Genomic DNA, 72,089 nt, shown 5'->3' on the forward strand with positions numbered 1-72,089 from the left:
GGGCAGTTCAATGCCCTCCGCCTTTCCAGAGGATGTTTCCTGTCTGAAATATTTTCCTACTCATGGAACACATCTGAAAACACCTATTTTTCAGAACTCGGTGCAAGAGTCACATCCTTATAGGCTGTGATATTGTGATATAAAAAGAAACATTTATTTGGTCTTTGCCCCTGCTTCCTGACACGGAGCTCCTAAATCCCTTGGGATTTCCCACGTGACAGGAGCGCCTGTTGTCATAATGACGGGACTCTGTGCAGGTCCCCGGATAGCTTCAGGTCACCAGAAAGACCACGCCAGGATTAGAAGCTTAGAACTTTCAGCCCCACCTCCAGGGAGGGGGAAAGGGGATGGAGATTGAGTTAACATCCCGGGGTTGGTGAATGCATCCAAACGCTGGAAGGCTGGTGCCTCCCAGCTCCAGGAAGATAAAAGCTCCTGTACTAAGGACCATTCTGGACCTTGCTCTGTCTGTCTCTCCCTCTGGTGATTCATTAGTATCCTCTGTAATAAATTGATAATCGTAAATAAAGCGCTTTCCTGGATTCTGTGAGACGTTCTAGCAAACTATGGAGCCCAAGGAAGGGCTTGTGGGGACCCTGGCTTATAGCTATTCAGTTAGAAGTGCAGGTGGCAGTTGGGGCACCTGGTGGCTCAGTCGGCTGGGCATCTGACTTCGGCTCAGGTCAGGACCTAACGGCTTGTGGGTCCGAGCCCCGCGTCAGGCTCTGTGCTGACAGCTCAGAGCCTGGAACTTGCTTCGGATTCTGTGTCTCTGTCTCTCTCTGTGCCCTCCCTACTCACTCTCTCTTTCTCTCTCTCTCTCTCTCTCAAAAATAAATAAACATTAAAAGAAAAGAAGTTCAGATGGTAGTCAGGGATTCGAGACCGGCATCTGAAGTAGGGGGCAGTTTTGCAGGACTGAGCCCTTTACCTGTGGGGTCTGTGCTAACACTGGGGACTTAGCGTCAGAATTGAATTGAATTGTAGCACATGCGGCTGGTGTCTGGAGAGTTGGAGAGAGAGAGAGAGAGAGGGAGAGGGAGAGGGAGAGAGAGAGAGAGAATCCCAAGCAGAGCCTGACATAGGGTTCGAACTCATGAAACTGTGAGATCGTGCTCTGAGCCAAAATCAAGAGTCGGATGCTTAACCGACTGAGTCACCCAGGCGCCCCAATTAATAGTTAATTGTATGGAACGAATGAGGTGGGAGGGCATGTAGGTCAATGATGAGAGAGAAAACACAAGTGTTGCTCACTTCTACGTTCCAGGTTGGGGCAGGAGAAGCTGTACATTAATGAGTTGGTTCTGCGTGATGAGCTTAAGTGTTTGGCACAGAGAGGTCTTATCACCACAGCTTTTAGAGAAGGAAACTGAGGCTCCCGAGAAGAAGTTGCCTTGGTAAAGGTCACACAGCAAATTCACGGAAGCTGCAAGAAGACAGCTCAAGCTCCTACTTGGGTCGGTTCCAATGTGCCTTTCTGTTTCCTCAGTCAGGGCCCTGAGTTCTCCCCCAAGCTGAGCCCGGGAGGCACCAGACTAACTCTTGGGTTGGTCCTGAAGGTGACCTTTGTGTTTAGTTGAGAGCCTTGGGAAGCAAAATAGAAAACCAACAGAACAAGGCAATAGGTGATCTCTAAAGACACCCACCCAGTGACATTGTCGTTACTGATGATGACAATGAGTCCTGCACCTCAGTTTCCCTGTGAGACCTTCCCTTCAGGAAAAAAAAAAAATGCTTTGTGATGCATTTCATGTGGCTGAAAAACGCCAGGCAGATAGTCCTGCAAAGACAGAACGGCAGTTTACCTTGTCAGGCTCCGCTTTGTGAAATGTTGCCTTCGTCCGGCTGTCTCAGACGTAATTTCTTTTAATTCTTCCCCCAAACCTGACAGAGTATATTGTATTCATCCCATTTCAGATAGTAACACGAGAATGGAAATGGCAATAGAGTGTCCTCTGAGCTGAGATCCCAGTGGACAGTGTTACCTCCAGCTCAGAGGGGCTTGACGTCTATAGCGAGAGAAATACGACCCAAGTAGATGTTGTGGGTGAATTGTCCTCACTCCCAGGACCTGGAAATGGGGTCTTTGTAGATGCAATCGAGGTAAAACGAGGTCATCCTGGATTTAGTGGTCCCTACCTGGTGTCCTTAGAAGATGAGGGAAATTTAGACACAGACACACAGGGAGAAGAGTATCGTGGAACGACAGACACAGAATCTGGAGAGACGTGTCTAAAGGCCAAGGACCATCAAAAATTGCCAGCGATCATCAGAAGCTAGAAGAGACAAGGAAGGATCCTCCCTAGAAGCTTCCGAGGGAGAGTATGGCCCAGCTGATGCTTTGATTCAGACTTCTCGTGTCCACGGCTATGACAGAATACGTTTCCGTTCTTGTGAGTCCCCCAGTTTGTATTTTGTTATGGGAACAAATACATCAGGAAATGAATACATCAGTATATTCTTAGGAGATGTGATTGGATGGGGAACAGCAGCTCGTCCTTAGGCTGGGCTATCATGTGTCTACCAAGTGGACGTGGGAAACCAGAGAGCAAGAAACTCCCAGTCACCTAGAAGATAAAATTGAAGCTCCACAAGGTCCTTTAAGATCTGGCTCCTAGCTACCCGTCCAGCTTATCTCACCATTCCCACAGTCATTCAAACCCCAAGATGTAGCACACGCCATCCACTCTTCTCAGAATGCCCGTTTCTCCACGTGTCCCCCTGGGGAGCGCCTCCCTGTGTTGTCGAAAACCAACCTCCGTGCTTCGGAGCCAAAATATAACTCGAAGACAGAGTTTGGGATAAAGAGAAACAATAGCTTTATTGCTTTGCCAGGCATAGGGGGCTGCAGTGCACTCTGGCCTTCAAAAAACTTCAAGCCCCCCAGAGGAAGGGGCTGGGGGATGGGGTTATAGGGAAACAGAGGATCCAGCTGGTTTTGACAGGAACTGTGTACTAGCTGCCAGGCTCCTTCGTTGTGTCTTCAGGGGGTCCCAGGGCTCCCGAAGCAAAAGGTAAGAAGGGAGGAGGGGAGGTTTGCAGAAGAGAGGGCAAAGGTTACTTTAAAATCAGGTGTGCCTGAAGCATGAGTGCAGCCATCTTGATTTTTGTTCAGCTTTGTGCTTAAGGTGATTCCACCTGCTCTGTATGTCTCAGCTCAAGCATCACCTCCCCTGTGAAGGCACTATCCGTCTACACAAATACTGCATTACCCACGTGCCCCCTGAAAAGTTATCATTTGTAACATTTACTGGTCTATCCACTATACTAAGGGTTCTTAACTTTTGTATTAACACCTTCAAAGGGCTCTTATGAAACACAGATGGTCAGAGTCTTCCCAGAAATGCCTTGTGCTCTAGACTTTCCCACCTGACTGAAGATCGGGTAGAAGTCAGTGAAATGACTTCCGCAGGTAAAAGATGCACACAATATTACCCAGCTCTTGAGAATCCATACGGCTTCTCTAAGTCAGCCTCCTCAGCCTAGGCACGATTGATATTTCGGACGGGATAGTTCTTTGTTGTAGAAGCTCTTTACGTGCATTGCAGGGTGGTGACATGACCATCCCTGGTCTCCACCCACTAGATGCCAGTAGCGTCCGCCCACCAAAAATGGCTCCAGACATCACCCGATGTCCCCCGGGGGCAACACCATTCTGGGTGAGAGGCACCGATATAAAGGATAGGGACAGTGGTTAAAAAGCCAGACAGTAGGCTGAAGTAGGGCAGAGGATGAGCTATTGGCCCTTCCACATTTTAATACATAAACCATCCTTAAGTAAGGCCACGTGGTATAATGGAAAGAATATAGGCTTGGGGCTCATCCAGTCCTGACTTATATCCCAACTCCACTACTTAATAGCTGTGTGATTCTGGGACTTGTTTCTGTTTCTGTTTTTTGTTTTTTTGTTTTTTTGTTTTTTTTTTTTACCTCTGTGAGTTTCGGTTTCTCATCTGGGTTATTGACAGGATGGACCAACTGAGGAAACATCCACAGTGCTGACTAAAGGCCTGGTGCCTAGTGGGTTCACAATAAAAGTCATTTCCTCTCATCTTTTCCGTGGGGTTGGGAGTGGATGCAAGAGGAACTCCCCTGGCAACATTCACTTGGGATAAGTAAGCAACTCAAGGAGAGAGGTCTACATTTCCAGGGTGGAGGTGGGAGGTGGGGGATGGGGGTGGGGGTGGGGGTAGGGTGAGGATGGCAGCGGTGATGCCTGGCTGGGCGGGTAGGGATGCCAGGCCTTAGAAACAGAAGCAAAAGGTGTTTGGGGAGCCTCGAGAAATGCCAATCTGAGTCAGAGGGAATCATCGCAAGCAGCCCAGAGATGGGCTCAGATGTAATTTAAAGGGAGAAAAGCAAGGCGCGGATGAACGCTGCTCCCGTGGCCTGCCCTCGTGACCCTCTGACAAGCCCACTGGGAGCTTGCGTATATATCCGGCAGTCCCACGTACAGCTCTTTTTACCACATTTGCACTTGAGTGGGAGCCTGCCACGTGGCGCTACTCGCGGAAGGAGCATTGGGGGCAGGTGCCAATCAGAGATACTGCCCCCATCGCACCTACTCACATGCATGTGCACGGGCATACATGCACGCGCGCGCGCACGCACACACACACACACACACACACACACACACTCTCCTTCCCCCTGGGCAGACCTGGTACAGTAGGTGGTATCTGTGGGCACAAGGCACAACGTGCAACAATAAAACAGTAATCACTGGAAAATGACTCCATGAAGCAATGCAGACGCACTGCTCTACTTACCTAATTACTTTGCTCTGGAGATATTTTTGTTTAAAGCCGCTGAGATAAGAGTAGCGTTGCCATAGCAACCTCCCGTGTTCGGCATCTCCAAGCCGATTAAATCACCCACGACTCCCATCGACAGTGCTCCAGTGGCATAATTTCTAATAGCCCGGTGCATTTTCCCACTTGATCTCTGTAAAGGAGAATGGCCACTGGATGGCCATTGTCAAAAAGTCCCGGCCATTTCTGTGTGGGTCTCTAACCAGGCTCCAAAGAGCCCTCATTTCAGAGAACAGCTGTGAGTTATCAGGAGGAGCATGGGAATCGGAGTCAGAAGATCCAGATCGACTCCAATCTTACCAGCAATTACTTCTTAGCAATCACTTACTAATTATTAATCTTTAGTAACTCCTTGACTTAAGCTCTTTGGGCTGTATTTTTTCTCATCTGCGGAACAAGCTTAAGATGGTTTTCCTTCCCCTCACGCCACCCCCAGCCCAGAACCTGCTGTGAAGGCTACATTAGAACGTGCATGCGGGAGCACATGCTGGGTCACCGGGGAGGAGGTGGATTTTCTGGGGTTTGAGCCAGTTTTCAGAGCCTCCAAGACATGATCCATGCATGTTTCCCGACTTCTTGGGGATCTGCAAGGATCTCTCACGCTGCGTTGGTTGTAAGCTTTACAGAACCCATTCCTTCCTTGCCTGATTATTAACCAGAGAGACTTCTGATCTAGAGAGTAAGATTTTGTAGAGAACGAGAATAAGTTGCTTTCGTGGATGAATAATCAAACAGAAATGAACTTCCTTTTCAAAGATTTCCAACATCAAAGTCGTCTCCATTTTCTCCAAAGAGGGGCAAACTAAGACACATCCTTTTGACCAAACTGTGAAATCATCTTAGAAACTGAGAAAACGTTGTGAATATGTATGAGGATACTTCCACTGGTGTCTTGACACGTTTCTGTCTCCGTAGGTTGAAAGGGGCCAGAATATAGTGGCTGCTCAATAAATGTCTATTCTGTGGCTGGATGGCAGTGACTGGGGGCGGAGGTAGCGAGACAGGTAGTTAGCCAAGAGGAATGGAGTGCCCGAGTGCAAGTAGAGTCTGTGAAAAAGAAAGAACAAAAGGAGATTTCTCCCCAGTCAACCCTTTTGCCTTCTGTTCCCACCTGTTAATCGATGTGACAGGTCAGAAAGACAAAGAGCAAAAATAATAAAAATGAAACTGAAATGAATAACTCCCACCTCTAGTTCTGGGTAAGATGCGAACTTTGCAGCCGCAATCATGGTAAGATTTAAAATCAAAACTCACACTAGCACCGCTGTTTGAGATGTTCCATATGAGGTTATCAGAGCTCCCCCCGGATGTGACTTCCTGCCCACCCTCCCCCCCCATATCATTATTATTTGTGTCTGATTTTAAAACTAGGAGCCCCTCTGCTTTATCTTCACGTCAGCCGTGACACGTAGAACTGCACTTTTCTCTTAGAGTTAGGTCAAAAAATGTAGTTAATAACAACAGGCGTGGCTTCATTATCCAATTACCTGAAATTTAAAATGAAAAACATCTTAGCTTCAAGACTTATCACCAAAAGACATTTCTAAAGTGCATTAGCCTACTCTCTGCCTTTAGGGGGAAGGTGTGATGACCATAATGGGTTCTCTGGTGACTCAGTGGCTCGTAGGAACAGGAGCACGGACATTAATTCGCATTTATCAGTGGGGCTCTCAGGAGATGGGGGTTAGGGCCCAGAGACAGAGGTCGGGCCAACGGTGTGCTGATTTCAGATCCTACTCTGGAAGTTAAAAAAAAAAAAAATAGATCTTGAATGTAAATATTTCCCCCTACAACCTGACTTTTCCTCCTAAGAACGGAATAGTGTTTCAACAGTACAACAGAAATTAAGGTATGTAGAGTTCGCCAAAGCCAAGTTTTATTCGCCCCCTCTTTTCCCCCTCTAATTCAACAAGTATGGTCATTTCTGTTGTATCCATCTAAAGCGGGCCTTACCCCTCACACCCTAACACCCACAGAGAGCTTGTAGGACACGTCCACACAGTAAACCCTGAGACACAGTGTTAGTCTGTCTCCGTTCATCCTATACTCACTCACCTTCCAATCATTTTCCTAGAACACAGGCCTCTGTGCCTCCTGCTCTATCTTCTCAGGACAAGGACAACACTTTTTAACAGGTGAGCCAGCCCACCTTCCCCTCCCCCAAACTCAACCCTCCAAAAAGAGTTGTAGCCACTGTCGTTCCCAGGGTTCTGTGAGACGAAAACCACATGCCAAAGAGTTCACCTGCTGAGTAGTAGAAAATTGAGCACAGAACAGACTGAAGCTTCTGAGACAGACACGTCTCTCGGGGACAGTGAGAATGGAATAGAGGAGGAGACCAAAGCTGCTGAAGATAACAGACCATAGGATAGGAGAGGAAGGAGGGATTTAAGAAGTGCGGCACTGGTCGTGTTTGATATTGGAATTAATTTTCGATAATTTTTGCTCGATGTTCTGAGATGTCTGTATGTGGCACCAAGAGGGATCCTGGGATTAGTTTAAATTATGCTGTATTTCTTGAAATCCTAGTTGTAACTCCAAGGCTTACTGAATGACACATCTTCTAGAAAATTCCTCCCGTGTTTTTCTAAGTTGATATGATTGCCATCTCTCTCTTCTCCTTTGAACCTCCTTGTCTCGTGACACTCATCTGACACTGTTGTGTATGGCGTTCACTTCATCTTTAATGTTTTCTTATACCTCCATCCATCCAACTGCCCAAGTTTTTCCTCTCATCTCCTAAATCCAATAGAACAAAAATGTAATTCATTTTTCCTCCCAAATATCCTTTTGATCCAGCTACTTTTCACCACCCCCTCCTCCTCATTCTGGTCCCCGGGTCAGCAAACTTCTGTGAAGGGCCAAGTAGTAAATACAACAGGCTTTCAGGAGCACACTTGGGCCCTGTTTCATGTTCTTCTCTCTTTTTGTTGTTGTTTTTACACACTTAAAAAAAAAAAACAGCAAAACAAAACAGGAATGCCTTGGTGGCTCAGTCGGTTGAGCATCTGACTATGGATTTTGGCTCAGGTCATGATCTTGCACTGCATGGGATCGAGCCCCGTGTTGGACTCTGTGCTTACAGCTCGGAACCTGCTTGAGATCCTCTCTCTTCCCCTCTCTCTCTGCCCCTGTCCTGCTTGCACTCTCTGTCTCTCAAAATAAATAAACAAACATTAAGAAAGTGAAAAAAACGTTCTTTGTTCTTGGGACCTCTGGGGAAACCAGCTGTAGGCTGTGGCTGGTAGACCCCTGCTCTCCCCAGAGCCACCTTGTCCCCACCAGGTCGCTTCATCACACTCTGTCTGGCCTCCGCATTTCATTTCTCCCCATTGCAGCCTGCAATTCATGTTCTGAAACGATGTTTTGAAGAATGCAAATCTGACCCTGGTCCCTCCTTGCTTACTGTCTTGCCATGGTTTCTTTGCTTTTCTCGGGGAATATTGAAAATCCTTGGCGTGGTGACCAGGCTGCCCATGGCTGGCTTCTTCCTCCATCTTTCCCCACGTCTCATCGCTCCCTTCCTCGACTCTGACATTCTTGCTCTTTTTCAATGCGATATTTCTTCTTCTTGGAACATCTTGCCTCGCCTATCACTCTGCCTGTTTACTGAAACTGTTCTCTCGAACCTCAACAAAACTGTCGTATTGTTAGTGAGCTTCTCTCTGTTCTATGTTCTCACCGAGTCCTTATCTCACATGGAACTTCCAAGAAGCAGATGCCGGTTGAGGATCCATATGCAAGCGGTCACAGGAGGAGTTATGAAGAATTTGGGGGTGGGGGGAAGGATAGGGAAGCCCAGTATGTTTTTCCTGATCCTCTGAGGAGCAGATACCAAGATGGGATTGAGCATTGGAGAGTTTTATTGGGGAAATGCTTCTAAGAGGAAATGAGTAAGGGGAGTCAGAAGGGGCTGGGACAGTCATACGGCTGTGAGGTGGGTCTGACCTTAAGTGAGGAAGAAAAGGAAGGAACATGGGTGGGAGAGAGCCCTAGACTTCTGTCCAGTCTATGGAAAATTCGCTGAGACTGTTAAATAGACCTTGAGCCAAAGTCACCTGTCGGAGGCATCCTGTGTCTCCCGCTCTATGTGTCCCTTCACGTTTACTGGCTGGGAACAGCCTGGGGGGAGAGAGGCCTCGGTACAAACCCAATGGTGGATTTCAGAGGCGGTAGCAGGGGCCATCGGTCAGTGTGTCTGAGGGGTACATCCTCATGGCCTTGACATCCAGCAAGGGTACACTTTGATCAAAGGCCCAGCAGCAGTCTGGTCAGGGGAACTCTGTGGTGTGAATTGTGCCTCTGGCTTTTTTCCCCAGGAAAGCAAGTGAGCTTGGCTTTCACATTCTCCTAACAATCACTGGGAAAAGGCACTTAAACTCCTAGGCGACCCACACTTTTGAGCTTGTTGCCAAAGCCGCTCCAGTGTCCTGAAGGGGTGCTCCCAAGAGAAGAATTAAGGTGCAGGCGGGTGGAAGTGAAGACATTCAGAACTTGGGGGAGAAGCTCACAGAAACAGGAAAAGGGATTCAGGAGAATCTTGTCAGAGCACCAAGGGTGTCTGCTATTACTGTGTTCTCTTTTCGTTCTCGATATGCTCATAATGATGTGTTACTTCACATCTGCATTTTGGACTGGATTATAATCTCTGCGAGGTCAGGAATTCTATCTATCTTGTTCCCTGGGTCCAGCAAAGTTCCCGGAATACAGTAGAAGCTAGTTAACTATTTGCTAATTAACTATTTTCTCCATAAAAATGGCCAGAAATCCGCTCTGCTTATATGAACCACATCCAAATAATGTTGCCATTAATAGGAAGATGAGGACATTTAAAGAGACACATGAGCAAAGCCACCCTCAGCCCGATACGCGTCCCTATAAATCCTTGTGTCGTCCAGCTTCTGCCTGCCTTTCTGTTCCCGAGAGCCGGTAATGGTATTTAGAGCCTGGGTGATGTGGCTGAAGCTTTATTCCATTTACTGCATTCTCACTGCTTCCAGCAGCCTCTTAAGGCAATCAACAACAATAGAAGCTGTCACCTCCTGTATTTCCATCCATGGCCGCAAGAGTTGATTCTCCACTTGTGATACAATAAAGGAACGAACCTAAAGCAATCACTGATCTCATCTGTTTTCTCCCCTTCAAGGGCTCCTGGCTGGTGGGTCAGCTCACGTGGCAAGAGCAGAGCTGCTCCCGTAATCACTGCCTTGTTCCCCCTGGTAGTCTGTTTGCTTTATGACAGAGTGGAAATAAGAAACTGGGCTTCTACATCAAATGACTTCCTTTCAAGTGCCCCTTCTGTCACTAGTGGTGTGATTTTGGACGAGTCATTTAACCTCCTTGTGGTAGGCTTTGTTGTCATTCAAAACAATCCGCCGCCCCTCCTAGGGGCAAGATTACACTTGCCTTCCCCTTTGACATCAAACTTGGTTGTGTGATTTACTTTGATCAATGACATACTGACAGAACTAATATATATCACTCCCAAGAAAAAGCTTTCAGAGAGAGTGTGCAATTTGCTGTTTTCTTTTCCCTGTGCCACGAACACCAGCAATGTTCCAGACAGAGCTCGTGTCTCAGAGTCAAGAACTACAGTGAACCCAGCCACACTTGATGTCAAAGGACACGTGGAAAGGGCAAGAAAGAAGTCTTTATTCTTTTAAGGGCATTTGGATTCGCGGCTGTATGTTACTTTAGTAGAATCGAAGTTATCTTGACTGACACACCTCTTATCTTTTATTTACTCACTTGAGGGCGCCTGGGTGGCGCAGTCGGTTAAGCGTCTGACTTCAGCCAGGTCACGATCTCGCGGTCCGGGAGTTCGAGCCCCGCGTCGGGCTCTGGGCTGATGGCTCAGAGCCTGGAGCCTGTTTCCGATTCTGTGTCTCCCTCTCTCTCTGCCCCTCCCCCGTTCATGCTGTGTCTCTCTCTGTCCCAAAAATAAATAAACCTTGAAAAAAAAAATTATTTACTCACTTGTAAAATGTATAATAGTTCTTACTCCCCAAGATCACAGGTTTATTCCTTCAGCAGCTCTTTACCTTAACCTTGTTACATGCAAGATAAAGACTAGATACCAGTGAGTTCTGCAAGGATGAAATATGGTCAGCCTTTTATCATCAATGAGTTTATAAGACAGTAAAAGAAAGAACACGTGTGTGTGTGTGTGTGTGTGTGTGTAATTGGAATAGAAATTGCTCAATGCCATGATAGGTAGTGATACAAGGAAGGAGGTCCCTTTTTAACTGTGGGCTCAAGAAACTTTCTGAAGGGGTATTGAGTTTGAAGATTGGGTAGCGAAAAGCAAGAAGGCTTTTCCTAGATAAAAATGACGTGGGTATAAGAAAGCATGGAGTGGGGCACCTGGGTGGCTCAGTCGGTTAAGCGTCCAACCTTGGCTCAGGCCAGGATCTCACGGTCCATGGGTTCGAGCCCTGCGTAGGGCTCTGTACTGACAGCTTGGAGCCTGCTTCAGATTCTGTGTCTCCCTCTCTCTCTGCCCCTCCCCTGCTCATACTCTTTGTCTCTCTCTCTCAAAAATAGATAAACGTTAAAAAAATAGAAAGCATGGACCATTTAGAGAGAAAAATCAATATTTCAGAGTGTTTGTGAAGGGACTGGAAATTAATGCAGAAAAGGAACGTGAAGTCATGTTTCCAATAGTCTTGGCTATGAAACTTAAACTTTCTTTCATAGAAAGTTAGTGAAATAAACTTGTTGAGGCAGGATATGACTATAATTTGTTAGATGGATGAATTACAGAAAGAAGAGTTCATACGGAAGCCCGTCTAGTATACTTTTGCTCTACTGTAAGTAGGTCAGCGGCCAGCACACGTTTTGTTTTGTTTTTGTTTTTTGTTTTTCCTGTGAAAGGCCATATAGTAAATATTTTAGCCTTCCTGAGCCAGATAGTCTGTATTGCAACCATCCAACTCTGCCACCAGAGAATGAAAGCAGATGTAGACGGAAAAAAATAAGTGAATGGGCGAGGCTATGTTGCAATAAAACTTCGGGGGGTTCGGAAGAAGCTCTGTGGGGGCTGAGAGCTGTGTCCGGCCAGCTGCTTCATGTAACTCTGTTCTATTACTGATGTGCTGCCTAAAGATTTCATTGGAATCAGGAGCACTCTTACTCATAAAAGCAATGAAGTATCTGTTCCAGGGGACACGCAGGGAGGGCCTGAACCAGGTTAATAAGGCCTGGAGAGGAAAGGCAGAGTAAAAACATCACAGGAGTGGATTGACGGGAATAAAGAACACCGAAGAGTGGCTTTCCGAGGGCGAAATTATTTCAATTTCGGACATATTGAGTTTGATGTGGAAAGCAAATGAGATAATGTAGAAAAAAGTGCTTCACAAACTGTGAAGTGTTATAGAAATGGGTTATTTTAAGAGGAAATGGCTGAGGTCATTTTATGACTCAACAAAACCCATCAACGCTCCTCAAAAACAATCAAGGCACATGAACTATATATTGTGGGACAGCCCTTCCGGATTTCTAGGTCAACACCCCGGCCCGATGATGCTATTTCAATTCCGGTTATTTCCTGTGAAGCGAGGGATAGCTGTCCCCGTAGACTGACACGGAGGGAACACGTCCTCCTGTTCACACCTGAGCCCGGGTCAGAACTCCCACAAGGGTTGCAAAACCACCTCCCTGAAGACCTTTCGCTGGGTGATTTTGAGCTCAGAAGCGAGGGGTGGAGCTTGATCGCTGCTCCTCAGATGGGTTCTCATGTTAGGGTTTTGTGGACGTGTCTCCTTAAAACTTGACCTTTCTAGAAACAGATACAATGATTTTTACACCTTAATTGCCAAGTCAAATGATTAATTATAAATATAAAAAAGAGGATACATTAAAAAAAAAAAAAAGCCCAACCTTTCAAAATAAGACTTATTCTCAGAGGAATTTATCCTGGCAGGAACGACCACATGAATTTACAAGACCTCCAGAATTGTTCCTTCCTTCTTACCCAGCCTTCACTTAGGTTTTTTAATTATACCAGTGCGAGTGGAGGAGGGAAAATGAAAATCATTCAAGAAATCAGGCAGAGAAAGACAAATGCCATATGATTTTACTTAGATGTGGAATCCGGAAAACAAAACCAAAGCTCAGACAAACAAAAAGCAGAAACTGACTCAGAGACACGGACAGCAAACTGGTGGTCGCCAGAGGGGAGGGGTGGGGGTGGGGGGTAGGCAAAACAGGCAAAGGGGACGACGCGGCACAAACTGCCAGTTATAAAGTAAGTAAGTCACGGAGATGTTAAGTACAGCATAGGGAATACAGTCAATAATACGGTAATAACATCGTACAGTGACAGATGGTGATCACACTCATGGTGGTGGGCACTTCGTAACGTGTGTCATCATCAAACCGCTATGTGATACGCCTGCAACTAACATAATGCCGCATGTCAACTGTACCTTAAAAATGTTTTTAAATAAATAGAGTCGCTGTATTGAAAGTAGACAGGGGAAGTTTAATTCACAGGCGTGAGGGGCTGGCTCCATCATCCTGGTTCCCTGGAAGAAAGGAAGTGAACACAGACACGTGAAATATCATTGCAACAAGCAAGCACACGAGATGAGAAGCTTCTGGTAGCTCGGGGCCAGGCAGAGAAGCCCAGCCAGAAGGAGAGGCAGTACTGCCTAGGGGTCAAGAGCATGGCCTCTGGACCCAAGGGGCCTGAGCTTCATCCTGGCTCAGTTACTTCCTAGATGTGTAACCATGAAACATATTTCTTTCGTCTTTGTGGTCAGGTCCCTCGTGTGTGAAAGGGACACGCAATGATACCTACCCTTTGAGGGAGCTGGGCAGCATTTTCCTGCCTGCGAAGTGCTCCCCGGGGATTAGCTGTTGTGATGAATGGCTGAGAGCGACAGAGGGCACAAACCTAGAGGCCGGCCCACAGGTTGGAATGAAGGAGCATGGCCCAGAGGGAGCCGGTGATGTGCAGGGTTGGGGTACAGGACATGTCCGGTTCAGACATTGCATGCAGTGTGAGAAACACTGAAGTACGAATCAAGAAAGTGCAAAAGCCAAACCTGAGGAAGGAAATAAATAGGCAGCCACCATAGGAAGGACACAGAAAGTCTAGAGCTAGAGTAGGTCCCGCATAAATGCCAGTGCCACATGCTGGTACTTTTGAAGGCCATCTCTCTCTTCCCCAGGGGCTTCCTCGTCTGGTGTGGAATCATAGTCATTTAGGGCTGACTTCTGAGATCAGCTTAGCTCTCTTCTTTGAGCTGGATCCTACATTTTATTTATTTACTTATTCATTCATTCATTCATTCCAGGATAATTAATATACAGTGTTACATTAGTTTCAGGTGCACAATATAGTGATTCAACAATTCTATACGTTACTTAGTGCTCATCACAGTGTACTCTTTTTGTAATCTTTTTTTTAAAGTTTTTAATCTTTTAAAAAAGTTTTATTTACTTATTTTTTTAATGTTTTTAATGTTTAATTTTGAGAGAGAGAGAGACAGAGTGTGAGTAGGGGAGGGGCAGAGAGAGAGAGAGAGGGAGACACAGAATTGGAAGCAGGCTCCAGGTTCTGAGCCGTCAGCACAGAGCCAGACGCGGGGCTCGAACCCACGAACTGTGAGATCGTGACCTGAGCTGAAGTCGGTCGCTTAACCCACTGAGCCATCCAGGTGCTCCATTATTTACTTATTTATTTATTTTGACAGAGACAGACACAGCACAAGTGGGGGAGGGACACAGAGAGAAGGGGAGAGAGAGAGAGGAGCCCAGGCAGGCCCCATGCTGTCAATACAGAGCCGGAAGCGGGGCTTGAACTCACCGACCGTGAGATCACGAGCTGAGCGGAAATCAAGAGTCGGATGCTTAACCGACTGAACCGCCCAAGGGCCCCACAGTGTACTCTTCAGTGTCCTCGTAATCTCCTTCTGGATAGCACATTTCAGTGCCTTCTATGCATGCTTAAAAAAGGAGCAGAAAGGTAGAAAAGGACCTGGAGGAGCAAAAGAACTTAGACATTCAATCTAATCCTTCCCCATTGCCAGCCAGAGCTAAACAGAGCCCAGAGCTCCTGCTTTTCAGCCAGTTATCACCATTTCATGTTGTCAGGGATACTGTTTCTCTTGCTGTTATTTTCCATCAGAACATTCCAAAACCCTTCTTGGATCATACAGATACGGATTGCAGCACCACGAAACCCATTGGGTCTGACTGTTGAAAAAAATTAAACGGTTTTATAACACAGATTCTAGAGACAGCTATAGGGAAAGGGCGACAACACCTCAAATTACCTACCAGGGGAAGCGGGTGCCCTTAGGTGGTGTCACCATTGCTAACACGGCCCAGGCCAATCGGTCTGGAGACCCCACTAGGAGCTTAATGCTGTGCAAAGACAGCACCAAGCACGTAAAGGATTCACAAGTTTACCCGAATGGTGAGGCCTAAAAACATAACCCAAAGCGGTGTATCATCTAAATCAGCAGAGATGGCAATTGCATAGAAGAGAAGCTGACATTTAACTGGAATGCTCGGGGTAGGCGTACGGAAGGAGGTCTTAAGCTGGATGGTAATCGACCTGCCAGTGCTTTGGAAGCTGGCGGAGTGGGGAGTACCAAGGTCAAGTATGTGTGTCTTGCCCAAGCCTCCATGCTGTTTCCATCCTCCCTTTTCCCTGTCTTGTCCTGTCCCTCCATCGTCAGCTGCCTGGATCCCAAATGCCTATGCTGCTTCCTGGCCGTCCTTACCAACTTCTCCACCCCCCTGAGGAGTCATCTCTGGGCAGTTCCTGTGCTTGGGAACCTTCATCAGCATTTGCCTGGCGTTCTGGATCCCTGCCTGACTCAAGAAACCAACATCAGGGCAGTGAGAGAGGTTAACTGGGGCGGGAATGGGGGTCTCCTAGCACACCACCCACATAAGCTACACCAAATGCACATGTGCAAGACTCAGTTCCCATCCATGACGATCGCATGCTCCCCTGGCACCCATGATTATCCCTGTTTGTGAATGTTTGGCATTTTCCTGAAATTAATGGTTTCGTGAGTGTCTCTGCCACCAGAACACAAGCTCTTCACCGTTAGGGATGGAGTTTTCTCCTGCCTGGTGCAAGCAGGAGACATCCCTTCTCTAGACAATCTCTCCAGTTTCCTTCACAACCTGTTGATACCTGCAGTCTCTTTTCCATAAAAGAGCCAGAGAGGTGCACCTGGGTGGCTCCGTCGGTTAAGCGTCCGACTGCGGCTCAGGTCATGATCTCGCGGTTCGTGAGCTCGAGCCCCGCGTCGGGCTCTGTGCTGACAGCGCGGAGCCTGGAGCCTGCTTCGGATTCTGTGTCTCTGTCTCTCTCTGCCCCTCCCCTGCTTGCGTTCTGTCTCTCTCTCTCTCAAAAATAAACAACAAAAACAATAACAAACAACCAGAAAGCTGTGAAATGTGAGTCATAAAATGCACATGTCACCCCCCCCCCCCCACACTGTAGGGGAAATAAAATTCAAGCCTCTTACCTGGGGACCTCTCAAACTCCTTAACCTTGGCTATACAGTTCCTACTCACTACATCCTAGCCTCTGTGGTTTTCTATACATTGGACTTTTTCTGGCCTCAGGGCCTGCCTTGGTTTCTTCTGCCTGGGATGCCCCATTACTTGCATAACTAGTACCTTTCCCGTATTTTAGCTCTTAGTTTAAATATTACCTTCTTAGAGAAACCTTGTTTCTTCATCCAATATAAAGTGGGATTCCTTACCCTTTTATTTCTTAAGGCATCCTTTGTTTTGTTTTGTTTTTTTCCTTAAAAGCATTCATCACAATTCGTAATTCTTTTATTTATTTGCCTATATGCTTATTTTTGCCAGCCATCTCCCCACCAGAATGTAGGATCAAAGAGTGCAGGGTCTGGTTCTGTCCCTACTGCCTACAATGCTACTGAGCACACAGAGGGCATCTGTATGCATTTGTTGGATTAATGTCACCCGCAGTGAGAGCCTTTCCAGACCCATAGTAGATGTTCAACATAAACGTTCACGTAAACCTTACAAGCTAAGGCAACACAGTCAGACTTAAGGAGGAGTTAAATAGAGGTTAGGTTGCAACATGGTGTCAGCAGAGCACAAAAGAGGGAGCGATTGATGAGGATTGAGGGCAGACGAAGACAGTAGGACAGGCAGGGAATTGTGAGGTCATTCCCGGTAGATGGCACAGTATGAGCCCAGGCGTGGAGGAGGGAAAATACACAGATATGTGGGGAAGCCTCGGAAGCCTGGGATGAATATGATGAACAATACAGGGGCAGGGGGGACGAAATCGGCACAGTCCTGGAGGGCCATGCTAGGAAGTTTACGTTTTCATTTGAGAGCCAGCGGGAGCCCAGGCTTGTTTTTTTAAAGAGACAAATAATGATCGTGATGCTAATTCATATAAAATTTGGTACTATAGTTCTGATAATAATTTATAAGTTTTGAGATTCCCAAGTCTTCCTGATCACTGTGGCATTGTATTGTACCATCAGAACATTTCATTCAGCAAGTACTACCGAGTAGGTCTCTCACATCGTTTATTAGTATCCCGTCTTGCACACCAAGGAGCTGGAATTCAGAACATTTACTTTCGTTTGCAAGACCACCCAGCCAGTACGCGGAGGAGCTAGAATTAGAATCCAAGTCTGCTTGACTGTGAAGTTCAAGCACGTTCCATGACATCTTCTCTTTCCACTAACGCAATGTAAATGAACTCTTATGAAACTACTGTTACTATCTTGGGCTAAGCTCTGCATAAGAAAGATGAAATCTTTGGGATAAGGGTATTTTTGTTCTTCCCTTACTTCTTAGGAAAGAATTTTTTCCCCCAGCTAATGAAGTATGACACCACCCAGGAGAAATTGAGTCACCTGGTCGCAGTCCAGGGTCAGGGGGCGGGGCTCTGATTTCCTCCATGTGACCACCAAGCCTGAGGCAGAGACCGGGACACACTTCCCAGAAGGGAGACACGGGGGAAGTCCCCGTTCATTTTCTTGGTGGACAGCATTGTGCAGTGGGTTATATATGCTCTCTAGCCCCAAAAATCAATAACCTGAACTCTCACTGATGTCCCGGCCATTGTAGTAAACAATTAAGTGGGGGAGGTTTCTAACAGCTGAGAGGAAATTGTGATCTGAGATGTGAATGTTGCCTAAGGCCCAGCTTCAGTCTGCATCCTGCCCTCCCGGACAGAGGTGCCCTTTTTAAAACCTGGGAGAAGGATCCAGTGCCTGCCACAATAGCTTATTTCCTCATATCAGATCCCCTAAGGGCTTAAGCAATGTTTTCTTATGTTTTCCCTGAGCTAACGGTGGGGGGGGGGGGGGGGGGGGATTAGAAACCTACCTGGGGACCACACACAGCTCACATCCTGTGTGGTTTAATGTCCCTCAGTAGGAAACAATATGTCTACAGCGTTCTGGCCAACAATACCTTCCGGATGCTGAGCATTCAGTATAAGGAGCAGTTTTCATGCATTACCTCATTGGATGCTCACATCAGTCTTGGGCAGTAGTATTTTTTACCATCATCATCTTTCACAAGGACTGTTGCAGTAGCCTTCAAACTCTCTGCCACTTTGTCTCTATTCCCTTGCAGTGCCTCCCAAATTCTACTTCTAGAACGCTAATGTGATCTGTTTGAATACCTTGCCTAGCCCCTCCACAACTACAGGGTAAAGTCTGGTCTTCACTGTGATGAGAAACACCCTTCAGGTCTCAGAGTGTCCACTAGCTTCATTTCTCTCTCCCTCTGCCCCAGAGCCAGGGTTACACGTGACATCTCTGTGGTCACTAAACGGTACACTTTCTTTCATCCTTCGTGGCCATGGTAAGCATAGCAGAGACCCCGGACTCTCTGAGCTGGCCTGTCACCACTACCTAGGAGATATGTAACCTCAGGTAAGTTCCTCAAACCTTCTATGTCTCATTTGTAAAATGGGATCACTGTAGGACCTTCTTTCAAGAAGAATTGTGAGGAATATGTGAGTTCTAATATATAGTGCTTACGACGGTGCCCTGTAAAATTAGTGCCCAATAAAATTAGCTGTTAATATTGTGCTGTCCATTGTAGTGCTCTTCTCTTCTTTATATAGACACCTATTAAGTCTCTATTCATCTTTTAACATCCTTTGTGTAAACTGTCCCGAATTCCCAACGTTGCATTTATCTGTACCCTCTGTGCTTTCCTTGAATTTTCTAAAAACAAGTTTATAATAATGACACTCAACCTTGGTCTCCCCCATGAGAGTATGAGCTTCTGAAAAATATAGCCCATTTCTGATTCGTATTTAGGTTACTAGATGCTAGCAGAACGTCTAGCACATTATCTAATAAATATTTGTAAAGTAAATGCTCATTTTGAACTCATGAGCTAGGATCCAAACTGCTCATTCTTCTAACTGGTCTACCTGCTCCCATGTTCTTCCCTCAGTCCATACTTCCACAAAAGCCACGGTGACCAGCTCATGCCTGTCATCTGCTTCAATCCCTTGAGTGGATTTCCACTGCGTGGCCATAGGTCCAGTCTCTGGACCAAGTCCTTGCAGGATCTGGCCTCTACGCCTCCACCTCTGTATCATGCTACTCTCCCCTTGTCCTCAATCTTCTAGCCACGCTGGTCCCCTTTCAGTATCTCCCAATTTAGAGAAAGAACATTTTCCTCTGCTCTGGTCTCTATTTGGAATGCTGCTTCCTAGGTGTATCTCATTGCTCATTTCTTCTCACCCATCACATTTCATTTCAGATCCCACCTCTTCAAAGAGGGCTTTCTGACCACCTTGGCTACAAGAGTCCTTTGCCATCCAGTTACTCTCTGTCACATCACTTGCTTATTTTCTTCATGGCATGGGTCAAAATCTGGAATTAGCATTTATTTTTTGGCTTCTTCCACCTGGATGAAGACTCCCCTGGGGTGGGGACTTGTTCCTTGTTCACACTAACCACTGCTCTTCAAACAGAACCTGTCACTGAGCAGGTGCTCAAAATACAGGTCTTAAAGAAATGAATAAATGCAAAGTAGGTCTTTTGAGAATGAAGCTATTCCACATCCCAGGAATTATCCAAGAATGACAAATCATAGAATAATAGAATGAGAGGCTTTGTGTATGTCAGAGAAAGAAGGCGGAAAATTGTCAAGGTCTCATGATGTACCCGTTTTCGCCTCCTCAAACACCATCAAGTCCCATATCGTAAAACAAGTTAACTTATATAAAGCTCTCCCAAACATTCTTTAAACCATTAAGGCTCTTAAGAGCTCAAGACATTGTAGTTAAAGAAGTGAATGAATATGAAATGCCTTGACAGATTAATGGGTAATCACAAAGTTCAAAAGACTTGGTTTTGATAGAGAACCAGAGCAGTGAGGTCTGAAAGCAGCTCCCACTGTCACAGAGCAAGAGAAAATCAGGCAGAATCTCCTTGAATGAAATGCCTAATACTAATACTGCATTTTGTTATCTACTGTATATAATCTAACAATAAAAAAATATTTGCCTAGCACTTTCCATTTTAGAAATACCTCTGTTTATCTTATGAGATAGTTTATCTCATCTGATAAGACAGTGAGAAGTACAATAGCACAGTAGACAATCCAGTAGACATAGCCTGGTTTCAGGAACCAGCTCTATTAGAAGGCGTGACCCTGGCAAGTCACTTTCCCCCTCTATTTCATTTTTGGTAAAATGAAGGCGTTAGCCTCGATGATCTTGAATCCCATTTAACTCATTGATTGGCACTGTTTGTATTTACGACAAATCAAGCTTCTCTTTGACCTAGGTCCAAGGTATAAAGTTCTTATGGGGTCTTCCTTCATGTTCCTAAAATGAAACTACCTGAACAATCACTCTCTTAGGTGCCTAGGTCAACAAAGAAGGGCTTCGTCTACCTTTGGGTGACTTTTCTCCCTGTGAATTATTCTCTCCTCTTTGATGCCAGTTCTGATCGGTCCATCTCCCTGGGTCTACCTTCCTTGGTCCGATGGCCTCTGTCACTCTGCATTGCACTGTAGTCCCTTCCACAACACAACCTAGGACAGCCATCAGCTTCACAAAGAAATTTATGTGTTCTATGGTACACCCCAAGGAAAAGGTGTCCAGTAGCTAATCTAATTTTTTTCCCATTTGCCTTGGAGAAGGCCAGAGAATTTTTCCTATAATTTTACACACATCTTCTAGATGCATACTTCCATATTTCTCTGGCATCTCCTTGCTCTACTAGCCACGGACCAGGGTAAGGGGGTGGGCAGTGCGGGATGTCTAGGGGTTATGTATGTGGTAGGCAGATTGCTCGTTATCACTCCCCCTTCTATTTTCTCAGGTACCTTTCCATCTCACTGGAACCCGTCTATTTTTCACCTTCTCCACTGAAACCATTTGATGTCCCTGCTTCTTATATGTAAAGCACAGCTCACTATATTGCTATGATCAGGAGCCCGTCTACTGAAAAAATGAAAGCTGTTTGGGTCTGACGTAGCAATTAATTCCCTCCTTCCATGCAGTGCCTTCCTGCAAGGTGAAGACCCCTCTGTAACTCTGGTGTGGGTACCAGAGCTATGACTACAGGATGCAAAACACCTGCGTGCTTCTTTGAACATTCAGTCTGTCATATTATGTACAAAAGATACTAATTGTCCAGGTGTCAGAACCACCTGTAGGGTCAAATGTTCTTATGTTCACTCAGAAGCCTGGTAATATGCATGCGAATTACATCTTTTCTTGCCCCTTTCTCTGTCTCTCTCTCTCTTTCAATACCTTGATATACCAGTTTGAAGAACCGAATTCTGTAAGACATAATACTATATACATCTATTTGCAAATAAGAAAGAGGGTGTCTATAATTGCTCATTCACTCTCTCCTCTGGTCCTCAAGCTGCTGCCTTGCAGCTCTTGGCAGGAGGCATGGACGTATAAGAGACGGTCAGCGCTAGGCTGAGTTCTGTTCCTAGTAAGATTTCTAGAGAACTATTCCACCGTCAGGCTGATGACAGACGTGGCTAATCCACTTTCCCTAAGGGGAATTTTCTGTGCTGCCGGGCATATAACTGCCTGCCATCCAGCTTTTCCTCTCCATATCCCTGCATGAATGTGACTACCCCTCGGGCAACTTCTGCACATCGCTGCCTGGAAACTGTGCTCCTGCCAAATCCCTTCTGGAAATAGGATGAGCTCTTGGACCACGTGCGATATGCTATTTCTAATGCAAAAAAAAAAAAAAAAAAAAAAGGAAGTGCATTGAGATTCGGTCCCAAAGTGAGCTCACCGAGTCTTGCTGCCAGCTTTCCTTCCAGGAGGCAACTTTTCCTTGACATTGTTTTTATATTAGAATGAATACACCTATGTTTCGTAGCATGTGACACTCTCCCTCCCCCTCCCCCTTTTCTAGGAATTCAAAACCCCATACCGACATCGGTAGGGACACTGAGCACATTTTTCTTCTCCTTCCTCCCGCTTCGCAAAAGGTTTCTCCCGGGCCGTTCTCTTAGCACGGTGATGCGTCATGTACCTCCCTGCTCATCTCCAGCAGCCGGGGAGGCGGGCGCTGCGGGGCGGGCGGTTTCAGAACTGCCGTCTGATTGGCCGAGCGGCGCGGAGGGGAGGGGGCGGTTTCAGAGCTGCCGTCTGAATGGCCGGGCGGTACGCAGGAGGGGGCGGTTCCAGAACTGCCGTCTGATTGGCCGGGCGGCGTCGGCTGGGCTATAAAAGGGAGCCCGCCAGCCTCGCTAGCAGCTCGCAGATTTCTGACAGCGTCTTCCGCGAGAGGAGGGCCGGGGAGCTCAAAACAGGAGCCGCAGCGCCTCCTGCCTGCCGCCTTTCCTCCCCAGTTTGCGAATCCCACGCCTAACAAGATGTGCAAAGGACTTGCAGGTCTCCCGGCCTCTTGCCTGAGGAGGTAAGATCATTTTCAGCCACTCCCTGCGTTACACTTTCGGGGAGACTTGCTTAGTTGCTTACCTATACCACATGCCGACCTCGTTCTTTGGAATCAGAAACAGTGTGGTCAGGAGATCCTTGACCTGCCAGCTTTCCTACGAGACCAGCTGGACACTGTAACTGGAGGAGTGTGCTCCCCAGATGTTGGCACCTGTGTGTTGTTTTATATTGACCTCGGTTTCGAGGATCGTCCCGATCCTCTCACCAAGCTAGTTCGAAGGAAGAAGTGATCAGAGGGTTTCGGACTCAATGCGGTGGTCTGTGATTGTTGTTATTATACTTGAGCATCGCTGGGGTCTGTGGAATCATGGCTCTGAGCTTTCCCGATGGCGGGGGGGGGGGGGGTAGGTCTTGTTTAGGGAAAGATACCCCAGAATGAGGCTTGGCTCCAACATGGGCACACTGTGCTTTCTGTGTGGTGCTGCAGTATCTAACACTCTTTATGCTCTTATAAGCAAGTGTGACAATACAGCATGAGTTTCAATACTGGGTCCCCCTGCTCTCGCTGCCCCTTCCCCCAGCTCCTGAAATACCTTATGTGAATGGTGGTTGAAAAGTATTGATCCTAACAAATCGTTAAGGGTTCTGTAGAAGATCTCATCCTACTTTTGTCAATGTAGTATCAATATACTGTCTCTTGATTTAAATAAATAAATAAATAAATAAATAAAGCTACTTCATAGGTCCTTGTATGCCTTTGGCTTTTAAAAAGATAGAAATAAATGCTTTCAGAGAATGCTTGTATATTAGCCAGCTGAAGAAAAAGGCAGAACTGGTGCATATTACATTATTTCATCTTACAGTTAAAGGTAGAAAGTCAGTCTGTAGGTACACCATCCCCTTGTTTCCCTGCAAATACAAATCACCTTAAATTTCAGTTTAGAAGTATCCCAGAAAGCACAGTCTTCTGTGCAGTTCTTAGAAGTTTCCCTTTCGAATATTCAGGAGTGTGAAAGAATATTCTTTGTAAAAATACGCTTTCATGGCTGCTTTTACAGTGAAGCACCTATGGAACGAATGCCCCTGACCTCCACCATTCCTATCCTGAGCTGAACGGAGCAAATCGTATAGAGCTACAGTTAGCTCATCTATAAAATTACCCTCACAAAATACAGGACTGCCAGGAAAGAGTTACGCTCTGGGAAGGATTTTCGGGGACAGATGAAAGATTGCACGAGTCTGCCCGAGGAGCTAAGGGGAGGTAACCTCTGATCAGCAAGGTGGACGGCTTTTCCCCCTCCTCGCTGGTCAACTGCAAGTTAAGTAGTCCAGTGCTTCGCCCTAGCATCGGTGCCTGAGACTGCAGAAGGGCATGAACTGCTCAAGGTCACACAGGCAGTGCGTGGCAGAGTGCAGATCAGATCTGGTTTCCTGACTCCAGTGACCTCTGAAGTCATGCTGGTTTTTCTGCTTATGGTTGCACTGTGTTGGAAGGACAGATGTCACATACTTGCTAAGCCTACTTCCAACTCTTTATGAGACGACTTGCACTGATTAGTAACTCAGGTCTCACCCTGACCCAGCACACGGAAAGGTGAAATCAGTTCTGTTTGGACCGAATCACAATGTATTTCTATCTTAGAATCACGTGAGCCTTCGTGATTATATATTGGTATCATTAAGGAGGATTTTTGCATCCCCTGGCCAATTGGAGAAGCAGAGGAGGGAAAAATGGGCTTGTAAAGAAGAGAAAATACTATTTTAGGGGCAGTCCACGAACATAATGGAATTCAAACTTTCTGGGGCAACATGCATAGAGAAGCCACTGATCCATCAGAAGCCTTCCTAAAATGGCTCTTTATCCTTGTGACTTTATTTCTCTCCCTCTCAGGAGGAGCATCTAGCCTCTCACTTCTTTTACAATGACATTTCTCTTTTAACACTAGGTCCTGGCTTTTATAATAAAAGAGATCCAAGCCAAAGAATAATTAACAGAGAGAGAAAGTCGAGCTTAAAAACTTATTAAAAGCTTCTTCTTTCTGAGTGAGTCATGCGCCCGGCGGTCCCCTCGCTACCTATTAAACAGGGACAAATAAACTGGAAGCTCGGCTCGAATGAGACAATCCCTAGCTGCAGTGATGACTCTGGCTTGCTTCCCTTTATGGTTTTTAAGCCTCGGATGCCCTTTATCGTGTAAACGGCCTTACAGTGGAGATACTAGACAGGAAAGCGGCAGGAGCCCCGGAGGATTGCTCTAGAAGCAAGCCCCAAAGGAGCTCAGGTTTCGCCAGAGCATCTGCGGTTGCCGCCTCCCCCCCCCCCCCGCCCCCTGCTGGAGCTGCACACCCCCCTGCGTGGTGTGTATCCCGCTGTGAGAATTGCAGAATTGCTCCGCCCACCTCGTGCAAGGCTGGGACCGCGCAGCCCTTTCCCCTCCGGAGGGGCTTCTGCAGGGCCCTCTGAGGCAGGTGCAAACAAGCGACCCCGGGCCAGAAGGTGGCGTGCCACATTTCACAGTTCCTGCTTGCTTTCTGAGGCCCACAGATCACCTGAAGAGCAGTCACGTTTTCAGCGTGTCTCTATGAGAGGCGCCAAAGTGTTCCATCGGTCAACATGACAGGCGTACAGAAGGGGCTCCTGGCGCCGACTGAGGGTCAGAACTCTGTCGCAGACAGAGCAGGCTGGGCCGTGACTCGAGCCCCGGGTTTTGTAGTGAGTCATGGGCAGAAACAGAAGTGGGATCTCATTTTCCTGAGAGTTCACGCCCCCGTCACCCCCCATGTCCTAAATTAACCGCTCTCCTGTCCCTTTCCTAGTAATGGACTCTTTGAGCTCTGCCACGAGGGCATCTGGTAAAGCAGCTAATTGGCTTTATTCTTTCTCCTCTTCTTCCATGCAGTGCAAAAGACATGAAACATCGGCTGGGTTTCCTGCTGCAGAAATCTGATTCCTGCGAACATAATTCTTCCCACAGCAAGAAGGACAAAGTGGTGGTTTGTCAGAGGTAAGAGAAAAGGCCTCGGGGAAAACGCATGGGCTATAAACTCTTTAATGTCAGAGATGTTCTATGAGGAAAGAAAGAAGGTATGGTCCTAGTGAAGCGAGATTTGCATTTGAAATTTCCAGGCATTTAGTGGAAAGACTGCCCTCCTCGGCAACAGATTGCATCCTCAAGATGGAAAATAAAATATCCGCATTTTTCTCAGGATCTTAAATTTCTTGCCGTAGTTTTGTATCACAGCATTCAAAGTTATTATTATTATTTTTTTTGTCTCTGTAATGTCTCCAGGGTGAGCCAAGAGGAAGTAAAAAAATGGGCTGAATCACTGGAAAACCTGATTAGCCATGAATGTAAGTCTGACGACTTTCTTCCCCCCGAGAATGAGGACACAAGCTCTCTAGATAGCCAAGTTGTCTCCCACTATATTTGATCTAATAGGAATTGCAGAAAGGGTGCGGTTTCCTCTGACTTCCAGACTCGGGGGAATCAGTCTGTTTAAAATTTTCCCGTGCCCTAGAGCGTCGTGATACGTAATGAGAAGTTCGTACGGACCCCATCTCTCTCACCACATGGAAAAAGGGTAGAGGGAAAAAATATGCCAAATGTTGACGTTTCTTGCAGAATCGACCTCAGTATCTCCTTCTCCAACTGACTTTGGCAATTGGTAGCTGCATGGGCATTTCAGAAACACCATTTTCTGGAATGAGACTTCACACCTTGAGCAAAGAGCACTAGGTATAACTGGGATCCAATAGATATCAAACAGATTAGGGTTACCTGACCCCAAGTGACGCCCCAGAAAGTGGGGAGAGAGGGGCCTGTTTGAAGTCTCCATGCTTTATTCTCTCAAGCACGTTGGCTTTTCCTGAAATATGCTGTCCAGGAGGCCGGTCAGTGTGGTGATGAGTGTGGGTCTCTCTCCCCCATCACAGGTGGGCTGGCGGCTTTCAAAGCTTTCTTGAAGTCTGAATACAGCGAGGAGAACATTGACTTCTGGATTAGCTGTGAAGAGTACAAGAAAATCAAATCGCCCTCCAAACTGAGTCCCAAGGCGAAAAAGATCTATAATGAATTCATCTCAGTCCAGGCCACTAAAGAGGTAGGTCTTCGTGGCAGAGAACTCCCTGGGTCTTGGTGAAATTGCCTACAAGTGGTATTGAATGGCATGGACCTTTAGATGACCTGAGTTAAAGGAAAAGATAGAGCCGTGGAAGAGGTCATTACGGTCTTGACCACCTCAAGTAAATCATCAAGAGAAAAAGCTCTTTTTTTTATCCGGGTGACTTGGATGACCTCCCTTCACGAGTGTTTTGATAAATCTCCCCAGTTTGTGAGAAAGAGTGAGGGTCGTGCCCTGCCTGCCCAGAAGCAGATGAACCTTTTATAGTCTGTCACTCGCAGGTGCCAGGGTGGCGCGGAATGTTCTGTTTTTCCATTTCTGGGGTATGGAAGCCGCACACTCCTGATTCACTACGAAGCATGCGGCCTCCCGTCCTCCCCAGGGCAGCGTGCCTAATACGTCCCGGCCTTCACCCTGCAGGTAAACCTGGATTCTTGCACCAGGGAGGAGACTAGCCGGAACATGCTGGAGCCCACGATAACCTGCTTTGACGAGGCCCAGAAGAGGATTTTCAACCTGATGGAAAAGGATTCCTACCGCCGCTTCCTCAAGTCCCGATTCTATCTTGATTTGGCCGACTCCTCCAGCGCTGGCTCAGAGAAGCAGAAAGGAGCCAAGAGTCCCGCAGACTGTCCTTCTCTGGTCCCTCAGTGCGCCTGATTGTCACACGGCCCCGGAGGCTGACGTACCAAGACTTCTGCCTGGAGAAGCCGAGGCCGAATATTGATCTGTATTAAGCACGAGGGCTTTTAACCCACCTTGTAGCTTAGTGTTCGTGCTGCCTGCCATGTGTGAGTCACTCCCATGTAAGAAGTAGATTTAGTGTTGGTGTTGCGGTGTCCCATCAGGGCAGGACCTCATTCCCGTCCGGTTTTCCCAGATTTCCTTTAGGGTGCCACGTGAGCAAGTACCCACATAATGGCTTTGTAGGGGTGGCTTTTCAAGGACGTGGAGCTCTCTCCTCCCAACGGCTTGACCTCAGGTGTGTTGGTTGGTACATTTCATGTGACATCCACAAGCACATGTATTCTGTTGGCACTTTCTCTAAACTCTAAGTGTTTATGAGGTTGACCTATTATGTGTATATGTGTGTGTGTAAATATATGTATGTAGGCACATATATTTACATTTATGCGTATACACATATTTACATATATACATATATTGGCACACACATACATACACATTCTATGTATATGTGTCTAGTATATTACATATATATTTCTGCAAGGAGAGATAGGAAAGACCCTAGGTGCTCATCACTAGAGTGGGTGCACATACTTATATGCACGTTCTGATCCCTGGCCTTTCATCCTGCAATCAAACAGGCAAACGGAACCAGCTGCCACGCAGGCCAAGAAAGGCATGCTAATCTGGGGAAAGTTGATTCTGTAGAACTCCATAGATCTTGCTGGAGAAGCAGCCAAGGGACTTCACGCGTAGTTTACTCACGGAGAGCCTCCCAGATTGAACCGTATTCTAAGGAGCAAGTATCCTAAAGAGTCTTATGCCTGACTGCCGCAGTTCTGTCTTGGGCTGGTTATTACTAACGGCACTTTCCAGCCCCTAAGCCGCTGGCTTCCCCTTCTTTGACTGGGTGCTTGGTGCATAATTGTTGGCAGGGTTGGTACAGAGTTGGGAGAGAAGATGTTTGAACTGAGGGAAGAAACGCAGGTGGGGCCTCGCCAGCTCTACCTGCCGGATGACACTGGCTGAGCGAGGGCACGGAACTTCGGAGTTAATAGTTTTCTCCTCGACTCTTTTTCCCTCTCCTGACCAAGGTGCTCTCCTCATTTTGTTTTTGCCTGAGGACTTCAGCCATCAGATGAGGCCCCTTTCTTCCCTGGGTGGCTGGTGGTTTCCCCACCATGGGTCCAGGCTCTGTGCCTGCACCTGGAAACCAGCAGCGAGGGAAGGATTGTATTTTATAAAGGGATACATGTTTGCACAAACTGAAAAGCCCTTGTAAGTTTCTCTTTTCAGCGCACGATCTTGTTCATTCCATTCTGAAACATCAGGGCTAACAGAGCCTGGGGGTATCTCCTTTTAGGCTCTGAAGACTAAACGAGAGAGAAAGGGGAAAAAGAGAGAGAGAGAGAGAAAGAGATCAATTGTTAGAACTACTGTTCGGAACTTTTCAAGGTACATGAAATACTTGAAAATTTCTCATTTATGTTATTTATGATGTTTTGTACAATGTTTTTATTACTGTATTGTTTTATAAATGGGGGTGCAGGATATCACCTGAATTATTCATGAATGGCCAGGAAGTAATTTTCTTCTCATTCTTGTAAAACCACAGCCTCCGAAGCACACACGCACGCCTGCATGCACAATACCGATTCCTCCAGCATAGACGACACACGTGAGCACCTTGTGGCTTCTAAGCCAACAGGCCGGGTCGCAGAATGAAGACACCAGAGTGTGTATATGCAGATCTCACTGTATCGAAGATCTAGGTTTTCTCATTTGAGCCCTTCTTGTCTCTCTGGCAGTCCTTGCTTTCAGTGTTCCTAGAGTCCTTCGTCCGTGTCCCTTTTCTCCCACAGTTTTGTCTCTGGTCGACTCCAGGATCCAAACGTGTAACTCCGTTGATCTTGCCCTATTTTAACGGTCATGACTTTCAGATTGTACCTGTGCTCCTGGACTGCTATCTCACACAGGTCCAGAAGGTCGTTCTGAATGAGAAGTAAATTATTTTATGTAATACAATTTTCAAGTGTGTTTTTCAGTTGTATTTTCCTCTCCCTTTATCACCGCTGGCCATGCTGAGCTTAACCCGCTCACAGCCCGTGGGCGGAATTCTCCCGTTTGCATGCCTGCTTTTATCATGTGCTTTTAAAGGCCTCAAAGCTGATGCTTCCGGTGAAACCCACGCATCTTAATAACAAGGGTAAATAAATGCTTCAGACAAAACCATGTGCTTGTAAACACATTAATGATCCACAGAGAAGCAGCAGGATGTAGGGTGATGATGGCAGAGGGCTCACATCCAGTCTTTGATTGCTCCCATGCCAACTCTGGAGAAGACAGCAGAAAGTAGATGTTGTCTGTTTGAAGCTCCTGCCGCTGCTCCGCCTACCCCTCATCACGGAGCCGGGGCCGTCTTGGCTCCAGGGACTTTGCTAAGAGACTTGGTGCCGCCCTTCCAGGTCCTCAGTAACTGTTCCAGAGATAGAGCCCATCTTTCAGAGCTCCTCGCCTTCTACCTCCGATTATCTGCCCGACGAGAGAAGGTGGGAGCGGAGGAGACTGACAAGGGTGGAGGGGAGCTGTGGATCCCTGAGGGACAGATTCCTGCCCAAACTGCTCAAAAAGCCCTCCCTCCCCCTTACAGATTCCCTCCCCTCGAAAAGAGGTGTAGACTGTTCACATTCACGGTCACGGGTACTATATCCATTATGTCATGAGACCCCCAGTTCCTGAACTGTACTTCTCCCGTTGTGAGGGTCAGCTGACGGGGTGTTGGGGACCACGGATTTTCAACTATTTTGAGGAACAGATCCTTTTCAGGGGTCTGATGAAAATTATGCACCATCTCCTGAGAAAAACACACAGAGGGATCCGAACTTCTCAGAAATATTTAGAGGAAAGCTTTGCAACCTTGCCTCAAGACGCCCAGGGCTGCCCTTTTCTGTCTGCCATGTAGACGGGTCAGACTCGCCACAAGGGCCGGGTCGCTGCTCTTGGGTGTAGGACCATCTACCAAGTGTGGTGGAAGAATTCAAGTCACTGCTGTTAGCAAACGTGAGCAGTGTCCTTTCCTTCAGCCTCTACCTTGTTCATTCATCCTTTCTTTCTTCTTGATGGTCGGCCATGAAATAAACAACACATACGTGCAAACTCTTGCTGACCGCCATCAAAGAGCACGTTTTAAAAAACCACTCGTTATTGCTTGTTATGGGCCAGATACTGCCCTAAGCACTTTGCATAGGTAAATAATTTGATTCTCACTCCAACCCTAAGATACAGATGCCAGTCACGGGCATGGCCTCTGTGAAACATCCACCACCTTTTGCCGAAGAGGAGACTACAGGGAATTATGTCCCTTGTCAAGGTCAAACTGCCATCAAGGAGCAAAGCTGAGATCTGACCTGAGTCATCTTTGCCTCCAGAGAGCGTGGCAGAGACACGAAGCGCTCACCAGATGCCCACACGCCAAGGGATGAGCAGAGGGTCACTTTCAAGCCTACACGGCTGGGCGTAGGGCCAAGTGCATTTCCATCTCTCTCTTCTTCTCCTCTGGCAACCGTGGGGGATTATATGTTTCAGATTGTATAGCTGCGAGATGAAGGACCCCTTGACTCACTTCAGAATATCAGATGAAGGCCTCCTGGGTGGCTCAGTCAGTTGAGCGTCCGACTTCGGCTCAGGTCATGATCTCAGGATTTGTAAGTTCGAGCCCTGCGTCGGGCTCTGTGCTGACAGCGTGGAGCCTGCTTGGGATTCTCTGTCCTCTCTCCCCCTCTCTCAAAACTGAATAATTAAACTTAAAAAAAAAAGTATCGAAGGAACAAGGAAAGGTCCTTGCTGATTTGAGTCATTTATTTCCGAGGCTGTTGGTTGCCGCGGCAGGGCATTGCTTATCCTGGGAAATACAGAGACTGTGTCCCTCATGATTCCGCCCTGTGGTACCTCCATGTGCTTGTCCTTTTATTGCGGGGGTGGGGGGGCAGGCACATAGGGATGGACTAGGAGACTCATTTATATGAATAGCAGTTTGCAAACTTGACTTTGGAGAAACTCCACGACTCATGTGCCCCAAGCTGCATTCTGGCACTCCATGTTAATAGTGCTTGAATGTTTAAGATTAGACATGAAATCATAAGAGGATAAAAAAGGGGGAAAGAGGAAAGAAGAAAGAAGCATTTAAAAGGCTGCCTCCGGGGCGCCTGGGTGGCTCAGTCGGTTGAGCGTCCGACTTCGGCTCAGGTCATGATCTCATGGTCCGTGAGTTCGAGCCACGTGTCAGGCTCTGTGCTGACAGCTCAGCTTAGATTCTGTGTCTCCCTCTCTCTCTCTGCCCCTTCCCCGCTCATGCTCTATCTCTCTCAAAAATAATAAACATTAAAAAATTTAAAAAAAAAAAAGCATGAGTTTACTTAGGCCAGTAGACTGCATGATGGCCACTCAACTGTTCATCATTAAAACCGTTTTTTTTTTTAATGTTTATTTATTTTTGACAGAGAGGGAGAGACAGAGCATGAGTGGGAGGGACAGAGAGAGAGAGAGGGAGACACAGAATCCGAAGCAGGTTCCAGGCTCCGAGCTGTCAGCACAGAGCCCGACGTGGGGCTCGAACCCACATACTGTGATATCATGACCTGAGCCAAAGTTGGACGCTTAACTGACTGAGCCACCCAGGCGCCCCAAAAAACTGTTTTTTTTAAATGTTTGTTTATTTTGAGAGAGAGATCTAGAGACTGTGAGTGGGGGAGAGGTAGAGAGAGGGAGACAGGGAATCCCAAGCAGTCTCTGTAGCTCTCAGTAAAGAGCCCAACGCAGCGTTCCGACTCACGAACCGCGAGATCATGACCTGAGCTGAAACCAAGAGTGGGACGCTTAACCAGCTGAGCCACCCGGGGAAACCTTCCAAACAAACGTTGTTTTAATATGCATTGCTTTCTAGATGTCACACAGAAAAATGACACGAGAAAGGAAGATAACTGGGTTTTGTCCTTTTTGTGCTGTAGAATCGAGGCACAGTTGAGTGAGGTGACTGGGGAAGAGCTCACCTAGGAACGGTGAGCAGTCTTTTAGATTTTGTGCCCAACGTGATCGTGGCGGAGCTGAGGCCAAGAACCACTGAATTTCTGAAGCACGTGGATGGAAGTCCGCTTGCCTGGAGACAGGACTACGCTTCCAAAGCGGAGCAAAAACTGAATAGCGGTAGCGCCTCACATTGATGGCGTGCTTATTAATCGCCAAGTTTCTGTGGAGTGCTTTCCGTGATCGAATCTCACCCTTGGACCTAAACTCCACAGTAGATGCGGTGATTGTTGCTCCGTTATGGGTGGAGAGAATGTGACACAGGCAAGTTCAGAAATGTACCCAGGATCATACGTCGAAGAAGTGACAGGGTGTGGGCCAAACCCAGCAAACCGCCTCCAGCATGAACACGTTTCAGTGCTCTAGTCAAGGAGAAGGGGAGAGGAGTGAAGAGAAGGAAGAAGGACTCAACAGGCGAGGGGGGGGACTAACAGGAAGAAAGGGAAGTGGGCGGGAGAAGATGTAAAAAGATGCAAAGAGAAAGAAAAGGGAGGCGAGAAGGGACAGAAAACGTGAAAGGAAGGAACCTGATGGATGGAGCACAAGAAACGAAAATAAGATGCGTGTTGTAAGGCAGGACCCATTACCAAACCCTCGCCCGGGCCGGCATCCGGGTGGCTCCCTCCCCAGAGCGTCCTGTGCCCTGTCTGAGCTGGGGCAGGTGGAGGTTCTCTCTGGGACTGGGGAAAAGGGGTTTGGGAAGCAGGAGATAAACGCCGGGTCAGCTTCCTCTCTAAGAATTACTTTCCTCTTTCCTCTTTCTCTTTCTAAATTTCCCAGACCCAGAGCAAGTCTTAAGAAAAAAACCCCAAACCCTGAAGGAAGGGTTAAAAAGGATAGAAAAACAGCTCCACTCTCTTCTGGCTCCAGCGCACCCCTGCTTTGGGGTGACCTTGCACAGGGACCACACATCATTTAGCCTTAAGGGTCACACAGCGACAGGAGCCCCGACGGAAACAGGCATTTGGCTCATGGTCCTGGTCCCCTGGCTCCTGCCTCCCCCTCTGGGAAGGAAGCCGACGATGACCGCAGGGTCTAGGTTAAAGGCAACTGCCCCCCGCAGGAGTCTAGTCAGGACACCGGCAAGTGAAAATTAGCAGTGAGTCCGACCGTGGGAAGTAGGCAGTGGTGACCTCTTGAGAGCGACTCTCCAGGGTGGACTGTGGGGGCGTTGCTTTTGAAGAAAGGCAAGCAAGAGTTTTGTTGATTCTTTAGAAGGATTGTTTGTAAATTTCCCAGATTTTTTCCACCGATCCATCTGGCCTTCGGGTAGCTGTCTTCTCCCAGGACAGTATCGCCCTGAGATGTGCCCTCAAGAGCAACCACAAATCGAGGAAAGTAAATTCCAGCCGTTTCACGTCACAGACAAGGCCGGCTCATTTCTCCTCCGACCGCCATGTCTGAATCCTCTGCCTCCCGCGTCTTTTCCCATCTCTCCTCTGTGGGACTTGGTACTTCCTGGTATCCTTGCCTCGTAGCGAATGACTCCGCGCTTTGGAGCGCTAGAGAGGACAGCCGTTAGAGCAGTTGGCAAGTTCCAGATCAGGTCTTCTGAAAGAGCAGACCTAGGCCAGTCTATGTCCCCGACATGGCCTAGTAACTATGTCCCCGACGTGGCCTCAGAAAGAAGGCTCAAACCTCAGACCACGCCTCCTCCCCTTGAGTAACTTACGTTTCCTAAGAAAGCAGGCTACCGATTGAGGCATTCTTCCGAAGTCTGAGGTGGGAGGAAGGGGAGTGTGAGAGGCGTGGAAAGTGTGAGTAGAAGAGGGAGGGCTTCTCTCAGGTCGGGGCCAGAGGCAGGAGCCCTCAACCCTGTCCAGGCTTAGAATGACCTGGGAGCATTTTACCCCTCCCCAAACCAATTCATCAGAGTCTCTGGGGATGGTGTTTGGTGCTAGGTATTTATATAGCACAGCAAGGCCGACAGCCAATGGTTCATAGGTGACCAGTGAGAAACGTTCTGTATACACTGAGGCCAAACATGTTAGAGACCCTCAGACACGGTGGTTCTTAAACTTCAGGTGCATCAGAATCTCCTGGAAGACTTGTTCAAACACAGATTGCTAAGCCCCACCCCCAGAGTTTCTGACTCAGTGGGTCTGTGACCACCAGGCCCAACATTTGCATTTTTAACAAGATCCAGGTGACGCTGATAATTGCTGATCTGGGACCACACCTTGGCAGCCGTTGTTCTATCCTTCCCCAGCCAATCGGCTGAGGCCACGACCCTTCCCCAGCCAATCAGCTAAGGCCACGATCCCTATAAAACCTCTGTGCTCTTGAAACCCGCTCTCTCTCTCTCCGGTATCTCACCGCTGCGTCGCTGCAGGTAGGGGATTGAGCTCCAGCTAGCTCGAATAAAGGCTCTTTGCTTTTGCATCGGCCTCGGCTCCCTGGTGGTCTTTGGGGATCACAAATTCCGGGCATAACACTTCTTCCAATTCGTATCTTGGAGACGCCTTCCCTTGCATGGGGTCCTTTGAACTGGAAACTGCAGAATCACCCCCAGTTCTTTCTCACTCCCTCTACATGCCCAGTAGTTCCCCAGCTGCGCAGAATTCGCCTGGGTGAAGTGACTCAAAGCCTGCTCCTGCCTCTCCCCTGGCGTGGCCATGGCAGGCCCTTCATCCAGGTCACCATCCTGCGTGGTCGGGCTGATCGCCTTGGCCTTACTTCTGCCCTCTCCGCCACCAGCCTGATACCCTCTGATTCACTCCACGAAAACCGCCCGTCAGTTCTGAGATGCACATTTGACCTCCCACTCTCCTGCTGAAAATCGGCCGTGGTCTCGACCCAGTAGGCTGGTATTCGAGACTCTGTATGATTTTGAACTCTCTCTCGCCTTCTGGCCTCATCTCCGACGATTCCGCCTCTGATCCGGCCGTGACGATTTGCACTTCCTGATGGGCCATGTTGTTAATTGCCTCTGTCATTTTTTAAGCCGGTCTTTCACCTCTCTCCATCCAGCAAACTCCTACTGTTTGTTTTATTTTTTTATTTTTTTATTTATTTATTTTTTTTTATTTTTGGGACAGAGAGAGACAGAGCATGAACGGGGGAGGAGCAGAGAGAGAGGGGGACACAGAATCAGAAACAGGCTCCAGGCTCTGAGCCATCAGCCCAGAGCCCGATGCGGGGCTCGAACTCACGGACCGCGAGATCGTGACCTGGCTGAAGTCGGACGCTTAACCGACTGCGCCACCCAGGCGCCCCCTACTGTTTGTTTTAAACTCAGCTCAAGACCCATCCACAGTGAGAAGCCTCTGTTGTCGAGCATTCCCTTTGATATTCTGACATGCTTTCTTTGTTCCCAGCCCAGTGGCTTGTAACCACCGACTTGTGTCTCCTAAACTACACCGCCAATTCCTCAAGGTTACCGACCACGTCTCACGTGATTTGAGAACCCTTGCACCATGTAATGAACCTAGTACATGGAAGGTGACTGTTGACCGAGTGACTGCCTTCGGGTTTACATACTCCCGGATGCAAACAGGGATGGGACCCATCAGACCCTTCCCATGTCCCGAACCCTTAGTGCGTACTGAGTGTTTACATGGCCCGATCTTCTCAGGCTTGGCCGTAATCTTGTCATTTTCCTCTTGGAAAATGCAGGGGTATTTCTCTCAGCCTTGTGCTAGGAAGCAACCAGAGTAAGAAGGAGCTGGTTGGAGCTGCTTTACAGAGAAAAGAAGATTTCAAAGAAGAAGCTGCTAGAGTGTGGACAGTTTGTGTCCGTGTCTAGTCTGTACCTACAGTTAAATATACATACATCATGAATGATTTTCCATGCAATTGAAAGGAGTATGCTTCTTTACGCATACAATCTTCTCATTTATTTTTTTGTGTATTTATTCATTTTTGAAAGAGAAAGCATGAGTATGGGAGGGGCAGAGAGAGCGGGGGAGGACCGGAAGCGGGCTCTGTGCCGACAGCAGCCAGCCCGATGCGGGACTCGAACTCACCAACCCTGAGATCACGACCTGAGCTGAAGTCAGACACTCAACCGACTGAGCCACCTAAGTGCCCCCCAACCTTCTCATTTATATCCACAGCAGGAAATGGCGAACACTTATTCTTTACTGTCTGCTAATATAACTCTCTATGTGTATCAACTTCTTTATTGTATGTGACAACCCCATGGTGAAGAGGCACTGAAGTTTATCACTCTCCTTTTCTAGATGATAAACTGAGGCACAGAAAGGCAAGCATCTTGCCTAAGATCACATGGCTCATAAGCCGAGGAGCCAGGAGTTGGTCCCAGAACAATGTGGCCCCAGATCCCATGCTCTTTGCTACGTCTCTCACACCAGCCCGGAACTCTGTCTACTTGGTGATCACCCAGAAAAAGTGGATCCGTAGACCACTCTTCCCTCAGAAAAATGTTTCTCCGAAAGCTTCTTCTTCTAATCTCACTTATTTCGTGGTAGGTTCCTATTTCTGCTTGTCTATTACTTATAAAATTTGAATGGCTCGCTTCCAACTAACATCGCATTCCGTGTTTCCTTCAGACCCTTCTCCCCTGACCAGACAAGATTCTCTTGTCGATGGAGTGAGAGTCAGGACTCCTCCGACCAAACCAAATCTAGACCAGCGCTGTATACGTCCCTGCATATTTAGCTGGCTCAGCTGCCCCCTTAATTTCTACATCCCCATTGATGTCTGGACTCAGTCCATGGAAGAATTGTAGATGGCAGGTGGAGTGGGGTCCACACCTGCCTCCAGTGCCATTCCCTGATTTATGGCTCATTCAGCACACCGAGAGTTGAAAAGTTGGGAACTGTATGACTTCAGCACTAAAAATAAGCACTGAAAATAGGTCCCTGGCACTATTTCTTTTTCAGGATGAGATACTATAGGAAATTTGAGTCCAGTGAATAACCTTAAGTAGAAATAGGAAAACCCATACAAAGCACAGGGAAAAATAAAAGCAAATGGAAGAAAAAGTAAAGGTAAGTGTGTAAGGTCATATATATATATTTTTTAATTTTTTTTTTATTTTTGAGAGAGCTAGAGTGTGAGGGAGGGGTAGAGAGAGAGGGAGACTGAGGATCTGATTCGAAGCAGGCTCCATGCTGACAGCAGCAAGCCCGATGTGGGCTTATAAACATGAGATCATTTATATGTTGAACTTATAAATCATGAGATCGTGACCTGAGCCGAGGTCAGTTAACCGACTGAGCCACACGGGCACCCACATATTTTGAAGTAATAGTAACAGCTTTGACTTAACAAGCGTTGACATTTAACTTAGCACTGGGTTTTGTGCTTTACATGTGTTACCCCACTCAACTCTTCCCATATTTCCACTTTGCAGATTAATAAAGCTATTCAGAGTTGAGTGCACTTGACGCATTCATCCACAATCTCACCGCCAATAAGCAACAAACTCGGGTGAGATAAGGTCAGTTTGAATCCAGAGCTCTTTGGGTCTTAACGATTCAAAAAGACTCTTCCCCCAAATTGTACTATTTTCAATAACCACCTCAGAATGGCTCTCTCATAAAGGGATTCCAGCAGTTGAAGGTGATTTTATGTGAAATTTTACCCAGCTATAGATAACTGATCTGGGGCCAAAGAAAACTCTTGTCTGAAGCAGACATTGGGGAAGCTTAATATTAATGACAGATTCCAGGCTCCAATTCCAATGATTTGGTGTTTGGGGGATGGGTACCTTACAAAAATCTACATTTAACACTCCGATAATCAGTTTGGAAATCACTGACCTAGGGGACCCAGCCCAGAACCAGGGATCTGAGGTTGTGTATCGGAGAAGTCAGCTCCTACGACTCTCTGTATCTTAGTTTCCCCATTGGCAAAATGAACTAAATAACACCCCTCCCCCACCCCATATGACCTGGACACAGAAGCTATGCAGACAGAGCAGCCTGTGTGGAGCCCTCGAGACGAAAGCAAAGGGCCTTCTTCTACTCAGTAACTTACCTTGATAATGACAATCAAACATAAGATATTAAACATAAGCCATGCTGGCTAATTTAACATTCATACCTACCTGCGAACCATATATCATGATAAAAATTAAAATTAAAAAAAAGTTTTTGATTTTTTTCTCACACTATATACAAAAATAACTTTTGTATGTTAAATGTAATGCAAAAGTATTAAAATATTAAAATAATATTTATTTTATGCCCTCCTAATTTACCTTTTTCTTATCCATATACTATAGATTTGTTTTAAAATATAATTTAAATAGAATTTTTATATCTAGTTGATAATTTTCTTTTAACTATTTTAGTAGAATATGCATAGATTCTTTTGCTGATATGTTTGGATTCATTTTTACCACTTTTTGGGAGTTTTCTGTCTCACTATTTTCTCCCTGCTTATTTTTTCTCATTTTAATTATTTTCCCATTTATTATTTTAAAAGTTAAATTTTCTGTCTTAATTATTTTAGAGGTTACTCTGTATACTTTAACATGCAACATAACTAAGCCAAACATTAATTAATAGTTTACCCCTTAACTGGATATTACAAAAACCTTAGATTATTTTGACTTTGATGAGGTCTGTCTCAATTTATATGACATTGCTGTCCATTACTTTAATTTTATTTTTTAAATACCTAAAATTTAATATTCGTTTTCCTGAACAACCAGTATTTATTGCATGCCAGGATTTTTATTCATCATGCCTTTTGCAGGGGGAGGATTATTTTCCTTCTGCTTAGTATAAAGGCCTCAGATTTCCTGTAGGGAAAATCTGTGAAAGTCCTACTCTAACAAAAAGAAGCTTTTTGGCCTAAAATTGTGCTTATCTTACTCTCATTCTTCCAAGAAAATTTCATTGGGAACATAATTTTAATTGGATGTTTATTTCTCCTTAACTGATGAAAGGTAATACTCCATGAACTTTGAGTCCATTGCTGTGGTTGGAAAGTCAGCTATAAGTGTAAGAACTTTTTCCTTTGTGGATAATCTGCTTTTTCTTTTTTTTCTATCTGCCTTTAGATTTCCCTTCGTCTTCGATTTTTTCCTCGTTGTAGATTTATTCATTCCATAAGAAATTACTCCATAAAAATACATTCCATGAGAAATAATATAAGACATGCTCACCTATAGATAAAACCTTTAATTAATTTTGGGAAATGCTCAATCTCAATGTATTTGACTATCGATGATTTCCCCATTATCCCTCTCATATTCTTCAGGAACTCCTCAGACATGTTGATCTTTATATCTTATATTCTGTGCCTCAACTCTCCCTGTGGCATTTTGAATAATTTCTTCAGAACTGTCTTCCAGTTTACTCATTATTTCTCTTCCCAGAATTGTTCAATGATTTGTTGAAGCCAATCTGTTCATTTTGCCTTGAAAATTTTATTATTTTAACATATTTGCATTTACATGTAACATACAAGTTTTATTTTTGTATATAGTGTATTGAGAGAAAAATAAGAAAAAGATGTAAAATAATCTTTTATCTATGATAAAACTGAATACCCAGAATACCAAAGATGCAATAACAAGTTATTAAAATTAATAAAATTTGGTCAAGTAACTTGCTCTGTATTTCAAATATTGATAACCTTTTCTTCCTTCTACCAATGAGTTCTTAAAGATGGAAATAAAAAATATCCCACTTATTATATTATATTTAACAATACATTTAACAATAAAATACACATATATGAATCAAACCATAAACATTTTAATAAGTATGTTAATCAAGAAGCCAAGAACTTAATACCATTTTGAAAGTAAATTTTCCCTATATTCACCTATACATGTAATGTAATCCCAATAAGATGTTTCTGGAATTGCATCAAATGTTCCCGACTGTCATATGGAAGGAGTAATGTCAAGAAAGTGGACCAAAAAAAGTATGAAAAACAAGAACAGTGAGGACAGACTTGTCCTACCAAATAGAAGATATGATGTGACTGTACTCATATCATTAAAAATTAATCTAACTTTAAGAAGGATGAGAAAGAGCAAAAGAACACAAACTACTGAATTATGCCCCAATGTATAGTTCATTTACATAAAAACACATAGCTCTTATATCTCATTTCAATAGGAAAAAGATGAATTATTTCAATAAATGGTGAAGCTGCAGCAGGCTACTCACTCTGCCATCCATCTTATAGTCAAAAGGGAAACTCAAGGTCTCCAGGGTTTAGAAATGTTCTCAAAAAGAAAGTCAGTTTCAATACTTGCTGATGTTTCTCTGGGTTAACACTTTTACTTTGTTTCTTAGCTTTTGAAAATTCCTTATTTTCACAACTCAGTGACGTATTTTGTAAAGCTTATTTCATATGTCGTTCGGCACTTGGCATGGTTCCCGTGGCAGATTTGTTCGGGATGTCTGGTCCACCATTGGAGAATACACATACAGCTTTTTACGGGAGCCTGTGGGCTTAAGAGAGTGTGGGGCAAAACAGTCGAAGACACTGACCTAAATAAACGGTGGGTTTACAGCCAGGAGCATTAGTGCGGTGGGGAATGTTGGGTTGAGGTTTTTCTTGATTATAAGTTTATGTAATTGATCTATTAGGACAAAAAGTAAGCTAAAGATGGCTGTGGCCTGTGAGCAGGTTAACACGAGCTGAATGTGCTCCACGTGTCAATGAGGACAGCGGTGAATATGCATATTTCAGGAATAGATAAAGGAGTCTCTGGTCCGAATAAAGATGAGTGAATGCTACTTGCTATAGTAACAGTTTGGAAACCTACTCTAAAATTTTACATCCAGAAAGATCCAGAGGTAGGAAGAGATAGTAACTGGAAGTAAACTCATTCTCTTCTTGTTATCTTCGATATTCTGTTCCCTCTTCTCAACCTGGTTACACCTTCCGTCACCTTCCTTTTTCAAATTCCTATCTGTATTTTCTAGTCCAAGTGAAGTCTTGTCTTTCTAGAAAAATGTGAATGATCCTTACTGTTCTCAGTGATTCCCTTCTTTATCCCCAATGTATACAACTTTGATAAAAGTCAGTGCTATGCTGCCTTATGTTATTCTTCGACATTCTCCTAAATTCTTGGGGTTTTTTTTGTTCCTCTAAAAAAAAGAGTAAGGCTTTTGAAGGCAGATCTCACATGGAAGATTTCCTCTATGTATCCCATAACCCTAGAAGAGTGGTAGGCATAGAGACTAGTGATGAGCAAATATTTTATATATGTCACATATTCACAAATAGATAACTTGAAAATGTAGTGTTAATTAAGGTGTTTCTCATGCAAATACCAGAACTCATCTGGGACATATCTGTTTCACTACAGAACTCTTTATTTTTTAATTTAATCTTATTTTTTAATGTTTATTTATTTTTGAGAGAGACAGAGACAGAATGCGAGTGGGTTAGGGGCAGAGAGAGAGGGAGACACAGAAGCAGAAGCAGGCTCCAGGCTCTGAGCTATCAGCACAGAGCCCGACGCGGGGCTAGGACTCACGAGCTGTGAGATCATGACCTGAGCTGAAGTCAGACACTCAACTGACTGAGCCACCCAGGTGCCCCTCACTACAGGACTCTTTAAACCTTGCAGCTCTGCCATATTGTTTTCTGGAAAAGCTAACACAGGATCAGAGTAAATGTTCAATAATGTTTGCTTGCTGAATAAAGGGAATTGAATGCAAAAAAAAGAAAAAGAAGAAAAGAAAAATAACAAAAAAGAATGAGAGAGAAAGGAAAAAAATAGAGGAGAAAAAGAAGGAAGGAAAGGAGGAAGGAAGGAAGGAAGGAAGGAAGGAAAGAAAGGGAGAAGAAAGGAAGGAAAGAAAGGAAGGAAGGAAGGAAAGAGGGAGGGAAGGAAGTGTATAATTCCTTATACACTTGTGAAAATAAAATTTCAGAGAAAGGACTAGCATATTAGGGAATAAGGCAACCAATATAAGAAAATAAGACTACATGAGGGGGGTATATTTAAGTCAGAAACATAATGTGCTTGGCAACACTTTGGTGCTCAAATGAACACACTGATTGCCCAGTCAGTTAAATAAACATTAGACACAGTTCAAGTAAGAGATGTTGTCTGAGAGCCAGCTTTACTGGAAAAGGTGAATCGGTCAGCTGAATTTCTTTTTCACAGATCACTGGGAGAAAAGCTGTTCCAGTGGTTCCAATAAAGCAAACGTGCCTTGGTCTCTCTTGCCTTTAGCCATTCTTCACTTGGATTAGCTTCTGCCAGGAACTGGACTATTCCAGATAATTTTTTAGGCAACATTGGGTAGTTACACCGATTCTTTCAGGTGACAGGTTGTTATTTTTCTGAGCGAGATCTGCTGAGTCTAAGGTGGGGAGAAACCCACTCAGGAACATTGTCTTTATTGGCAAAAAAAAAAAAAAAAAAAACAAAACCCTGCTGAATTCATTCTCATGGGTTTTCCTCCTCCCAACAGCATATGACAATGATGGAGCCAATATTGTTACCACAAAGACGTAGGTGTATCCATCATCCAAGACTGTTCTCTTTAAGACCTTGAGGCATTAAAACAAAGCTTTCCTTTCCATCCATCAGCATTCAAGAGAGCAGAGAATTCAAGAGAGCATTCAAGAGAGAAAATGAGAGCCAGAGAAACAGAGTGAGGAGGGAAACGGAGTTTATTACCTTTACAAGCTAAAATTGGAACTATGCTCTAATAAATCCCTTTTATGGCTTACAGTTCATCAGTTTTAATTTGGAATGGGATGGGGCCAGCGATGGAGTGAAGATAAGCAGAACTTGTTTAATCTCCAATGAGTCATTCTTATGAAAAATGGCCGCTACCCGGGTCATTTAGCCATGAGCAAATTATCATCCTTTCTTGTTAGCGACATTTCCCAATTTCACCTTCAGTTCTTTAAATAGGAACAGAGAGTTCTCGAAGTTCATAGCCACAAAATAATAATTAAAGTGAAAACAATGCTATAGAGGCCCAAGGTGGATAGGTATATTCTTCACCCCCTCCTCCACCAAATGTGAAGAACCCCTTGCCTGCGTTTTAAGGAATTTTTCAAAAATAGCCATCTACCCTGGAATCAAAGAAGGTGAACTGGAACTTCATGGGGTGCCCTGAAAAAGTATTTATTGGCTGTGAAGCCTGTGAAAAGCACCGGGTGATCTACTTGGGTAAGGTGCTATTGATAGACCTATAAAAAATGGATACCGTGCTGGGTGACCTCAATTGAAAACACTTTGAAGTCTAAGTACAAAGCTCAGAGTGTTATTTCTGGAGTAGACACTAACAATATTCAGTGCACAATGACTTTATGTAGTCATAGGTCATCTTTCACTATGATTAAGAAATAGTTTCTAAAAGAAGATCAGACATCTCCCGATTGGATGCAGCTTTGATGCAGGTTGGAACATGATGTAATGTTTTAATATTGAGATTCTTGGGTAAGTGGCTGATGGAAAGTACTGAGAATAAGAGAATAAGAATTTATCTAGGCCATTTGGGTGTGAGAGAACTATTAAAGATCAATTGTCCTTCCCCCATTCTGTGTGTTCCTGGTGGGACCACTAGTTGCATGGTTCCCTCCATGCAACCGGACACATGGAAAAATCAAGACTAATCAGACTCCGGTCATTTGAATAAAAATGTCCATGAGTTTCTGCTGCTGAGATCTTTCCTGGTCCTGAACTTCTCAAAGCTTGATTATTCAGCTCTTCTGTCAATTTTGTAAACCGTATAGTACTTTTGATACATTCTCTTTGAGTCTTCTTAAGTTGCCAAAGTTGATTTCCATTGTTTAAAGACTGTTGATAACACTGTCACTGGCAGAAATGTGTTTTGGCAGGTGAAATATATTAACTTCCCAAACTCTATTTAGATTTCATATATGTACTTCAAGCAACCTTACTGATTACTCATTTTTGTTTCTCGACCCATGGACATAGCTCCCTAGCGCATTAAAAGTTTCCATGTATTTCTGTATCAGTTAGCTTTTGCTGCATAACAAACCACTCCAAAACCCGAAACTGAATTACTTAAGACAAGAATTACTTTTTCTTTTCTGGATACTTGTGGAATGACTGAGGGTCCTCTGACCTAAACCGTGCACAGTTAGGCTTGTCTTCAAGTTGCGGGTTGTGTTTAGGTCTTTTCCACACACCTACCTCCTATCTTTCTTGGACAGTAGGCAATCCACATCTTGTTCTTCTCATGGGGATGGCAGAAGTACAAGGTGGCAAGACCGATTGTGCAAACATATTTCACGACTTTCCTAACGTCTCATCCACTAACATCACCTCGGCTAAAAAGTCACAGAGCCAAAGCCATGCTGGGAAGCCATTCTGGGAAGTATACTTTGCCTGTGGCAGAAGGGAAGAAGGACTGAATATTTGCTATAAAGCAATCTAAATTATTACAGTCCACCTTGCATCCACATTTTAATACCCCTTCCACACAAAATATGCTCACTGCATTCAAAGACCCTCAAAAATCTTATTCAATCCCCGCCTCAAGCTCAAAGTTCTGAATCCCTTGATGTACTTCATGTTCAGATGAAGTTTATCTTCTTTCGTATGTCCAAAATTTACAAGACGATTTATCTCCCTCCCCCCCCCCCAATATGCAATAGGATACGGACATAACAATTGCAATGAATACTCCTATTTGGAAAAAGAAGCAATGAGACACCCTTAATAGTCACTGGTCCTGGAGAAACTATGAAAATATGCAGAGCAAATGTTGCCAAGTTTCTCTTGCTGAGGGCAGAAAAGTCCCTTTATTAGATGCTAGTTCCCTGTTTTCTGTAGTTCCTGAGTCCAGGCTCTGGGAAGTTCTCCTTTCCTATTCCATTCTTTGGCTATTTCTGCAGAAGGCATCAGTGAACCTGCCCTCCTGTCCTGAGCCGCTTTCTCTGCCTGCCTTCTGCCTGTAGATAGTTGGGAACATGGAGAATGTTTTAGGTATTAAACGCCATGAACCACTTTTTAGTCCGTGGGGAGAGCACTCTTGTCAACACAACTCTTGAAACTTTATGGGTTTTCTATGTACTTGGCTCCAGTCAACTCCATGATGCCAAGACTTCTTTTTAGATATGCCCTTTTCTACGCTTAATTAATGATATTGTAGGCACATCAAACTGAGGTGGCACCATGTTGTTAAGCTTTCTAGCACCCCCATTTTTTCAATGATGTTTTGCCAGACTGTTAAGGGGAGTGATACAAATTCATAAGTAAATATCTACCAGTGCATGCCACACAGGGATGCTTCATAAATATTGTGGAGCACTCCATTCCTTTTTCATCTGCTTTTAAGCCCCTCTCTTATTAGTTTGGTCCAAGGTTAACAGACATGTCCCAAGTAAAATATTAATTAGAGCCTGGTCACCTCAAGAGAAATTTATAAAAATCAAAATTTGGTATCTGCGGAGTTGAGAAATCGATCACTACCTTGGAAGGGCACCAAGGTGCTGTGTTTTCATGGGGAAAGCCCCAAGCTACATCTCCCATCCTTTAAAACACTATTAGAAGCCAGCAAGACATTTATGGGGTAGTTTTCATAGATTTGCATTTTTGTACCTTCTCTGGTTTTACATTTGGAGAAAGGCACCATGGAACTCTACTTAAACCTAACATGTTCAGCCCTGAGCAGAACAACGGGTGCTGCTTTGGACAACTGAGAAGGGGACTCTGGTAAACTCTACAAAGAAGGTGCAAGAGCCTCTCATTAGACGACCTCTTTGGTGACTCTAGGTGACTCATTAGTGACTAGTGACCTTTTCTGAGCCTTCATGTCCTCATGAATTTGGCGGGTGTGATGGTACCCGTGTTATGGAGTCGCTGTGCAGACTGAACAAGACCATGATCTAACAAGTGTCCAGCACAGGGGGGCACCTGGGTGGCTCAGTTGGTTGGGCAACTGACTTCAGCTCAGGTCATGATCTCACAGATTGTGAGTTCAAGCCCCACGTCAGGCTCTGTGCTGACAGCTCAGAGCCTGAAGCCTGCTTCAGATTCTGTGTCTCCCCCTCTCTCAACCCCTCCCCTTCTCACGCTCTGTGTCTCTCTGTCTCTCAATAATAAATAAATGTTAAAAAACAAAAACAAAAGCAAGTGTCCAGCACAGGAAAGTAGATTAGCTCTGTCAACAACAGTTCTGATCCCCTAGCAACTTACCTTCTAGTCCTTCTAGTTTGAAAAGCTAAAGAATTACACTTCTCAGTTCCCTTTGCAGCAAAATTTCTGAATGTGACTCGAGCTCCACTAATCAGATGGTCTTGTAGGAGTCTTTGTACAGAGTGGAGTTACACAGAGAGAGAACCAGGATAGAGGGTGGTCATTTTGCTGGCATAATGGTGGCCAATGGTGGTTCTGGATCTAGAACTTAGCGGTGACTTTCCTGAGTCAGCGTCTTCCTGTTTATGGCAGAGGTGGTCTTGCCCTGAAGCCAGAAGGCATGACAACGAATTCCCTGATTCTACAGTTCCTCTAGAGTAGGAGAGGTAAGAGGACCTCCTTGGCAGGCCGGTTCTTTGGTCCGGTGTTGGTAGTCATTTCTGGAAGCTCAGTTCAAGTCTGTTTCTTCAGCTCTGCCAATGAATCTGTGCGCTGTGCACTCTTGGTAACCATTAATAAATCCATTTTTGCTTAAACCAGCAAGAGTGGATTTGGTCTGTACAGTTCAGAACCTGGTGAATAGAGGGCACATTAATATGTTAGTTACACCTGAAGGTATGTCTCATGGAAAGCATTCCTTTAGGGAATAAAGTTTGGCATAATGGAAAGATCACAACTCTGGGAGACATTGTGCATTGAAATACAGATGCCCGTGAGTCATGGAACAGCAGACAAATGATTTCACCTGTCTGAAAGCCAATTTACTCATCTGTAAAATGTTGCTAATAATGCTAGTATAAACGATTTTTTGTGTATTTAAGATATATTTGTTGACCATTTACTGAATGTCAATCTTCTAGGCACTTTATTTCCAGACACAAAATAGACTCGTGCCTGCTCTCAAGATGCTTCATTCAACTCCAGTGAGAGGAGACAGACAATACAAAATTCTAGCGAATAAACATAGGTGATATGACAAGTGGGAGTAAGCACTTAGAGAAGAAAAACACATCAGGGAAAGGGTTAGAATATGATTGGGAAGGCGCGGGCGGTCTTGTTTTACGTAGTGTGATTGCAGAAAGCTTCTTTGTGCTGAGCCCTGAAGTGCGTGAGGGAGAGAGACACATGACTCCCTGGAGTGAGAGCGTTCTGGACAGAGGAAAAGTGGCCTTTGTGCATTTAAAGACCAGCCAGAAATCTGGGGTGTCAGGAGGGCAGAGCAGGAGGGCATGGGCGGTGGTGGGGAACCAAACTGTGTTTCCCAGCCCACTGAGAAGCCTTCGTATTTTACTAGGATTGAAAATCAGCTGTAATACATACACCCCCTAGCCAAGGTCCCCTTTTGCTCCTTCCACAAAGTAAGTGAGTTTCGTCCCTATGACATACCCCCAAACTTGCAAGTCTTCAAGGTATGCTGACGGGTTGTGGGTTTCGTTTTTCTCTTTCATCTGTATTTTTCTCCACTCCAGAAAACTACACACACACACAAAAGCTACTCATCTCCACAGACTCTCAATCCATTGTCTTTATTTATTTTTTTATTAAAAATTTTGCGACATTATTTATTTTTGAGAGACTGAGAGAGACAGGGCATGAGCAGGGGAGGGGCAGAGAGGGAGGGAGACACAGAATCCGAAGCAGGCTCCAGGCTCTGAGCTGTCAGCACAGAGCCGGGTGCGGGGCTCGAACCCACGAACCGTGAGATCATGACCTGAGCCGAAACCAAGAGTCAGACGCTTAACCAACCTAGCCACCCAGGTGCCCCCAGTGCATTGTCTTTAGAACGGACCAATCTTCTCAGTGCATAAGAAGTCACATCAAGAGAAATAAAAGTAGAAGAAATAACCTGGCAGAAAACTAAAAGAAGAAGTTAATGTCTCCTCTAGCCTCATAGCAAGTGGGTCGACACTTCACAAGAGAACAGCTTTGACAAGTGTTTGCAGCATGGGAGAAAAGTGGCTTATCCGCCTTCTCTTTAAAGTCAGCAGACTTGTCTGCACTGCGGCTCGGAATGAGAGCAGACCCAGTTGTCCCCTTGTGTTCCCTCTCCTGTCGGACCTTCCTGTGAAGCCGTTCTTTGCCCCTGCTGTTCCTTCTGTCTGGGTCGGCCATCCCCCTTTTCACCTAGCAAAGTGTACCTTATTTTATTTTTTAAATAATTAAGGTCTAGCTTCAGTGCCACCTTCTCGGAGAAGCCTCTTTTGGATTCCCCAGGGAGGAGCTGGTTAATTTTTCTTTCTGTTCTAATAGCATTTCCTTCGTGCCTTATTGAAATCCTTAATGGTTTCTCTTGTCTCTCGCCCTAGGCTGTGAGCCCCTCGTGACACGTTCACGTCTCATTGTGTACTTCCTCATTGTTTAGTCCAGTGCTTGGCACAAATGTTTGTTGATAGAAGGAAGGGAGGAAGGGAGAAAGGAAGAAGGGAAGGAAGGAGGGAGGAAGGAAGAAGGGAAAGAAGGAAGGAAGGAAAGAAGGGAGGGGGGAAGGAAGGGAGGAACAAAGGAAAGGAGGGAGGAAGGAAGGAAGACAGAGAGGGAGGGGAAATTATTTACATCCTTGGTTGCAAGCCTTTTTTGAAAGAGGCAGAATATATGAAAGCTTTAAGAAAAACATGAAATCCCTAGAAAACTCTAAACACAAGTGGGCTTTTTGGTGATGATAAGAAGCAAGGATTCTCACTGGAGACTTAGAAAATTCCCAGTAGGAATCAACATTTTTGAAAAGAAGTGGGGTGCCTGGGTGGTTGAGTGTCCAACTCTTGATTTCTGCTCAGGTCATGATCCCAGGATGGTGGGATAGAACTTGGCATTGGACTCCCTGCTTAGCATAGAGTCTGCTTAGGATTCTCTGTCTCTCCCTCTGCCCCTTTTCCTCCCCTGTGCTCTCTTTCTCTAAAAAAAAAAAAAAAAAAAAAGGGAGTATTTGCTTTGGAAAATCTTAACATTCTTAATTCACTCTGGCCGACCTTCGGCTAAATTCCCTACAATGGGAATGAACAACACATCTGTGTGTTTTCTTAATGATAAGAGGAGTTTTTTTTTTTTTTTACTTATCCTTATTCAAATAAAACATTGATTTGAGGGAACTGATTTGCCTATTGAGAAATTGAGGCCTGGTTTATCTCATCATTTGATATTCCGGCAAATGTAATGGAAACAATTTCCACTGAAGTGTGACTTCTTTTTTCCAAGTTTTGTTGTGTTTGTCTGCTCTGCTGTTTACTCTGACTAAGCCGAACCAAGAGTCCAAAGAGAGCCAGAACATTGCTCATAAAATCTAGCTCACATTTATATAGGCTTCTTCGCAGAAGGTTATTAGATCAGGTAGGAATTATTATACCTTTTTATTTTTAAGGAAACAGGCTCAGAGAGGTTACTTTATTTGCCTAACCTACAGTATAGTTCTATTCGAGGACTGTGAACTTAGGGGTTTGTGGAGCGTTGCTTTGCATTTAAATTTTCCCCTGATTTTATGTGCTAATTTTGTAATAATACAGCCTTCATATCCACACCTATATTATTTTTAGCAACGCATTTTATTTATTCCTAAATACTACACAGGGTGTGATCTGGCAAGAGGGGAGCTCTGCTCATAGCTGTATTTTAAGAGAATAGACTGTATAAGAAGCAAGGAAAAAGTAGGCATGGCCAAAGGGCTCACATTTTTGAAAATGGAAATGACTCAAAAGAGGAGAGGAGTTCTCAAAAAAAAATGAAAGCCAACAATGTGGAGATTTCATAATATGGCGGATGATAGTTTTTTTTAGGAAAGAATGACTAAATATTAAAATATTGCATGTAATGGCATTTATAATGCCAATCCAGCATAATTACCCAGCTTAAAGAAATCAACAAGGTGCTTCTACAAAACTAACAGTCCAATTTGCGGTCGCCCTTCTGGCTTGTTTCCACTTACTGCCTCGTATGAATATCGGCCGACGATTTTCCATAGCCTCATCCTCTACAGATCGTTAAAGGGAGAGGATAAAATTTTTCCCTTCAGAATACTTATTATTCCCACTAAAGTAATTAATAAATTATGAGATTTTCATGGAGAACTGACCTGTGATTTGAGCCAGGGGTCAGAAAGACAGAGGAGAACTCGGCAGAGAAGCATCACTCCGTGAGAAGCCATGGGGTTCGCCATTTCTCACGTTGCCTTGAAAACGATCCCACTTCAGAGGAAACTGCTACCCTGAGGCTGAGAAAGAAAGAACTGGCTGGTGATTAAGTTCATCAAAATTCTTGAATCATAAGATAAGCTGGAATGATTTGAAGCATTTACTAGGTTCCTACAGCAGTGCTAAGTGCTCTGGCAAAAATGATATTGTTTAATTACTGCGGTATTAATGAGGCTGTTAGTATTTTCTACACTTTTCAGAAGCCGAAACCGAGGCTCAGAAAGACGAAACATCTTGACTGGTAACATAATTTCCTATAATAGTGAAGGAAGATGGCCTGCGATGGCCTGGACTCAACGGGGTAGTGATAGAGGTGATGGTCAGAAAGGTGGCCAGATTCCGTGTATACAGTGAAATCTTGTTCTGCGAGTGTTCCACAAGAAAAGCAAACATTTCTCATAAATTTTAACTTGATAAACGAGCGATGTCTTGCAATACGCATAGTGCCTGAAGATGAACATCACACGATCACAACCGAGCCAATGGTTCTTCTCTCTCTCTCTCTCTCTTTCTCTCTCACTGTGGGATTGTGGGTGATCACCTCCCATGCTCAGATGCTTCGTCTCAGGCTGTGGCCTTTGGCAGAAATCAGTGATTTTTCAGAACGTTGGAAGGTGCCAACTGGCACTAATGTCATTTTTGTCACTTCAAAGCACCTCTGGACAGTCCTTTGCTTTTCCATCCAAGAGTAAGCTTAGGAATGCTTTGCTTCATTCCAGGTCAGCCTGTAGATATAGACCCTTTCCTCTGCTGCCTTATTGCCAGTTACATTCAATACGGTCTATGACAAGAGTGTATTAATACTGTAGTGTAGTCAACATCCGTTAGTGATAGTGAAAGTCGTCCTGTGCAGTAACCCTCCTCTCTCTTGTCTCCCTCCCACCAGCCATGAAGGTTTTCAAAGGTAACTGCAGGTTAATTTGTTTATTTTTCTTTATATTTTGTATTTTCTTTATTATTTTGTATTACATTACAGTATTATAATAGTTTTATGTGAATATTGTTTGGTTGTAGAACGAATCATCTGAGTTTCCATTATTATGGAGAAATTCACTTTGATATACAAGTGCTTTAGATTGGAAGCACGTTTCTGGCACGCATTATGTGTGTAAACCAAGGTTTTACTGTATTTTTGTAGGTGACCCAGTGGGATTGTAGAAGAAATGAATACAAGATGTAGACAAACAAGGACAAAAGGTGAGTCAGGGGTTTTGGTGTCAGCCAATGAGTAAGTAATGACATTCCTTAAAATGGGAACATGCGAGGGGAGGTGAGTTTGAGAAAATATGTCGGACTCCGGTTTTGGTTTTATTTATTTTAAAGCATCAGTTTCGTCTATGGAAAAGCAGCATCTCCAATCAGTAGAAGAAAGCCGATTCTTAAATCATTGGTTTGGGAACAAATGGATAACCATACGGCAAAAAGTAAAGTCTATCTTGAACCTTATGCCAGGGTAAAATCCAAATGAATCAGAGTATTAATGGTAAAGAATGAAACTGCAAAGGTAGAAGAAGAAATCACCGGACCATTATTTTAGGTGAGAGAGCCTTTCTAAAATGTGACACACTTTATTTTAAATTCTCAATGCCGCCACAATCATGGCGTTGGCAGATACATGGAGCTTGGCTTCTTGGGCTCCATTTCATGCACGTGTAGTGCAGGAATCCACCACTGACACAGGGGACATGGCATTCTGAATTTTAGGCTCACCTTTCTGAAGTTTTTTTTTTCTCCCTTCATGTCCTGACTGCCTCTAATTTTTACCCCTCAGCCCAGTGACACTGTTGAAAGCGCTAGGCGACCACTGTCTTCTAACAACTTATGTGCCTTGTTCGGAACCAGCAGCTTCTCAGGGGGAGGAGGTAGGAAGCAATGCATGAAGGTGGGCCCCACCTCAATACATTTTCCCTCACTCTAGAATTTTGTCTTTCCGTTTCTGACTGTTTCTGGGTGCTCTGCGATGATTGCGTATATATTTCTCCCATGTTTCATAGTTGTTTTGGAAAGAAGGGTTAATATGGTATAAGTTACTCTGTCACATACAAATGGCCCTTCTCCAGGGCACCTGGGTGGCTCAGTCAGTTAAGCATCCGACTCTGGTTCAGGTCATGAGCTCGCAGTTCATGGGTTCAAGCCTTGCGTCGGGCTCTGTGCCGACAGCTCGGAGCCTGGAGCCTGCTTCCGATTCTGTGTCTCCCTCTTTGCCCCTCCTCCCACTTGCAGTCTGTCTGTCTCTCTCTCTTGCTCCCAAAAATAACATTAAAAAAATTAAAAAAATAAATAAATGGCCCTTCTACAAGTAGTTAATTGGTCATACAAATAACAAGTAAAGATTTGGTGATTTAAAAAGCATGAGATAAACTTGCGAACTCTTATAAGCTTAGAACACTAAAGCCAAAAATGGAGGAATATACATCTTTTTAAGCCATCTTGGAAAATCTGCAAAAATTTACTATGTGCTAGGATACAAAGTGAATCCCAACAAATTGCAATACGTTATTTTTACGAGGACTACATATAATTATAAGATATAGTTAACGGGTCTCTATCTGAAGGAAGTGAAATCAGTATCTCAGAAAAGAGTATCTTCACTCTCATGTTCATTGAAACATTATCCATAATAGCCAACACATCGAAGCAACCTAAATGTCCACTGGCAGATACATGGACAAAGAAGATGTGCTATATACATACAATGGAATATTTGGTCTTTAGAAAGAAGGACATCCTGCCGTTAGCAACAACATGGATGGATCTTCAGGGCATTGTGCTAAGTGAAACAAACCAGACATCAAAACACAAACACTACACAACGCTACTTGCTTGAGGGATCTAAAACAGACAAACTAATAGAATCAGACAGTAGAATGTGGCTGCCGTGGGCTGGAGAGAGGAGGAAATGGCGAGTATTACTCAAAGGGTCCCAAGTTTCAGTTACATAAGATAAATGCAGCCAAAAGGTCTACAGTATAGCAGAGCGCATACGCTTCACAATGCTGTGTTGTGTACCCTTCCAATCTTCTGGTGGCTGTAGTCGTTCCTGGTTTGGTTACCACTTAACTCTCATCTCTGCAGCTTTACAGGCTGTCTCCTCCCCCTCCCCCTCCTCCTTCTTGTAAGGACACTAGCTGTATTGGATTAGAGCCTACCTAAATTGAGTTTTACGTATCTTAATTTTATCTGCAGAGCTTCTGTTACCAATAAGGTTATACTCACAGGTATCGGGGTGTGCAATTCAATCCATAATCCAGACATGCATGGACTTTATGTAGAAAATTACAACAGTCTGTTGAAATGCATGAAGAAAGACCTTCAAAGCTAAGAAGGGGCAAGAAACTACAATATTAAAGTGGTACAATGTGATCTCAGTGAAGTAATTGGTTCAATGAAATTCCAATCAAGCAATGATTTTGTTTTATTTTTGTTTTTTGTTTAGGGAAACTTGATAGACTGTATCCAAAATGTGTGGGAAAGAATTAAAAGCCAACAATAGTCAATACAGTCCTAAGGAAACAACAAAGAATGGGAACCCGCTCTCCCAGGCAATGGTACATATTACCTTATTTCATCAAATCTAAGGTGACCAAGTTGGAAGGTGCACCATCATTTATGTGTCATTGAGAAGAAAAGGCACAAAAACTCTAAGCTATGAGACAATATCCGAATGAGCGTCTACATAATACATTAATTAGTCAGACCAGTCACACATTACTTTTACATTTCTTTCATCTATTCTGAAATTAGACCCTTTTCTCCTCCCATCAGGTAAATTACTTTGTTGGTGATAAGAAAATTTTTGCATGCATCTCAATAAATAGATGAAAAATAGCATCATATACTAGTGGATATCTTAATTTATTAGGTCCTATTAAGCATTTGGTGTTGTTTTTTAAAAAATATGAAATTATTGCCATTCCTCCAATAAAGAATACTTCTTCATCAATACCAACTTTATGCCCAACTGCTCTGTTTTCGGGATGTTATGGATACACAATGAATTTCTCTTTCAATGACGAATAGTGTATATTAAAAAAACATTTCAGTGGCAACCGTAAACATGTATTAATAATAATGCTCATAACAGTGTAAGTGACTACACTAGAAATAGCTATGATCAGATTTATATTTGCGCAGAAAAAGAAAATTACATCATGACTGCCACTTGGCCAACAGTGATTATACGTCATGGTCCATCATCAGATAAATTAAAATAAAGTAGATAAATATGCATCTTAGAATTCCTTAAATATAGTGTAAAGTTCTGGTAATTAAGAAAGCAAGAGAGAGATACGGATCTATGTTGACATGTACTGTTCAAGATGATATACAGGTAAGTACAAAAAAAGTGTGCAAAATAGCAAGGTAACATTTATGTAAATGGGAAGGGGAAATGTATGTATTTGCTTTTAGATGTATAATCTCGCTCTGGAAGTTTAAAGTTATTTATTTATTTTGCTGGTGGGGAGAGGGGCAGAAAGGATCCCAAGCAGACTCTGTGCTGGAACTCACGAACGTGGAGATGATGACCTGAGCCGAAGTCCAATGCTTAACTGACTGAGTCACCCAGGTGCTCCTGGGAATATATTTTATTTATTTATTATTTTTTTTTTTTAATTTTTTTTTTCAACGTTTATTTATTTTTGGGACAGAGAGAGACAGAGCATGAACGGGCGAGGGGCAGAGAGAGAGGGAGACACAGAATCGGAAACAGGCTCCAGGCTCTGAGCCATCAGCCCAGAGCCCGACGCGGGGCTTGAACTCACGGACCGCGAGATCGTGACCTGGCTGAAGTCGGACGCTTAACCGACTGCGCCACCCAGGCGCCCCGGGAATATATTTTAAAAACAACAGCACCAGGGGCACCTGGATGGCTCCGTCAGTTGGGCGTCTGACTTCAGCTCAGGTCATGATCTCACAGTTTGTAGGTTTGAGCCCCATGTCTGGCTCTGTGCTGACAGCTCAGAGCCTGGAGCCTGCTTCGGTTTCTGTCTCTCTCTCTCTCGCTCTCTCTCTGCCCCTCCCCTGCTCATGTTCTGTCTCTCTGTCTCTCTCTCTCTCTCTCAAAAAGAAAGCAACATTTAAAAAAAATAAATAAATAAATAAAAATGACTGTTTCTTACAAATCCCCCAAGAGAGGGGGACTGAGGTGTTGAAGGATAGAAGGGGGAGAAAAATTTTTCACTTTGGAGCCATATAAATCTAGCTTGATAGGTTCATGGTTAACAAAATAAAATGGTTATGTCTGTAGATAACTAAAATTTAAAAGTATTTTAAAGTTTCAGGACTTACTACATTACCTAAGTGGAGATAACTAGAACTCACTTGGATGGATGTGTCCTGAGGAGTTCAAGGTTGGGGATAAAACTGGGGGGAGCTGTCCCTATCTGGATAGTATTTAAAGCCGCATGGATAGATTCAATCCCAGAGGTAACAGAAAGAATCCAAGAACTGAGCCCTAGGCCACTCCTTAACTGGAAAGTCATAAGAATCAAGGAGAAGACAGTTGGGAACAAAGAAAGTAATGTGAACTAAAAGCCGAGGCAACAGAGTGGCCAACGGTGTCAAATGCTGGTGACTTTGAAGATGACAATATGCAAGAATTTACCACTAGGTGTGTGACGCGGGAGTTAAGGGGTGATACTGACAAGAATGATTTCAGTGGGGCCGCTGGGGTGAAAGCCGGATGGGAGCAGGTTTGAGGGAGGATGGAAATGGGTGTGAGGACAGAAACTTAATCCCCAGGAGGATGTAGGTCAAAGGAAGATAGTTGTTTTAAGTTTTGGGGGTTTTGTTTTGAAAAAAGGGTTTCGTTTTGACTGTCCCTTCATCTTATATTTTTCATAAAACAAATCAGGCAAAATTAAGAAAAGCAACACTCAGAGGAACTTTATTAATGTTGTCTTCAGGAGAGATAAACATATGAAAAGACACAGAAACCGCAAATTAAAACATCGAATTACCACTATATACCTGTTAGGATGGCTTAAATTGAAAACAAACAAATGCCAGAAATACCAAATTCTGGTAACGATGTGGGGAACAGGAACTCATGTTTATTGCAAAGTGGAACAGCCATTCTGGGAAACTGCTTCATACAAAGTTAAATATACACCTATATATGACCCCACAATTCCATTACTGGGTATTTAAAAAAATGAATCGAAAACTCATAGCCACACAAAAACCTGTACATGAATGTGTATAGCAGTTTTATTCCTAGTCGCCAAAAGTTGGAAACGACCAAGATGACTTTTTTTTTTTTTTTAACATTATTTTTTTTTTTTTCAACGTTTTTTATTTATTTTTTGGGACAGAGAGAGACAGAGCATGAACGGGGAAGGGGCAGAGAGAGAGGGAGACACAGAATCGGAAACAGGCTCCAGGCTCTGAGCTATCAGCCCAGAGCCCGACGCGGGGCTCGAACTCACGGAGCGCGAGATCGTGACCTGGCTGAAGTCGGACGCTTAACCGACTGCGCCACCCAGGCGCCCCCAAGATGACTTTTAAACGGTGAAAAGATAAATCAACTGTGGCACATCCATGCCGTGAAATAGCACTCAGTAGTAAAAAGGAATAAACTATTGATTCATGCAACAACATAAATAAATCTTCAACTCATTTTGCCAAGTGAAAGAAGCAAGATCCAGAAGGCTACCGTTTTGATGATTTCATGAATTTGATGTTCAGGAAAAGGAAAAATGATAGCAATGGAAAACAGACCAGTGGTTCCCATGGTCTGGGGGAAGGGGAAAGATCTGACGACGAAGGGCCTTCGTCAGAGAATTTTCTGGGTAGTGCAACTGCTCTGTATGGTGGGGGACCTTTGCCAAAGCCCACAAAATAATACGACACAGCTTGAGCTTTGTTATATGCACACTTAAGAAAAAACCAGGATTTGAAAATACAAACAAAACATAACAGGGGCCTTCCGGTTTACACTATTCTGGAATGGCAGGTGTCAGACCTACTTTTCTGTCATAAGCAAATATAAAACCGGACAGAATGTAGGAAGCAACTATTTTCAGACACTGGATACAGACAGTGACTCTGTGATCCTGGAGAGAACGGAAATACACAAACCGAGCTCCACATTTACCCTAGCTTTCTGCTTCAGGGCATTTTCTGAACGGCAGTTGAGAAAAACAGAATCAAAACAGAATCGTGATTTTGCTAGGTGGGAGAGAGAGAAAATAGAGCTTCAGCTGTCTACAGAGGCTGGAGTTTGCAGGTCAGGGACTCGAGAGGTACTTGCACAAAGAAGGAGCTCCAGGAATCTGCAAAGGAGTCTAGATGGCTCGTCAGACTTGCGGTTGAGCGAATCCAAGAAGACACTGCGTGGGACTGACCGAGAAGAGCCAGCGGGGAGCTGTGATCCGTACAGTTATTGTAAAGCTCACACAGTGCTAGGCTTACCGGAGTTCTGAACACCTAAAAACTCCTAGCAGAACAGGTGACATATACAGCTGAGACCCCAGAAGGGCCACGGCTTAGGAATGTTAAGCACCCAACTTCGGCTCAGGCCATGATCTCACGGTTTGTGAGTTCGAGCCCCACAAGGGCTCTCTGCTGTCAGCGCAGAGCCTGCTTCAGATCCTGTGTCTCCCTCTCTCTCTGCCTCTGTCCCTCTCTCTCAAAAACAAACATTTAACAAAAATAAACAAATAAACAAGCCTCAGCAAAAGAAAATCTGCCAGCAAATTAGCTGCCTGCCAGTAAAATCTCAACACGCTTAAAAAGAAGACAGCATAATTCAGACTGCCAAAAATGTAGCATTCACAATGATAAGTAAACATCATGGGAAAATAGCTATATATTAATGGTCTAAAGAAAAAACAGGCAGTTTATATACAGCAGAACAAAGATAAGATTGACTGCTGGCATCTTATAAGAGGTAATTCAAACCAAAAGACAAGGCATAAAACATTTCAATTTCACGTACTTTTTCCAGAGAAAATATCCATCAAAAGTAAAGGCAAAATAAAGGCATTTTGAAACAGGAGCTGACAGACTTATTACTAGCAAATATCCACTAAGAGAAATGCAGACCTAAAGTCTTCAGACAACTCCTCTAAATCGAGGAATGGAGAGCACCAGACGTGATCAATGTGAGGGCAGTGAAAAGAGGGAAAAGAAATATCCACCCTAATTACAAGGAAGCTGGAGTAGATATGATATAAAGTATATTTCAAGACAAAAAGTTTTACTGTGGAAATCAAGAGGGGCATTTCATCAGCTTTTCTAGAAGACGTAACAATCCTAAACGTATGGACACCTACTAACGAAGGTTCAAATATACGAAGCAAAAGACAACAGAACAAAAAGTAGACAAATACCGTTTGAGGTTTTACCATTTATCACTCCGTAATTAGAATAAGTAGACAAATCTGCAAAAGTATAGAAAGCATGAACAACATTATCAAGCGACTGAACGAACCTACTTAACACGGGTGGGACAGAGAACCCTAAAGCTGTTCTTTTCGAGGGCACAGAGGATGTTCACTAGATAGGTCATCTGCTGGGCTAGAACAAAATTTTTATTGAATTTCAAATAATTGATAAGCATAAGGTGTGTTCTCTAACCACAAAGGGATTAATTCAGAAATCAGGAACAAAAAGATATTTAGGAAATCTCTAAACTTTTGGACATTAATCAATAAACCTCCAAAGGAGACTTGGATCAAAGAAGAAGACGTAGGGGGAATTAAAAAATACTTTGCTTTAAACATATAAAAGTTCGATGTCAGTAAAGCAGTGAATAGAAAACAGACTAACGCTAGAGAAAATCAAGTAAACCCAAAGCTAGGTCTTTGGAAAGATTTTTTAAAGATGATACACATCTCACTCTGCAAATCGAGAAGAAGAGGAGGGAAACACACACGATCAATATCGGAAATGAAAGAGAAAACATTATATATCCATAACACCAAATAGATACGGAAAATAACTTTATGTCAATAAAATCAAGAGTTGCGATGAGGTGGGCAAAATCCTTTGACATCAAACCTCAATAAAACTGATCTAAGAAAAAAATAGCAAAGGTAAAAAGCGCTCTTTTTTGCAGGTCCTCAAAGGCGGTGGGCTCTTTGGGATGAAGCTGAACCTCTGTTTCCCAGCCACTGGCTGCCAGAAACTCATTGATGTGGATGATGTTTGCAAACTCCTTACCTTTTCTGAGAAGCGTGTGGCCACAGAAGTTGCTGCTAATGCTCTGGGCGAAGAATGGAAGGGTTCCGTGGTCCGAATTACTGGCGGGAATGACAAGCAAGGTTTCCCCACGAAGCAGGGTGTCTCCACCCATGGCCGTGTCCACCCGCTAAGGGGCCTTCCTGTTCCCGGGCAAGGAGGACCGGAGAAAGGAAACACACATCTGGGTCAAGTGGCACCGTGGATGCCAATCTGAGGGTTCTCAACCTGGTCATTGTGAAAAAATCGGAGGAAGGATATTCCTGGAGTCAATGGTATTACTTATCTCGTCATCTGGGACCCTAAAGAGCTGGCGGAATCCACAAACCTTTCAGTCTCTCTAAAGAAGATGCTGCCACCAGTATGTTGTGAGACAGCCCCTTGACAAGGAGGGTAAGAAATCTAGGGCTGAAGCGTCCTGGATTCAGTGTCTTACTACTCCCCGTGTCCTGCAACACAAACGTGGGTGTATTGCTCTGAAGAAAGAGCGTGCTAAGAAAAATCAGGAAGAGGCTGCAGAATATGCTTAACTTTGACCAAGAGAATGAAGGGGCCCTGCCTAGCCCTGCTAGGAACAGATTGCCGAGAGGCGGAGGCTGTCCTCTGAGTCTGAGTCCAGCCCAAAGGGAGATGTTCTTGGGGCACCTGGGTGGCTCAGTCAATTAAGGGCCTCACTCTTGGTTTCAGCTCAGGTCATGCTCTCACAGGTGGTGAGATCGAGCTCCACGTCGGGCTCTATGCTGACAGCATGGAGACTGCTTGGGCTCCTCTCTCTGTCTCTCTCTCTGTCCCTGTCCCCCCTCAAAAGAAATAAATAAACTTAAAAAAAAGTATATGTTCTAAGAGTAACAAAGGAGATCAGCCATCAAAACAACAAGACAACAACAACAGTAAAAATAAACAAGGAAGGAAAGAAAAAAAAAAGGAAAGGCAAAAGGAAGAAAAAATAACCTTATATCTGTCAAAAAAGACTTCAGCCACAGATGGGTTCACTATTGAGTTCTATCAATCATTTGGGGAAAAAATAACACTAATCTCACAAATTTTTTTTTTTTTAGAAAATAGAGGACAATAAACCTTCCAACTTATTTATGAGACTAAAATAACCCTAATACCAAAACCAGACAAGAGTATTGTGAAGAAAGAAAATTACAGAACATTCGGATGAAAATAGCTACAAAATCCTTAAAATATTAGCAATTCAAAAATAGTAATATATTAAATAGATAATACATCTGAACTAGGTGAACTTTTACCAGAAATACAAGATTGGTTGAGGATGTCTGACTTAATGTAATTCATGTTAACAGAATAAAGCAAAAAAAAAAAAAAAAAAAAAAAAAAAAAAAAATCTGACCATCACAATTAATATAAAAAAAAATTGACAGAAGGGAAAAACTTCATAGCAAAAACTATAAATGAGGAATAGAAGGGAAATTTTTCATCTGGTAAAGTGCATCTTTGAAAATCCTACAGTTAATATCCACATTAAGAGTGGGAACAAGGCAGGGGTGGGGCGCCTGGGTGGCTCAGTTAAGTCTCCGACTTCAGCTCAGGTCATGATCTCAAGGTTTGTGAGTTCAAGCCCCGCGTTGGGCTCTGTGCTAATGGCTCAGAGCATGAACCCTGCTTCGGATTCTGTCTCCATCTCACTCTAACCCCCCTCTGTTCATGCTCTATCTCTCTCTCAAAAATAAATAAACATTAAAAAAATTAAAAAAAAAGTGAGAACAAGGGAAGGAAGACTGGTCTTTCTATTTCTATTCAGGACTTTTCTGTGGGTTCTACCCAGCGGAATAAATCAAGGAAAGAGAAGAAATTTGTAAGCCTCAAAAAGGAAAAAGGTAAACTATCTTTATTTGTGACAATGTCATTGTGTGCACATAAGGAATCTACTAAAAAAAAAACAAAACTATGCAAAGTCACAGGATACAAGATGAATATAAAAATTGTCTTTCTAGGTACCAGAAATCAAACTACAGAAATTAAAATTATAAAAAATATTAGGAATAAACTTAACTAAAAGCCTACTAATTCTTGACACTAAAAATTACAAAATATTTCTGAGAAAAAGTAAAGCAAATCAATATCAGTGAAATGTACCTTTTTCACCAATTGGAAGCATCACTATTCTTCAGATGTCATGTTTCTCCAGTTGGATCTGTGGATCCAAAACAATCTCAATTAAATTCTCAACAGTTTTTATAAAATATAAATTTACATATTTATCCTAAAATTTATATGGATATTCAAAAACCCTAGAGTAACCAAACAAAATTCAAACAATAAGTACAAGTAAGAGGACTTATTTTATCTGCTTTCAGAAATTATTATTATTTTTTTAATGTTTATTTATTTTTGAGACAGAGAGAGACAGAGCATGAGCCTGGGAGGGGCAGAGAGAGAGGGAGCCACAGAATCCGAAGCAGGCTCCAGGCTCTGAACTGTCAGCACAGACCCCGATACGGGCTTGAACTCACAAACTGTGAGATCATGACCTGAGCCGAAGTCGGGCGCTTAACTGACTGAGCGACCCAGGTACCCCCTTTCAGGAGTTATTCTTAAACTACATTAATCAAAGTAGAATGGATTATTAGCCTAGTGACATATGCAAATTGATCAAATTAGAATCCGGAAATAAATGCATGGTCCGGTGGTTAATGATTTTTTACTAAGTCATCAAAGGAATTCAGTGGGAAAAGGAAAGAATTTTCAACAAGTGTTGCTTGAAAGATTGGAAGTTCTCATGGGGAAAACAATGAACCTGACTCCCTACCTCAAACCACACCTGAATTAGATTAATTAGAATTAATTAATCACACCACTCAAACCACACCTGAATTAGATTAATTCTATTCTAGAATTATAACATTTCTGCTATTATGAAAAAAGTGTTTCACTAGTGAGATTCTTTGGAGTTTTGAGGCCACGTATACTTTATTTGGGCATGTTACATAAATCTTTTCACTGAGTAACCCCCAAACCTACCAGTTTTGAATGGAGCCTAAAATAAAAGGCAGTTCTGTAATAAGTCTAGGTTGCTATGAATTCCGGGAATGAAGGTTCAGAGTCATCCCATCTGGCTGAGACCCATAACCAACTGGAGTGCTTGTTGAGGGCAATGGAAATGTGGAGCGGAGAGTGGAAGAATGTAGTTACAAAGGCCAACTACAACCATGTGACTATCTTAGCTATCTTGGGTTCCTCTTGGGCCATATGACCCAGCAGCTTTGATGGTACTTGAAATGTCAGCGGTAGATAGAGATGCCGTTTGGAGCATTTGTCAGGCCCTTATGAGTGAATGGCAGAGAAGATGTCTGGGTTTGGATGCAGTCATGCCATCATCTGCCCATAACATTTTAGTTTGCTGCAAGGCCTTAGTAGGCAATGAATGCTTGGCCCTGGCCACAACATTACCATGTGAACTAAGCTTCCCGTCATGACTTGGGAATTATCTGACCCCCCCAACCCATAAAGTTAGATGTGGATAGCAGCACTTCATCGCCAAATGGAAGTGATACATGAGCTAGCGCTCGAGCAGACCCTGAAGGCACAAAAAAGGAACATGAGGAAGTAGCCCAAATGCTCAAGGCCCTTCTCCTAATGCGTTATCTTCTCGCCCTCTTAGCCCACATCGCTTTTCTCTTGGAGCTCTACCAATGACAGTTGACGAAGGAAGAAAAAACTTGAGCCCGACTTACAGATGGTTCTGCATAATGTAAAAGTAACCACCCCCCCCAACATGAGCACGGGCGCTGGACAATAAATATGACTCAAGGAGATGTGCATGGGAGCCAAGCTGACCAGGGGTGAAATCTGGTGGTTTTGCCATGTCTCACCTTGGTCAGGGTGAGCTACGTTTCTCAGAACTCCCTTCCCTGTGTGTTTCTGGGTAGAGGGGGCTCCGAGAGAGATCCTGTGTGGAAGGGTGGAAGCAGAGAAGCAGCCACAGTGGCTCACACACATGGACGCTTATCTGCCGGCCGCCCTCTTTGGCTGAGGCAGCAGGTGGGCCTGAAATTGCTATGCCAACCCCTGTAACAGGTGAAATAAAATGGAGTCACTTATGTCAAGGGGTTTTAAAACGGAGCCGAGAGGCCATTAAGGAGGTGCATGTCCTCACTTGATGGAACCGTGAACTTTTGAACTGTGTCAAATGGCAAATATTGCAAGGACTCTACACGGGCATCTGCAACTCGCTAGACTGGCAGACTTTTGCTTAGTGCGAGCCCTGGGGATCAATTACGTTTAGCCAAGATTGGTTTTCTGCCACCAACACCAATCAAAACTCTTTGCAAACAACATATGCAAGCGTTCCCCCTTTGTCTTTAAGAACCCCTGGCTTTTGCTCCTGAGGAGGACACAATTTGAGTTGCTCCCCCAATCTGTGCTCCCCAAATTCTGAGATCCCAAATAGAGTAAAACCTTGGCTTGTGAGTAACTTGTTCTGCTAGTGTTCCACAAGAGGAGCAAACATTTCTGATACATTACAACTTGATAAACGAACGATGTCTTGCAATGCAAGTAGCACATGATGCTGAACGTGACATGATCACAACTGAGACAATGGGTCTCTCTCTCTCTCTCTCTCTCTCTCTCTCTCTCTCTCGCTGCAGGGTTGTGGGTGATCGTCTCCATGCTCAGATGCTCCGTCTCAGGCTGCGATGTTTGGCAGAAATCAGTGACTTTTCAGAACGTTGGAAGGTGCCCACAACTGGCACTTGTGTATTTGTTGTCACTTCAGAGCACCTATGGACAGTTCTTTGCTTTTCCATCCAAGAGTAAGCTTAGGAATGCTTTGCTTCCTGCTAGGTCGGGCTGCCTGCAGATATAGACCCTTTCCTTTGCTGCCCTATTGCCAGTTACATTAAATAGAGAATATGACAAGAGTTTATTAATACTGTGCTGTAGTCAACACCCGTGCGAGCGTATACAATGGCCCCCACGCAGAAAAGGATTCCGCTGAGCCAATAGATAGCAGTGACTCCATTAGCGGTAGTGAAAGTCGTCCTACACAATAATCCTCCTCTCTCGTCTCCCTCACACCAGCCATGAAGATTTTCAAAGGTAAGTGCAGGTTTACTAGTTTGTTTTTCTTTATATTTTGTATTTTTGTTATTATTTTGTATTATATTACAGTATTATAATCATTTTTGTGACTATTTTTGGGTCGTGGAACAAATCCTCTGAGTTTCCATTATTTCTTATGGGGAAATTCGCTTTGATGCACAAGTGCTTTAGATTGTGAGCATGTTTCTGGAATGAATTATACATTCATGCCAAGGTTTTACTGTAAATGCTTTTGTTTTATTTCAGTCTTCCCGGTTTTCTCCCCGGATCCTCCTTCTGCCTCGCTCCACTTGCTGAGTCAGGTGCTGGTATTTACCCTGTGACGAAAGGGCCTGGCTCCCACGGGACACCCTCACCACCTGGACCAGAAGCACAGGTTCCCGTCTTTCCCTGTGGACTTCTGCTTAAGTGTGTGGGATCAGCTTGATTTCGTTCTCCTCCATTTTACGTCCATGTCTAATCCCTAATACAACAACAACAAAATCCCCAACTCTGTTCTGTGCCATATATCTTATCTCGTTATAGTGAAAAACAAAAAACTAACACAATCTGCCATCTGAGGTGACAATTTCCGGGAATGACTGATGTAACCTTATTCCCGAATTACAGGACCATTTTAATTCTCTATAGGAGTTTTTGTATAACAGGATTCGCCTTATCCAATGACATGGCTTTGAACTTCTAGTGCAACTTGGGGAAAATTTCGCCATAAAATTGGTAGACAATGATACAAATCCTTGAGCCAGTTGTCTGGGAGGAGCGGGTTGCCAATTATCACCTTCTCAAAGCCCACAGAAAGTAGTACAAGAGTTTCTAAACCTTCCTTTAGTTGTGACTTCGTGGCCAGAACGGGGTGAGGGGTGGTGTGGGGCAAAAGTGTTTTGATCTGATGCCATTTACTCTGTACCAAGGGAATCCTTCTTAGCCAGGACTGTTTCCTGAAGACCCAGAATTGCGAGCAGTGTGTGACTGCTGAAGGTTTGTGATTAATGAACATAAAACTCCGTGTTCTAGGGGGCAGGAGGTCACAAATCACGAAGTCCTAGAACTCAGCTTGGTTTTTAGCGTTGACATGACTCAGCAGAACTCCACTCTGCACTGGACGTGTGGGAGGCTCGGGAAAGGGCATCCCAGGAGGTGCCGCTTTGAGCAGGGGGCGTGGAAGTGTATGCATCTTGGACCTGGAATCGTGACATGTATGTGTGTCTCTTCCTTTCCGCTGGTAGGACCTGGGCAGATCACTTAATGTCCCTGGGCTGCTTCCTCAACTGTAAAATGGGGATAATTGTGACTGCTTTTCCTGCCTCACTGAGTTGCGGTGGAGATCAAGTGGACTTCACTTTTGTCATTCATTCATTCATTCATTCGTTCCACAAATATCTTTCGAGAATACAATTTAGCAGCAGCACTGTCCTGCCCTACATCCTTGGGTTACGTAATTGAACAAGACACGAGTTCATAGTCTAGATGGACACAAGAAACACCGCCACCTTGGGCAAGTCACTAACTCCCTCTCTTCTCAACAAGTACCTCGTGTTTATTTCTTGGGGTTATTGTGGTAATGGACAGAGAGTATGTGCCAAAACGTGTATCTTTTGGTACAAAGAATTATTATTTTCACGTTATTACTTATGTTTATTATTATGTTATTATTATTTTAGGGAGAAAGGACTAAGTAAAAGAAATGCATCTTATTTTGGAGGGAGTGTGGTCAGAACGTCTCCGTTCGTGAATGACCCTCCAGCTAAGTCTCGAAGGCTCACGCGGGTCAGAATGAGGCAAGGTTCTGCAGGCACGGAGGAGGGGTGGCACTTGGTAGTGAGGAGGACTGGTGTGGCTGTCTACGGTGCGGCATGTGGTTGATGAACTCCTTCAGGGAGAAGATGAAAGGGTAGTGTGGTAGCAGAACACGATCACTCTCTCCCACTGTGCTGTACCACACAGAGCTGGGATTCCTTCTGTTAATTTTTTTTAATGTTTACATTTATTTTTAAGAGAGAGAGAGAGGGAGACAGAGCATGAGCGGGGAAGGTGCAGAGAGAGAGGGAGACACAGAATCTGAAACAGGCTCCAGCCTCGGAGATGTCGGCACAGAGCCGGATGCGGGGCTCGCACTCGGCAACCGCCAGATGGTGACCTGAGCCGAAGTCGGACGCTCAACCGACTGAGCCACCCAGGCGCCCCTCGGGTTCCTTCTAGAGCCCACATTTGTGATGCCTAGCATGCCACTCATCACCTTCTTTTGGAATTCTGTTTATGCAGTGCATCCCCCAACTAGATCCCAAACCCTTTGGGGACCAGGGACTAGGTTTAATTCATGTTTATATTCCTAACAGCAGAGGACTGGCACATAGGACTCAGTAAACAGCTGAACAGCTTGAACAGCTGTCATGACTGCTGCAGTCAAGTTCAGAACAAAGTGTTAACGTGCAGAGAACCAGGAAGCCTCTGACTTTGCCTGAAGTGCAACCGAAGGCTTCATAAACAGTGATGTTCGGAAGGATCAGGTCAGGATCTTTGTATTTGTCCTATTAGGCTATCATGTTCTTTTATTCTTAAATGTTTTAGTTATTTTTGAGAGAGAGCGTGAGTGGGGGAAGGGCGGGGGGGGGGGGACAGGGGGTCTGAAGCGGGCTCTGTGCTGATAGCAGTGAGCCCGATGCGGGGCTCAAACTCACAAACCGTAGGATCGTGACCTGAGCCTAAGTCGGACACTTAACCGCCTGAGCTACCCAGGCGCCCCGAGACTATCACTTACTAACAGAAAATTTCTTAGACACTATGTGACTTGTTCGGGTGATCCTTCAGGATCTAGAAAATTCAGCTGTTTGGACTTTGATGCTTAGGAATCAATGTTGCTACAGCGGCTGTCGCCTTACTAGGGTTATACAAACCTGGTCCGTCGGCTGAATTACAGCTTAGCTGGAGTACATCTATTTTCTGAGCCCCAAACCGGAACACGTGGTCTGATGAGCGTACTTTTGGGGAAAGACCAAGTAGGGTATTTGGAATGGCAGCCGTCTTAGAAGATCTCTGTGACCTCGGGTTGCTAGATTCTTCCTTCTTTGTGCTTAAAAAAAAATATGAATTCTTGGGGCACCTGGGTGGCTCAGTCGGTTAAGCGGCCGACTTCAGCCCAGGTCATGATCTCGCGGTCTATGATTTCGAGCCCCGCATCGGGCTCTGTGCTGACAGCTCAGAGCCAGGGGCCTGCTTCGGATTCTGTGTCTCCCTCTCTCTCTGACCCTCCCCCATTCGTGCTCTGTCTCTCTCTGTCTCAAAAATAAATAAATGTAAAAAATATATACATATGTATGAATTCTTCAGGGCCCCAGGGGTGATGGTCTGTGGTTGATAAGAGAGGACTGGGGGCGGGCAGGGTTCGGTGGGATTCCACAGCGGTGTGGCTTAACAGCACAAACCGGATGTGCCAGGGGAAGGGACACGGAGGCTGTGCCCTGCGTGTGGCGTCCCATGCCTCTGAAGACGTGAAGGAGAAAATCCGGGCCTCCTTTGGGGTAAGACGACCTGGACTGAAGTTGAAGGGAGAAGAAAGAAAATCAAGGGAGGGAAGGAAAAGGAAGACACAAATCCGTAGCCACCTTGCATCCTCTCTTGGCCCCTTTCTGGCTGCGTGGCCTTGAGCTCATCGCTGAATGTCTCTGAGTGTTAGTTCCTCATAAGACCAAATGGAACAGGGCACCTCCTGGCTCAGTCGGTTAAGCCTCCGATTCCCGATTTCTGCTCAGGTCATGATCTCACAGTTTCGTGGGTTCGAGTCCTGCATCAGGCTCTGTGCAGAGTCCGCTTGGGATTCTCTCTCTCTCTCCCTCTCTCTCTCTCTCTCTCCCTCTCTCTCTCTCTGCCCCTCCCATTCACTCATACACTCTCTCTTTCTCTCAAAATAAATAAACTTTAAAAAGAAGAACCAATGGGGAAGAAATTCTTGCATCATAAAATTACGAAAATTACGTGTGTATCTGCCAAAAATAGAAACAAATTATATTTGGAGTGAGAAGGAAGCTATATTATAAAAATTAGAAAGAAGTAGCAGAAGAGTTACAAGATAGCAAAGAAGAATTAAAAAAAAATATTTAAGGAATAAATCCAGGCATAAATGGTATAATTTAATCCCAAAATAGGATAGTGAGACACCAGAGACAGAATAGGTACAAAGATTCTGAAGGGAAAGAGATCAGAAGTGAGAAGCTAATGTAATCACACACGTGGAAACGAATCGAAAGTTTATTTTATTTTTTTTTAAATTTTTTTTTCAACGTTTTTTATTTATTTTTGGGACAGAGAGAGACAGAGCATGAACGGGGGAGGGGCAGAGAGAGAGGGAGACACAGAATCGTAAACAGGCTCCAGGCTCCGAGCCATCAGCCCAGAGCCTGATGCGGGGCTCGAACTCACAGACCGCGAGATCGTGACCTGGCTGAAGTCGGACGCTTAACCGACTACGCCACCCAGGCGCCCCGACGAATCGAAAGTTTAAAGGAAACTTACAGATGGGAGAAGTCACCAAAGCAATCGAACCACACGCAGGACGAGCCAGTATCAGGCTTTCCGTGTGGACACGAAAGTATACAACCTCAGATACCAGTCAAGAATCCCAGGTTGGGGGAAAGGCCACAGAGGACCCAGCTGGCCGTGGTCAAACACCTTTTTCAACAAAGAAACCAGGCAGAGGCTTTGTAAATAGGTAGACTACAGACTGAAGGAAAACCCTGCATCCTTCTCATCTTCTCAGATAAGCTGTGACTTTATTACTGTTAATGAAGAAATGAATTTTAAAAGAAAGATCACTTTTCCCTGCACATAGATACACATTCCTCCATGAGTCTTCAATAAAGAGCCCACAGGCATTATTCAAGGTCATTTGCTCTTTGACCAAGCCTGACAAGATGCTTCAGTGCCGAGTTTGTTAACAGCATACTGCAGTCTGGAATTAAAAAAAGGACCTCCAGGGACCAAAGCCAGAAGACCCATATCCTAGGCTCAGCTCTGCTGATGTTAACTGTGTGACCTTGACACGTCCTTTATATCTCATGAGGCTCAGACTTATCATATGTGAAGTGAATATTTTAATCCTACCTACTTGGACCACCTCATGGAGTTATGAGGACAATCAGGTGAAATAAGGTACAGAAAAGCTATACAAACATGAGTTAGTATTAGATCATCGAGAAGACTGTGGTACTAAAGAAACCAGAACAGCTCAAGTGGATATTTGGTAGACCAGTTAACCGAACCTGACTCTGTGTCACTTGGCTAAATTATAGTCTAGACTCTCAGGACATAAGGACACCAAGGAATGAAAAGGGGCCCAAGCCTTTCTCCGTATCACACTTCGAAACTGGCTGGGGAAAGGGCAAGGGGTAGAAATGAGGACATACTGTCATCTCGCTGTCTCTCTTGGTGATACGGAAGGAAATGCCTACTTTCTCTGATCACCTCCTGATGATTCACATCAGCAAGATATAACGGGAAACAAATTGACCTGAATGAGGATCTGAGATTTTATTTTACAGGTTACAAAGTCATTTCATACATATGATTTCATTTACTCCTCATTGAGTCTCTGTTGGAAAATCTAGGTAGCCCCATTTTTGTAGGTGAGTGCACAGAGGCTCCGGGAATTATTCACGCTGCTCAAGATGGACTAGAGGAAGAACCAAAAGCCTACAGCTCAAATTTTGTGACTCTAAGCCACACGTACTGAACCGACTGGAGAGAAATGATGATTGTAACTAGAAAAGCCATTTTTTCCCCCCAGCTCTAAAGCCTAATATTATCTACACATGATTTTCTGAAGTCTGCACTTACAGTTCAAAGGGACATTGATTTAGTTTTTACCAAAATATGCCATCTGTATCTTTGGAATCTCTTATAACCCTGTTTCCTGTTGAGGAGCTAAGATCTGAATAAATGCTTTCATTTGGATTTCAAATGCCTTTATCGTCATGATGCAGACACTTTATAGATAGCTGATAAATAAAATAGAAGGCGACTCACACAAGCTAAAAATATATCCTCTTTTTCTTCTTTTATCTATTCTTAGTAATTCTAGAAGGACAGAGCTGGGAAGATTTGTCAAGATAAGAGACATACAATCCCCAAATGCCATTAAACCTTTTTACAGGAATAAAGTGCAGTCTCAAAGGGGTAAGATTAGACCCCAGTACCTTCCTATCTCCGAAGGTGGGGCAGAAATTATAGTAAATGGTATTAGGATGGAAAGTCACAAGAGCTATCTGCCATAAAATAATCAAGAATAACTCTTTTTTTTCACCATTTTTTTAATGGTTAGCAAGATGGGGATGTGCAGGGATAAAGAACATGAGAGGTGCGTGACCTCCTTGTACAGAAAAGGAAGAAAGCCACAGAGCAAAGAAGTTCAGTGGATGGCTACCTTGACGAAGGTAGGGTAGGTGGCCACCTGCCTGGAGGGGTCTGAGGTAGGTGAGGTCCCACCAGCCTCCTGTCTGCCGTGGTGCCAGTCTGTCCCCCTTTCCGACTTGGCATTTATCACATTGGACAGCAAAAGTTTTGGGATGTGGGAGGGAGATTGTTAATCTCCAGTTAACTCACCCTAACCCTGGGCCTACCCTAGGAACTTGGGAGAAGAGGAGTGTCTGGAAGTTTTCACGTCCAGACTTTTTCAGAAGTTACAGTAACAGAACTTTTTGCTTTTGCAACACTCTTTAAAGAAGAGAAGTCCCTAAGTCTTCCACACAATCATCTTATCCAATTGGTAGGGACGCGACTTTAGTGGAAGCCTGCCAGATCAGAGGAATGTCACCCCCTTTAGTTAAGTGGGATCTGATGGGTATAAAGAAAGCCTCCCTGGAGAAGATGATGTCTGTGCTCTAATTCTTAAATGCGTAGGTGTTAGCTAGGTGAGATAGAGCGGGTATTGTAAGAGGGATTGCCTCGCTGAGGTCTAGAGCATGAGACGGCATGGTGCTCTTGGAGTTCTGCAAGATGGTGTGAAAGGCTGGTTCAGAGATCTTTATGTATTAGGCTGAGGATCTAGGATGCCAGCCTCTAGGGCAGCGGCAGTCAAAATCTTAG

At 44.5% G+C, this 72,089-nt stretch overlaps 1 protein-coding gene and 1 pseudogene across 1 annotated transcript; both read left to right on the forward strand.

Moving 5' to 3' along the window:
- Nucleotides 1-22,526: 22,526 nt before the first annotated feature.
- On the forward strand, nt 22,527-29,720 carry RGS4 (regulator of G protein signaling 4). Its single transcript, XM_086694774.1, has 5 exons — nt 22,527-22,699; nt 25,580-25,684; nt 25,970-26,031; nt 26,614-26,780; nt 27,222-29,720. Exons 1-5 carry the CDS (start codon nt 22,656-22,658, stop codon nt 27,459-27,461), a joined length of 618 nt encoding a protein of 205 aa, XP_086550900.1. The 5' UTR covers nt 22,527-22,655; the 3' UTR covers nt 27,462-29,720.
- Nucleotides 29,721-59,847: 30,127 nt separating this feature from the next.
- On the forward strand, nt 59,848-60,472 carry LOC112864812 (small ribosomal subunit protein eS6 pseudogene; annotated as a pseudogene).
- Nucleotides 60,473-72,089: the final 11,617 nt, after the last annotated feature.

Source organism: Puma concolor, chromosome E4 (assembly GCF_028749965.1).
Source record: "Puma concolor isolate L17-30 chromosome E4, mPumCon1.1.hap2, whole genome shotgun sequence".
NCBI classification, from domain to species: Eukaryota; Metazoa; Chordata; class Mammalia; order Carnivora; family Felidae; genus Puma; species Puma concolor.

Coding starts and splice junctions, on each gene's coding strand:
- RGS4 (XM_086694774.1), top strand. CDS start 22,656: ATGTGCAAAGGACTTGCAGGTCTCCCGGCCTCTTGCCTGAGGAG. Junction 22,700..25,579: donor CCGGCCTCTTGCCTGAGGAG/GTAAGATCATTT, acceptor TCTTCCATGCAG/TGCAAAAGACATGAAACATC. Junction 26,032..26,613: donor AAACCTGATTAGCCATGAAT/GTAAGTCTGACG, acceptor CCCCCATCACAG/GTGGGCTGGCGGCTTTCAAA.